At 46.6% G+C, this 67311-nt stretch overlaps 2 protein-coding genes across 2 annotated transcripts; one reads left to right on the forward strand and one right to left on the reverse strand.

Annotated features, from left to right (window-relative positions):
• Positions 1–32140: 32140 nt before the first annotated feature.
• LOC135319897 (uncharacterized) lies at positions 32141–45642 on the forward strand. Its single transcript, XM_064481992.1, has 15 exons — positions 32141–32474; positions 33552–33722; positions 34021–34178; positions 35508–35648; positions 35802–36027; positions 36275–36459; positions 36650–36775; positions 36897–37089; positions 37830–37952; positions 39066–39217; positions 39909–39995; positions 41729–41875; positions 42318–42515; positions 45408–45515; positions 45607–45642. Exons 1-15 carry the CDS (start codon positions 32141–32143, stop codon positions 45640–45642), a joined length of 2385 nt encoding a protein of 794 aa, XP_064338062.1.
• A 7777-nt stretch (positions 45643–53419) lies between these two features.
• On the reverse strand, positions 53420–60692 carry BTG4 (BTG anti-proliferation factor 4). Its single transcript, XM_010986192.3, has 4 exons — positions 60520–60692; positions 59590–59727; positions 55466–55667; positions 53420–53602 (listed from the first exon to the last, which is right to left on the reverse strand). The coding sequence occupies exons 1-4, from the start codon at positions 60690–60692 to the stop codon at positions 53420–53422; spliced, it is 696 nt and encodes a 231-aa protein (XP_010984494.1).
• Between the last annotated feature and the right edge of the window lie 6619 nt (positions 60693–67311).

Raw genomic sequence — 67311 nt, forward strand, 5'->3', positions numbered from 1 at the left:
TTCAAGCAGAACTTGAAGTGACACCCAGGACAGGACAGGGCCTTAGCCCTGCACTGAGCCAGACTGACAGGATGTGTTCCAGGGTCCTCTCCGCACCAAGCTCAAAGAACCATGGATGCCAGGCGATTCAGTTAAGTGCCCACGCTGACTGCCACCCAGAGAGCTGGCCGACCCCTCCCCAAAGGAATTCTTAGACACTTTGCCCACCTCTCACGCCACAGGCAGCTAAACACAAGCCTACAAATTCCAAGGGACTTGCTGATGTCCTTGAAATGAGTAATAACCTGTTAGATTATCTGGCTTGGAGCCTCTTAGGAGATGCTCTGACCCCAAGGAAGAAGGATGCAGGGAAGTTTCTTCTGGACCCAGAGACCATCAGTAAGGAGTCCGGCAAGTCCCTCCCCCACCTCTGAGCCAGCTGCCCTCCCTGGCACCCCAATCTCAATCTCAATCTCAATGTGACGGTACAAAGAATTTGTCTCAGAAGTCACCGGTAAGGGTAGAGAGGTTCTGGACAAGCACCATGACATTCATTATCTCATTTAATCCATTTAAACAACTCCACTGCAGTGCCCCATAAAGCAGACGTCACCATCAGCTGGGGACGGGAGAGATGAGGTAACGTGCTTGGGTGAAAGCTCAGCTCATCCTACAAGCTGAGGACCCTAAGGAGGAGGGATCCCGGGAACCAGGAAGCTTCTGAGGCCAGATCTCCTCTCAGGATCCCCCCAGAAGAAAAGAGAGCCAGACCTCTCCCTCCCCAGGCACTGAGTTCACCATAGGGACCCTCCCCAGGTCTTCACAGTCTTGCAGCCACCCACACTAGTAGGTCAAAGGTTTAATGGAAAAGCAAAATAAGCAAAGGGAATTAGCAAAGGCTCATAGACTTGAACACCTCTCCTGTCCTGACCATCACCATGAAATGCAGCTTCGGGAAGGTCTAGGCGAGCAGGCAGCTGGGGGAAGGTTGGAGGCCCTTGTGGATTAAACTTCAGAGCATCTCCCAACCACAGCCCAAGTTTATACAGTCCAGCACCTTCAAAACTTGGCATGGGACTCACCTTGACGTCACAAGGTGTAATTTGCTAGAAGACTACAACTGCTAATTTGTTCACATTTATTAGAGTTAATCAACCCAGCAGCAGCCACATAAATGAATGCTAATTGGCCTCAGAGTCATTCATCATCATTAAAGCCGTAAAACTGTGTGGTTACTAATCCACCAGGCTTGCAGATAAAAGACTTACCAGTCACTTAGGTATTCATTTATTGACTTAATAACATTTACCTAGTATCTTTCAGAGGAGTACACTGTATCAGGGACTTCAAAAGATGAATTTAAAAGATCCCTGCCCTCAAGTGACTCAAACCTGAGTAGAGCTAGATGTAAGAAGTCCTCGAATAAAGGTAAACTATGCCAAGTGCCATGGGAGGGTACAGACTGCCATGGCAGTTCAGAGATGGGTAGTCATATCTCTCTGGAGAATCACAGAGGGCTTCATGGAGGAGGCAAGATTTGGGCTGGACCTTGAAAAATGAGTAGGAGTAGAACAGACCCGGTGGGACATGAATTCCAGGGAGAATGTGTGCAACGGCAGAGGCGGGGGAAATGAAGGGTGGTTTTGGGAAGCAGGGAGACTCCAGGTAGGCAGCAGCAGCATTTGTGTGCAGGAAGTAGTTCACAAGCATTGCTCAGGCCCTGCGGCATGCCAGGCCCTATGTGCTAAATGCAAGCCCCACACTAATCACAGGGACACACCAGTAAACAAAACACTCAAAGTCCCTGACCTCACGGAGCTGACAGCCCTCCAACAATAAGGCCAGAAAGGAAGATTGAAGAACCCCCAACTCTGCCCTTCTAAGTAGCTTGGGGATCTGGGGGTTGGTACTGGAGAGTTGGTGACAGTTTTTAATGCCAAAAGAGTATGATTAGAGACTTTGAGAGATTGATCTGGCCCCAGAGGATAAGGCAAATTTATGAAGAAAGTGGAAAAAAATTGGAAGTCCACTTGGGCAGCTATTCCAGTAACCTAGATGAGAGATGAAGACCAAAACCAGGGCGATGAGTAGGGAGGAAGACAAAGGGTTGAGGAGAAGAGAGACTGCCCAAGTAGACAGCAGCAATTTGGGAATCAGATGGATGTAGAAGGCAGAGCAAGGAAGGCCTCAAACTCGTCTAGGGTCTCGAGCCTGGGTGACTTAGGGAATTATCCAAAACCAGGGAGTCGAGAGGAATACACTGGATGGGAAAGAAGGTGCTAAGTTAAAGCAGGGTTTTCCCAGTGTCTTACCCACCAAGGAGGCAAGAGGTGTTCCATCTGAAGAGAGAGCAGAAGAGCCAAGAAGCCATGAAGAGAGGTCCAGTGGGAAGGGAAAGTAAATTGCTAACTAGTGAAGGAGGGCTGGCTGGGGCGCATCTCCTCCAGACCCCAGCACCTTCTCTTCTCTCTTGATGTTTCCAAAGCTCTTTAGAAAGACACCTTCTCTTCCAAAAACCACAGCTTCTTCCCCCGGAGACCACGCAATAGAAAATCCAAAAGAAACATGTGTGGCAAATGAAGTGGGGACCTCAAAGGGGATTTGGATGCTAGTGGTGGTGGATGGACAAAGGGTCTCCACCTCCAAGGTCCCTTGTGGTTTTTCTTGGTTTCTCCCCTGACAATGATTCTCCCTCCAGACTCCAGAGACCCTAAGTCCTGGTCCAGAGATCCTGACCCATCATCCCCAGAGCCCAGGCTGGCCCAGATTCCAGATGATGGTCACCACTGGCATCAGAAAGCCCAGATCAGAAGTGACCCTCCTGGCCAGCATCCGGGGCCTCTTACCGGCCCCCAGCATCACACCACATCAGAAGCAGGCAGGCCCAGACGGGTCTGGCATGGCAGCTCCCAGGCTGGGGTGGGAAAGTTGACATCTCAGAGTTTACTCAAAATGCATGTGCCCTGACAGAGAATGTGACAGGGAGTCACAAGGACTCGGGAGGGGGTGGGAGGGGCACAATCAGGACATTTCTCAGGCTTGCAGTGGCCAAATGCAAACACCTCCACCTTGCAACCGCACCACCAAAGTCTCAAAAACAGAATGAAAATCAATTTCCCGCAAAGTAGTTGGTTTCCAGCCGGTGGGTATAGCTCAGTGGTACATGAACAAGGTCCTGGCTTCAATCCCCAGTACATCCATTTTAAAAATTAAAAAAAAAAAAAAAGGAGTTGGTTTCCTTGGAGACCTGGAATTCCCTCAGTGGCAGAGTTTCTTCATAAATGGGTAAGAAAAGTCACAGCTGCCTCCATTTTTTAAATTGGAACATCTGTGTTCCCTCAGAATGCCATTAAACAAACCCCAGCAAAGTGGAGCTATTCAATTGAAAAATAATTATTAAATGATCAGTTACTCTATTCATCTCCAGCCCTGGAGATTAGAGGGGAAGTAAGATCCATTCACAAAAGGATTCTCCTCTTTCTGGAGACAGACAGCCACATCACAGATGTCTCTGGGCTGTGAAATTGAGCAGGACCTTCCCGGAGTGACTGAGAGAGGTGGTCCACGCCGGCAAGGAGAACCATCACTCCTCGCCAGCGTTGCCAATAACCCGGACACCAGCTCGCAGCTCTCAGAGAGCCGCTCTTATCTCACCAGGCAATACACGGCGAACTCCACATAAAAGAGCAGAAGAATAAAAAAGGATTTTTTTCTAATAAATATTCTTTTGCTGCTAATCCTCCCTTTGTAACTGTCAGGCTTTGTGGGGCTGGCAGCGAGCCCATCAGATAACAATGCAGCTGTGACCTGGGAAACGTGAGAAATGGAACAGATTAATAAAGATGAAAAACATGTTTGGTAACTGTGTCTGAGGGGAGGTCCAAGGGGAGTCCTCACAAGGGTATCTTGGCAGCCCCAGAACCCCAAAACCAATGCCACCTAGAAGTTGAGGCTACCCCACAGACATAGAGGTCAGGTGTGTGGGTCTGAAAGCAGGCAGCTGATTTTTTTTTTTTTTAACTTTCTGTGCGGGTATTTGCTCCCTGAGTCAGCTTAATGGAAAATGCAAACAGCATAACTGAGGCGACCCACCACAAGGCACATGCGTTTGGTGCCCCCCACCCCGACGCCAGCATCAGGCTGAGGACGCACGCAGCTCTTCACGGAGGCAGCCCAGGGCAGTAGCGTGCTCCCCTCCCGATCTCCGACAAGCCCCCATCTGAAGATGAAGCTGTAGGAAGGGGGAATTTGACCAATGGCTATGTTGTCCTAACCATGAGTTAGGACAAGTGTCCGGACAAGTGCATGGGTAAGATGGAGCCATCGGGACAGAACACTTCCGAGTTAGGACTGCCCTGAAAACTCTGGGTTTTGTATGAATGACAGAGTACAGACTAGAAATACTGGTCTTCTAAGCTAAGTGACATGCCAAGGACTGTTATGTAGATGGAAGGGGAAGACGATGAAGGGACAGAGTCCACGTTACACCTCTGCCCCTTTCTCCAGTTTCCCTTCCCCCCGACCAGCCCCCAGCATTTCTCCGAACCCCACTACATGGTTCCGCTGCTTTTCCGTGCATCCCCGTCCTGTGAGCCCCACTGACCACAGAGCTTTGCGGAGCCTCCAGCCAGACATCCCCCTTCTCTTTTCAGGAGAAACTGAGACTGCAGTTTCATAATCACCACGTGGGGACAGCAGACCAGTGGGGAGACCTGGGACGACAGTCAGGCACCATCAGCGCTGTTTATTATCCAGTTAAACTTTGGCCCAGAGGCCCAGAGGCCGGAGACACACATTCCAACACAAGACCCTTTCTTTTTGACTTTCCTCTGCTACCCAGCCATTCTCACCTCCTCGAGTGACTCCCAGCCCCGGCATCAGCTGTCTGGAGCAATTCTGGAGAAATGGGAATGCAGGCACTCATTCTGCTCCCCAAGGAGCCAGAGCCAGAGACACACCCCAGGAGACACGGCAGCCAGGCTGTAATAACTGGGGAGACCATGTGAGGGTCTCAGGAGCTTAATGAAGAGCGAGTCCGGGGACAGCCCACTAAATAATTAATCGAAATGACAGTCAGTGTACCAGACTCTGTTCCCAACGCTGTTCTAAACTTTTCCCATTCACTAATTCGTCCCAGCTTCACAACTTGCTTATTCTTACTGACATAAATGTCACATAACAAAAAGTTCACCATTTTAACCAAAGTGTACAATTATGTGACTTTCTCAGGACTTTGTGCTACCATCACACTATGGAATTCTGGAACATTTTTATCACCCCGGGAAAGAAACCCAGTACCTTTTAACGCATGACTCCCCAGAACTTACCTCTGAGGTTGCGCCCCCTACTGACAAAGCTTCACATCACGCTAACGGGAGGGAGAAACAGTCCAACCAGAGTTGCAGGGCCGGTAAAGGAGGTGAACTTGTTGCTGAGAGACAATAAATGGATGACTGGCACATTACTCAAATTTTACACATGAGGAAATAGAGCAGGGAGGTTAAGTAACTTGCTCCGGGTCACGCTGTGTAAGTGGTGAAGCCAGGCTGTCTGACTCCAAAAGGAGGCCAAGACTTCTGTCTGGAAGATAAAGGCTGAGAAGGAAGATGCTTCCTTATCTTCTCCTAAATGGGACAGATAAGGTTCCCATGAATTTGCTGACCATATCAGAAACTATTCAGAAAAAGGGACATTTGTGGAACATTGAACCAGGCAATTGAATGGCAACGCTCAAGGAGGTCGCCACCCAGTGAAATTCATTAGCTGTGAGAGACACGGGCCCATCTAATTAGGCGAAGAATTTCAGTAGCATTTATTCAGTAGCATAAAAGCACTGGCGGCGGGAAGGACCACGCGAGGCACGATAGGGAAGACAAGGGAGCAGCTCCACAACTGGACTTCTCCCCCAGATGGTCCCACTGCGTTTCTCAGACCTTCCCAGCCCGTGTCCTTTACTTCAGTCCTGATACATCCCACTGTCCTTAAACTTTCCTTAGTCTTTTCTGGCTCCATGCCGTTGTTGTTTGTTTTGTTTTGTTTGTTTTCCATTCACAAAGCCTTCTCCTCTCCTCTTAATTTATCTAAACCCCGTTCCTCCTGATTAGCATGGGTCTCAGTGAGCTTTTTTTTCTGACTGCAGAAGGCACATGATAACAGTAGGAGTTAACACATAGAAGCGTGTGCTAGGCGGTGTGCACCAGGCTGAATGCTTTTCAGTGCATGAGCTCCTTTAATCCTCACCAGAGAGTCCGGATGAGGCAACAAAGACCTAGAGAGGTTGAGTGACTTCCTCAAAGTCCCACAGGCACTGAGTGGCAGAACCAAGACGACAGTCCTGGTCTCTGCGATTCCAGAACGAACGTCTTAACTGCCTCCCAGCTGCGTTTGGCCGTCACAGCGGAGCCCTCCGTCGTGTAGAGCTGATACTGGGTCCTGATTAGTCCCCGCATCCTGGCCTTTCCTCCCTACCAGACCACAGGCTCTCCGAGGGCAGCCACCGTGACATAAAGCTGCTCAGCACAGGGTCTCACACAGTCAGATTCGTTTCCTCCTTCTCCTCTGTGCCCCGTAGAGTCCACATCAGTGACAAAGTCGTTCCATATCCAGAAGCAGAAATTACTGGACTTATCTGAAGGGAGAACAAACTGACCCTTGTACCCTGACCCAGAGATTAAAGGCAGACTATGGTTTCAGTATTATATTGAGAGGTGAACCAGGGACAGGGAAGTGCGGAGCAAGGGCTGCATATTGCTTTGTGGCTGGCCTAGAACCCCAGGTTCAATATTAACGTCAGCCTCAAAATGTTAACAGCACCCATCTTTAGAGCCCCTGATATGTGTCAGGTCCTGTCATAAGTACTGAATTTACAGCATCTCATGAATCCGCGTGCCAAGCCTACGAGACAGCCACTGCTATCATCAGAGACTTGTAGATGAGAAAAATCAAGACTTAGAAAGGTAGCTTTCCTAAAGTCGCCTAGCGGCAAAATGGTAGAGCTGGAATTCCATCCCAGGGCTTTCTGATGTCAAAACTGGAGGGAAGGGGTGGACCCCCCAACACCTACTGAGGGAACAGCACCTCTCCCCTAAGTGCAAATATTCAAACTTTTCATGTTTTCAAATATTTACCGTTTCTAAAGAGAGGTTAATTGATTCACATAAGATATGGCCGCTGTGGTCAAGAAGCTTACAGTTTAGACAAGAGGACAGATGAAGGGAGAGAAGAAAGATACAGGACAACCACTGGGGCTGGAGAACAAGGAAGCGGCTGCCCGGTGAGGGAACCCATGAGAGCAGAGAAAAGCAGGGGGAGTGAAGGTGAGGGATCTACTTAGATGACTTCTAAGTTTCCTTCCAGCACTAATACTCTGATTCTATCAATTGGCCAACAGGCAACAGGAGGTCTAAGAACTTAACACCAGCAAAGTTCAGAGCCGAGGACACACTTTAGAGCCATCAGCATGGGAGTGGTAGATGACATCACAAAGACTGGCTGGGGTTCCCCATGGGGGACACAAAAGGGATGGGAGCAGAAGCCAGAGACCTGAGCGTCAAGGAAGACTGAGAGCTAGAGCCAAGGAGACTGTGGGAGAAAGAAGATTTTTAACACCAAGTTAGTCCAAGGGTGACAGCAAGAAAGAGATTTGCTCAGTGCAAAACAGGAAGCACTTGCAAGTACCTATTCTTCATGCTTTTGACATTCTATTCATTCAGCAAACACCCTCTGAGTATTACCGTGTGCCAGGCACTGCTCCCGGAGCTAGTGAGTACGGTGAACACACAGGTAAAGCCTGGCTCTCAGGCACCAACACTCTCGGTCAATGCCTATGAGCAAGACATTTCACTGTGGGTGACATGAAAGAATGGAGACCCCGCGCCCAAATCGCTCACAGCTGGGGTATGGACACCAAACAGACACAAGGTGAGCTAAATTACAATTCAATATTTAACTAAGACATGAAGAGAGTAACAGGCAAGAAAGAAACTAGCAAGTCAAAGTTTTGTCCTGCCGCATGGAAGAGACATGGACACGTTTAGAGGAAGGGAAGTGTGTCAGCCCAATTTAATTATATACTGCTTTATACTGTTTAAAAAATTAAACTCTCACATTCCTCATAAACTGAATCTTATTACCACTACTTCTCAAGTAATATAGCTGTTTCTCCTAGGAGTACTTTGAGAAGTTCTTTCATCTCAGCAGGGGCCAAGCCAGGCAGACTTCCTGGAAGGGGAGGCAGGAAAGAGATTGTGCCATCACTTCTAAACTAGCCTTTATTGTTTTCCATGGGCCAGGGATATAAAATGGTCATGAAATGTACAGCAAAGACAGAAGGGACCTTAAGGTTCATCCAGCCTGATTTCCTTATTTTACAAATGAAGAAACTGAGGCCTGGTGACATGAAATGATTTGTCCCTGGTGAATTAGTAGCATTGGTAGACTCAAATCCCAGTTTCCTAGAGACCCCTCTTCCTCCAAATAGAAAAAGCATCACGTATCCAGGAAGGGGCAGGGAGGCAGGGCATCTCCAAGGTCCTCCGCAGCCCAGTCCCAGGACGAGATCTTTATCCAGCCCCTCCCCTGTTACTCTCCCTGAACCACTAGCTCCATCAGCCGTCCCATCTCTGGGCTCTCACTTGGCCTCCAAAGCTCAGACCTCCTCTGGTCCTGGGACTCTCCAGCAAGACACAGCTCAGAGAGGCTGGTGCAGCCTTCCCCAGGGCTGCCTGGTTCTCACCAGAGCTGTGAAGTGTAACAGTGCAAGCCCTGGAGGAGCCAAACCCTGTCTGAGGTTCTCAAAGCAAACAGAGATGAGGGCACCAGGCCACAGACAACAGAAAAGGCATCTCTGGTGGCTCTCTTTGCTGGAAGGCACCAGCAGTGCCCAGGGCTGAGATGGAAACCCAGCAACTCAGCCCCAGTCTCCACTGGGCCAAGGGAAGCTCCAAGCCTGACTCTGCCCTCAAGGACTGAGACCTGGGATGAGGAAAACATTCAGGAGTAGGGTTGGAACATCCAGGGCCTCTCGGGGGTAGGTGGGGCCTGGAGAAGGCCCACCACCGCCCCAGGGAGATGGGGGAAAGGGCTCTTGTTTCCCTGGAGGCTGTGCCCCACCCTGGGAGAGCAGCTCCCCAGAAATGACACTTGAGGACCTGGCTTGGGGCCAGAGAGCATATAGCTCCGGGTTTTATTTCTCCTTTATAAATGGAGGTAGGCGAGGGGAGGAATTCTTTGGCTGCATGTAACACAATACTTCTGGGTCCGGCCCACAAGGCTTGGCCCTGGGAACAGCAAACAAGTCACCTGCCCTGTCCCAACAGGTTTGTGGACACCGGCCTCCAGCTGCCACTCACCACGCTGGGGCGTGGACACGGGGGGAGGGGAGCAGAGCCCATCCCTGGGAGAGCCGGGCTGTTGGAGATCTGTAGTCCAGCCCTCAGCCCCCAAAGTAGGGCCAGGCCCAGTGTTTAATGCCAGCAAGCCCTCAGATGTAACTCTGAATCCCTCCCCGACCCCGTGCCATCCCAGTGCCCACTCTCCTCACTGACCCAGGGCCCCCAACCCCAGCTGGAAGCTCAGAGTTTCTTCTCCATAAGTCCCTGCCTGGGCCCTGGGCTTCCCCTACGGATGGATATGTGTTCTGCCTGTCCCAAGCCAGGAGCAAGCGTCTGTGATCCAAATAGTCAGCCACAGACATCAAGTGTTAATAACAGCCAGCATTTCAGAATTCAGCAGTTCACAAAGTACTTTTTGTAGATATTATTTCGATCTTCCTGACAACCCTCCAAGGTAGACATTACTATCGCCCCATTTTACAGATGTGAAAGCAACGGGGGAGAGCGGTAGTCACTGAAGTGGCAAAGTCAGGACTTGAACCCCAGCTACCTAACTCCCCATCTCACATTCAGCCCATCTCGACAAACCCAGCAGACTGATCAGCGGTGCTGGTGATCAGGAGGACGGGTTATAACTAACGCTAGCTTTGCAGTCCTGGCTTTTCAAACCTGGCAGCTGCATGAATGAGAGGCTCTCACCTGGCAGCTGAGGGCTCCAGACCTCACCTGACCCCTGCACGCCCAGGTCCCTGACCTGCCCCGGCAGGTGCCCCTTCACCTCTCCTGTCCCGCCCTCCCTGTTACACACTCCCGGCCGGCAGGCACTCTCCGCACGCTGTTTGTTTTGCTGAGAGTTTCCGTTGGCTCGCGTGTGGGTGTCTGTTTTATTTCTCCCGCAGATGGCAGACAGCGGGCCCTCCCCACCATCACCCCACCCCAAGGGCTGTGTGGAAAGCAGACACTGCAGAGCAGAACAAAAGCCCAGCAGGTGAATAGCCCGTCTGCCGGCATCTTTTATCCAATCCAAGTCCAGACAATATCCATACAAAATTCCTTTTAACTCCTCTATCATCTGGGACTCTTTCCGCCTGGCTCCCGTCGGACTGTAGCCCCCAACGCTTCCCCTACCCTCACAGAAACATCTGCTCCTCCATGGGGCAAGACACGTGAGCAATTTGGTTTGTTTGTGGGGGGGGAGGCTGTTTGTTTTTTTGGCTTCCATCCATTATGCCCCCTCAGAACCCAGAGATCCTATGCTCACAGAAACTTCTGGCAAAAGGAGACTCTCCAGCAAGGTGCAACTCAGAGAGGCTGGTGCAGGCTTCCCCAGGGTCGCCTGGTTCTCACCAGAGCTCTGAAGTGTCTGGATCTACAGAAGGTAGAAGGTAGTCCTCCTCCTCTGTGCTCAGACCTCGCATCAGCAGAAAGGCTCTCTCTTGTTACCACCCGAGAGGCCCCTTGACAAGGCCAGGAGCTCCTCTGGGGACTGGAGTGGAGGGGTGCTGGGAAAGGATGGAGTTTCTCTGGTTTTTTCTTTCATTGTTTTTTTTTTTTAATGGAGGAACTGGGGACTGAACCCAGGACCTCGTGCATGCTAAGCATGCGCTCTACCGCTGAGTCATACCCACCCCCAAATCTCAATGCTCCTGTCTGGCCCCAGAGCTGTGTTCAGCTTGACGACTGGCGCCTCGCCCTCTGGGAATACACTGAGCCAACACCTGCCTGTGAACTGGCTCCTGTGGGGTGTCAGGGTTGATAAGCTCCTGAGTGTCCTCACTGCTCATGCCTGAGGCTAGAGCTCCAATGGGGCGTTTCTGCCACCATCCCTGCACCCCACCACTGTCCAGTGGCTCGGGCTAGACTCTCTGGTTTCCATCCCACGGTCTCTTCCCTGCTTCTACCATGCTGCCCAGTTTTTCAGATGGTTGTCTCGGCTACCCAGCTCTCCTGGGTTTTCTTTTCGGCCCTGGTCGTGTCTTGAGTCATCTCCATCATCTACATCTCACTGTACCCTCATGCTTAGACCCGTGGGACCCCAGCCAGGCCAGGGAGGGGAGCTCATGGCTATCACCCCTGAGCCCTGCTGGACGACATTTTATGCCTACTTGAAAGCAGGGCCTTGAAGATGCCCAAGCTGACCCTGTCTTTTAGGCCTTAGAAGCAGCCAAGGGAAAAGGCACAGGAGCATGCTGGGGCACCCACAGAGCCATCAGCAGGCGGGACGCAGAAGTCTCCATGGCCACCCCCTGGCAGTTCTGCAGATGCTAACAGAGGGTCCTGGACACCCAGGATTCATTCATTCATGGGTTAGACGGCTAACTCCAATTTGTGCAAGCCAAATTCTAGAACGTAGAGTGAACGTGGGCCCCGGAATGCAGAAGCTGTCCCTAGAGACACAGTGTAACCCAGTGCCCGTGACCAGCCTGCACCCGATGCTTTCCAGTGAGAACCTCGTGCCTCATGCAGGCCCCAGCCCTCGCCCCCAGACCTTCAAGGCCTGGCTCTATAAAGCCTTCCCTGACCCCTCCTAACTGAAGCCAAGTACTCTCTCAGGGCATTTCTTCCAGCCCTTACCAAATTCCACCAGGTGTTTTAGTTATCCGGGCGCACATCTTAATCTGGAAACTTCAGAACAACAGAGCTATCTTATTCACCTGTTCTCACTGAGCACCCACTGCCCCCCGCCCCCCAGCACCTGCACTGTACCTTGCACAGAGCAGACAGCAAATGTTTTCTGGATCAACAGATCCAAGGTAATGACCCCCAAGTCCTTCTGATTGGCCGCTAAGGGATCCTGGCAAATGGCTGAGGGAAAATGAAACGTGAAAGCAAAACATGTCCCTGTCTCCTTGGCAACCACATGTATTACTCTTAAGTTTCAAAATAGAAAGTTAGAAAATTCCGCCAATGATGCAGTCAGGGGGTCCCTGCATAGAAGACGACCCTCCCTCATCCTCACTGGACATTGCCCTAAATTTCCAGTTATACTTTCCTGGTGGCACTTCCGTCCCCACACTCCTACCCATCCAACAGAAGCACCTAGTTGACACATTAAACACTTTTTCAAAACCCCAATTTCCTGAACTCAAGGGAAAACAGCCTTCCTCTGCCTGGGGTGCCTGTGGCTGCCTCCCTCCTGCACATCCATCCCCAGTGGGCAGCTAAGCCTCTGTGGTCAGGACCCCAGTGAGGCCTCCCGGTGATTTGCATATAATCACACACAATGCCAGGCACAACAAAGCCACCCCCACAGCAGAGGCTTCTCAGCTGAGTGGAAGGTTTAATCTCTTTAATACAAAAGTATCTGCTTTGATTTGGATGGGCTCTGGGTCTCTTGCTAATGATGTTAAACAAATAATCGCCCTTTATCCTGCTCTGGAGGCTCTGCCCTACGCATTGTGGCCGCACAGGCCCTGGTTGTTGTGGTTTACGGGCCAGGCCTGCACCTGCACTGTTTTCGTGAGGTCATCGGATGCCAGGCGGAGCTCTTTAAAGGGAGCCAGGCACAGAGGCAGAGGAGGGCGGGACCAGGGAGGAGGCACCAGGCAGACACCAGCGCCAGGCTTCCCCTACTCCCAGAGCCCCCTGTTCCTTCCCTTGGGAAACACTCAACCCCACGCCTCCTCCAAAATCCAGCCCCCTCTTTACTAGTCTCCCAGCTTCTCCTCTTCCTCTTTCAGTGTTCAGCCCCCTCGTGCTTCCCTCCCAGGCTTACTCAGCCCCTCCATTCATGCACTCTTTGCCCCACCATCTGAAAGTCAGTTCTGTTTACTCAGTACTGTGCCCCCTGGACTCAGAGCTTGACCCAACAGAGAGCCTCGAGAACACTATTTTCAAAGAGATGCTCAGTACCTTTAGTCTTGACTCCAGCCCTCTGCCAGGTCATTTTGAGAGTCATCCTGTCTCCTGTATTGATGCAGGATTTGAAAGTTGATAATCAGACATGTGACCTAGACGGGGGTGCCCAGGCAGTCTCAGTTATCTACTGCTGTGTAACAAACAACCCCAAAACCTAGAAGCATAAAACAACAATCATTTTCTTCTATCTCGTGATGTCACAGTTCAGGGATTTGTTCAGGGATCAGCAGGGCAAGTCTTCTGTTCTATGAGGCATCAGCAGGGGTACCTCTGTGATACTCAGCTGGTTAATAGGCTGATCTGGAAAGTAAGATGGTTTCACTTTCAGGTCTTATGCCCTCGTAGGTGCGGCTGGAAGGCTTGACTCAGCTGGGACTGGTGACTGAAGGGCCTACGTGTGGTCTCTTCTGCATGGCAGTCTCAGGATGATGAGATTCCTTACATGGCACATCAAGGCTCCCAGAGAGAATGTTCCAAAAGAACTGGGCAGAAGCTGCAAGACTTCATTTGATCTAGGCTCAAAACTCCCAGAATCTCACTTCTGCCACATTCTGTTGGTCAAGCAGGTTCAAGAGGAGGGAATTTGCAGACATCTTTCATCCACCACACCAGCTCCAAAGGTCTTCTCAAGAGCCACCAGCCCCCTAACCAGCATGAGAGCAATGTCTTGGACCCAAAGGCTGACCAGCCTAGCCTTGCAAATGAAACATCACAGCTACCAGCCTGCACACACTAGGTGCTGGAATCACTCCCAGTCTTTCCCTTAAAGACTGAAGCCACCCTCCCAGCCCTGGCCTAGAGCAGCGTCCCCAGCTGACCCACTGCTTGGCCTGCATCTCACCCGCCTTGGCTGTTGGCAGGACGTTGGTTTTTCTTGGCTGCTGCCAGACCTAGAGCTGCCCCTTTCAGGTTTTGGTTCACAGGTGGCTTTCGATGGGAGATAAGGAAGTTTGAGTCCATTTTTGCAGAGGCAACTGCTGCCACAAGATGGGGGGGTTAATGCGCAAGCCCCCGAGCCCCATCCCGGCCCTTGCAGGGTGGCCTCAGCCGCTGAGGGAAGGGATGTCCCTCTGTCACAGCTCTAAGGCTCTTTAGGGGTCAGAGGTGAGCCTTGAGGAGGAGGAGGGCAAGGTGAACAGGAGGTGGAGGGTGAAGGTAGGTTTCTGTCCGCCACCCACTGAGATGTTGAGTCACATTGACACCAAGCAACTCCCAGTCAGACAGGCTTCAGCAGACCCACCTGGTCCAAACCAGCTGCACTTTCCCCAGGTCCAGGCTGGGAGCGGCAGGCATCTGGCAGGGCCAGTGTTTGCTGCAGGAGCAAGGGTGACTGGTCATACAGGCTAGGGCCAAACACAGGTCTTTTTTATTTTCTTCACTAATATGTTTCAAATTTTATTATGAAATAGCCAAGCTGTACAAAAAGAAATGATAAATACAAAAACAAACACCATGCACCCATGGAAATAAAATGTACCAACCGTGTTGAAGATCCCTGGGCCACAGGTATTTTTCTGGGCTCTGGAGAGTGGGGATAGAAGGAGGGGCCTGCTCATTGCTGCACAGGAAGGGAAGAAGCATTGATGGAGGAAAGGGAAGCTAACTCAGCATCAGCAATGGCTGCTCCATCCAGAGAGGGGCCTCTTACTGTAACAAGACACTATAGTATCAAAGGGTTTATTATAAGAGTCTGGGAGCAGACGATAGAACAGTCCCTCCCTCAACTCCCAGCTCAGGAACTTCCCACATCGCGCAGCCTGAATTAGTCACTAGTTCCTCAGGGAATCTTCGGAGATTGACGTTTATGTCTCTGTCCGTCTGTATCCCACCCCGGGCTAAACTCCATGACTGTGCATCACCCATTTTCAATCTCTCACGAAGTTCCTGTGCAGAGTCAGGACTCTTTGTTATTGACTTGAATAAGTGTGATTAACTCTTGGGAAACCCCCATGGTCAATGGACAGAGAAGAGGAGACTTAACAAAAAGAGAAAAAAAAAATTACATTGAGAAATAAGAGCCCAAAGCACACTTAGCCCCCAGATCTTGGTGTCGAGTGCCATTCTCCCGGAAAAGGAACCAGGGCTCCTCGGAGAAATGGCTGATTCTACGACAAAGAAAAGAAATACACAAGGTGAGCAGACAGCCTAAGGCAACCCGCAGTGCCACAAAGTAAAGAAATGCTTAACAAAAAAATCTAAAACCCTCAGTGAGGGACCCAGGAGCCAACTGAATTAGCTCCCACTGGTCACCACTGGATCATTTTGAGAAAAACAAAACCAAACAAAACTTTCAACCCAAAGTATGAAATCAATATCCATGAGTCCATACTGATACAAATAAATAATTGAATCAATAAATAGGAAAGAAAAGACAGATCTCCCAGACAGAAGACCTCCACATGCTTTATGTAGCTAATAGCCCTCAGGGAGAGGGAACAAAACTCTCCCCTTCCTAAGTGTGGGCTGGACATCGTGCCTGCCTTCCAACAAGTGCAACAGGGGAAGGAGAAAAATACAAGAGAGTAACTTTATAACAGAGAAACCCCGACCAGCACCACCTCCGCCTGGTGACCAAGGTCGGCATCCGTGGGGATGCGTCATGGTGACAGCAGGCACCCCTGATAGGAATTGATGTAAGCAGCACTTTATCTCTGTGGTCTCCCTCCCAGAAAACCATAACTCTAGTCCTGTTGTGAGGAAAACATCAGACAAATGACAAGAGAGGGACATCCTACAATACATCTGATCGATGTTCCTCAAAACCGTCAGGTCATCGACAGCAGAGAAAGCCTGAGAAATTGTCAAACCAAGAGCAACCTAAAAAAAAAACAAAAACAAAAGGGAAAAAAAAAAAAAACAGAAACAGACTCGCAGACATAGTAAACAACTTTATGGTTCCCCAGGGAAAGGGGGTGGGGAAGGGATAAATTTGGAAGTTTGAAATTTGCCAAGGTTAACCACGACATACAAAAATAGATAAAAGACAAGTTTCTTCTGTGGAGCACAGGGAACTATGTTCAGTTATCTTGTGGTGACCTTTGATGAAAAGGAGTGTGAAAGAGAATGTCTATGTGTATGTGCAAGGCTGGGACATTGTGCTGTACACCAGAAATTGACACATTGTAACTAACTATACTTCAATAAAATTAAAAAAAAGAAAAAAATAGAAAAGCGGCTCAAGGAGACATGCTGACTAAGGGTCCTGTCCTGTCCTGGATGGGATCCTGGGACAGAAAAGGATATTAGGCAGAAACTAAGGAAATCTGAACAAACTATGGACTTTAGTTAATAATAATATGCTCATTTGTTAATCATAACAAATTATAACAAATTTGTTAATTATAACAAATGTACCACATTAGTGTTAAGATGTTTATAACAGGTAAACTGAGCATGAGGTATTTGAGAATGCTCTGTACTATCTTCGCAATTTTTCTACAAATCTAGAACAATTCTTTAAAAAAAAGAAAAATCCACATGTTCCAGGAAAAACTTCAACTGAACTGTAAAAACAGAGGAAACAAATAAGAGCCTGAGGGGACTTCAGAATCATTGCAGTTGAGAAGTCCCCAACCTGTCAGAACCGGTAAAGAGTCGGGTAAAATCAAACATGAAAGATGGAGACCAGCTGGGGGCACTGCCGTGGCCGCGGAGAGGGCAGTGTCAGGAAAGGGTGACTATGGAATCAGAGGACTGGGGGAGGCAGTACAAGGACCTAGGGGCAACACATGTGACCGACTATCAGAGCTTGTCCCTGAAGGAGAGACAAAAAGAGGGGAGAAAGCGCTTCTCCTCAGTCAGAAGCCCCAAACTAGATGTCCACAAGCATCCCAGGCGAGTCTTTAAAACGGTGCTCAGGGGGAAAGTGAAAAAACAGGATGAGATCACACAGCAAACTTCACAGACATGTTTAATGTGCATGTGCAGAAACAATACTCGTGTTGCAAGAACGCTCACAAATACATCTTAAATTTATTAGGATGATTGTCCATGGGGATGTGGAAATGAGAATAAATGGGGAGGAATTAACAAATAAAATAGGAGCGTGTTCCTGCCCAAACCAGTAATGAAAACATGCCATAAACTGAGTATAATTAATTCAAACCTCTCCAGCTCAGGGACATGTGTGAGCGTGTGTGTGAGAGTGTGTGTGTGCGAGCGCATGTGCATGAGAGAGGGGGGAAATTGATAAGAGTGAAGAAAGAGAAGGGAAGGGAAATAGAAGAGGGGATGGAATCAGGTTTTCTTCAAAACTGGAGAGAAGGCAGAAGAGAAGGCAGTCGAGAAGGCAGTCGTGGGAACGGGAGGGCAGACTAACACAGCATTAATACCAAGGAGCAGGGGTTCTCTGCAGGAGGGGCGACACCAAAGTCAGCCGGCAGCCAAGGAAGTTTCTTTTTTGAGAGCCACAACCCTCCCTGTCAAGCAGGATGTTCAGATAAAGGACAGAAAAAAAAAAAAAGAAGAAGAAATATTGCTGAGGAGAAGGGGTGGCAGAGAGGAGAGGCTGGGAGCTCAAAGGGAAACCGAGGGTTCCAGTCTTGGTCCTGTGAGAAGCACTGATGGGGGTTTGTACATTGACCAGTTAGGTGACCTGGTGAAAATCTCTTAACCTCTCTGAGCCTCGGTTTCCTCATCTTTAAAATGACACATTAGAACCCATGTCTAAGCTCCCTTCTCTGACTCACCAGCTAACGCCATCTGTGCGTTACTGCGGGAAGGGAGACAAGCTGCTGACCGTGGCTGGTTTCATCCCATGTCTTCGTCATTTCCTTCCTGGGCCCTTTGCTCACCACACCAGCCAAGTCCCGGGAACCTTCCCTCTCTGCGCCCCGTCAGCAGGTATAGTCTTTCACACCCTTGTGCCTTTGATTCCCCATCTTTTTTTGTGCCCTCATTTGTCATATACGTGGCCTCTGAGGACAGAGTCCCTTCACATCTTGTGTGTCTCTGTACCCCCACAGGGCTGGACCTCGGGAAGGGGTTCATTAAATACTTTGCCACATTCTGCGCCCAGAATATCCCCAATGGCCAAAGACTCTGAGGCCAGGCATCCCAAAGATTGTTTATTCCAACTTTTATCTTTTATCCCTTCCGGTTCCAGTACTCTCCATCTGACAGAGTAATCCAATGCTAATCAGGTCCCCAGGACCCTTTTACCAGCCAAGTACAGAAAGTAACTGTCAAGATTGATTTCACAGCAATGGGGGAATGAGGAGAGCTACTGGCCGTGATGGTTACAGACACAGGATGAAGACAGCCCAGAAGATCTCAGAGCAGGAAGAAGCTCACCTATCTTGTCCCAGAGGAAGGAAGGTTGATGAAGTGAACCCACATTCTGCAACGTGAGAAATGTGTATAATTAACATGAAAAGAACCTGCTTGGGTTCTACCCCTGACCCCACATCTTATTAACGAGATGATCTCAGGCAAGTGACTTAACCTCTCTGAGCCTCCATTTCTTACATGGTAAGATGCATTAACTGCATTGTCTATCTCACAGGGCTGTTGGAGTATTAAAAAGGATGGTGCATGTCAAACTTCCTGACAGAACATTGCTACTTACCTCGCCTTATCTGAGAGCTTGTTTGAAATGCAGAATCTCGGGCCCCACCCTAGATCACCAATAGCACTGAATCAGAATCGCCCTTTTAGAAACTTAGATACTCAAAAGCAAGAAAACACATAATTCAATTTAAAAATGGGTGAAGGAACTGAATAGACATTTTTCCAAAGAAGACATACAAGTGGCCAACAGACATATGAAAAGATTTTCAACATCACTAATCATCAAGAAAATGCAAATGAAACCCACAATGAGGTGTCACCTCATACCTGATGGAATGGCTGTTATCAGAAAGACAAAAGATAACAAGTGCTGGCAAAGATATGGAGAAAAGGGAACCCTTGTGCACTGCTGGTGGGAATGTAAATTGGTACAGGCATTATGGAAAACAGTGTGAAGTTTCCTCAAATAGAACTACTATAAGATCCAGCAATCCTGTTTCTGGGTGTATATCCAAAGGAAATCAGTCTGTTGAAGAGACAGCTACACTCCCAATTCACTGCAGCATTACTCACAACAGCCAAGATATGGAAACAACCCAGATCCCCCTCAACAGATGATTGGATAAAGAAGACGTGATGCATATACATGATGGAATATTACTCGGCCCTAAAAAAGAATGAAATATTGCCATTTGCAGAAACATGGATGGACCTAGAGATTACCATAATAAGTCAGACAGAAAAATACAAGTATTATATTATATTACTTATATGTGAAATCTAAAAAAATAATACAAGTAAATCCAGATACAAAACAGGAACAGACTCACAGACATAGAAAACAATCTTATGGTTACCAAAGGGGAAAGGGAGGTTGGGAGGGATAAATTAGGAGTATGAGATTAGCAGATATAAACTACTATACATAAAAATAGACAAGTAAAGGGATTTACTGTATAGCACAAGGAACTATATTCAATATCTTCTAAAAATCTATGTGGAAGATAATCTGGAAAAATACGTATATATAACTGAATCACTTTGTTCTACACCTGAAACTAACACAGTATTGTAAATCAACTATATTTCAAAAAAAGATATATCTATGAGTATTGAAATATTGAAATAATGATGGAATATTATTGTCATGAGAAAAAGGACATCCTGCCATTTCTGACATGAATGGATGGATCTGGAGGACATTAAGCTAAGTGAAATAAGCAAGACAGAGAAAGACAAACGTTGCACAAATTAGATGTTGCAAACGTCTAATTTCCAACAAGATAATCAATGTCTTGATGCTAAATCTCACTTATATGTGGAATCTAAAAAACAAAAAAGTCAAACTCACAGGAGCAGAGCAGCATGATGGTTACCAGGGGCAGGGAGGTGGGGGAAATCAAGAGATGTTGATCAAAGGGTACAAAGTTTCAGTTATGTAGGAAGGATAAGTCTAGAGAGCTGGTGCCCAGCACGATGACTATAGTAAAGAACACTGTGTCCAATACTGAAGACAAGCTAAGAGAGTAGATTTCATGTGCCCTTATCTCACACACACACACACACAAACACACGTGCACACACACATGGTAACTATGTCAGAAAATGAGATGTTCATTAAATGTAGTAATCATTTCACTACACATATATGTGTATGTCAGATCATGTTGTACACCTTCAATATATACAATGTTTATTTTTAAAATATCTAAATAAAACGGGAAAATAAGGTTAAATAAAATTAAAATCATGAGTAAAGTAAAAGATCCCCAGGTGACTGTTAGGGATAGTAAAGTTTTAGCATTGTTGTGAAACATTATACAGATATTCATCTTAATTTACACCAAGATAAGTAAGGTATTGATGCTAATTTACACACACGCACACAGACTTCTCTTGCAACTGCATTTCTTCCAAGTCACCACCATTCACCCACACACACACAATTTCCTGCGAGCTCACAGCGCCACCTTCTGGAAAGACAAGGGGCAGGAGGACTGTGCCACTTAGCGGAGAACAAAGCAGATGACGGAGGGATGTGCAAGGCGAGGGGGCACTCACAGGCCTAGGGGACCCTGGAGAGAAGGGTTTTCGCTGGACCATGTCACCCTGCGTTGTTCAATATGGTAACCACTAGCCACATGGAGCCACTGAGCATTTAAAATGTGACTAGTCCAAACAGGTGTGCTGTAAGTAAAACAAAAACTTAGCACAAAAAAAAAAAAGAAATATATCATTCATTTTTATCTTGATTACATGTTGAAAAATATTTTAGATACATTGGGTTAAATAAAATATATTATTAAAACTAATTTTACCTGTTACTCTTTACTCTCATAATGTGCCTCTAGAAAACTTTAAATTACATATGTGACTCCTGTTATATTTCAATGGGACAGCACTGATGTAAGTTACGCAGTTTCAGAACATGTGTTCCTGGGGATCTTAATTTCTTCCTCCCTAAATGTGTCTGTAAAGGAGCCTTTGTTTCCACACCCCAGTAGTTCTCCTTCCAGCCGCAGCTCCACAAGCAGCACCCAATAACCCTTTGCAGCACATTCCGTCAGGTGTCAGCAGCCCCAGAAGAGAGCCTGGTACGCAGTAAGTGCACAACTATCTTTGGAATGAATGATGGCTATAAATGAGGCCGTGAGTAAGGTGTCCTCCAGCACAGAGACACCTTGTCCTGGATGATCAATCTCTTTTTAGAAGCAACCAAGGCATGAGTCATTCCACGGAAAGGGTGATGAATTATATCAGATACATGATTTACTATTTTCCAATCCAAGTCACACATCAAGTTCTCCTAAGGCTCTCCCAATCCAACGCTATTCAAACTTGGAGTCAGAGTCCTTATTTATAAATAGTAAGTTATGTAGACAAGCTGGGTGGCCTCAAAGTCTCTGGGTTGCAGTCCCCCTTCCCTGGAAGCCACACCTCATTTTAGCATCGACTTCCATTAGCACTTCGTGGCTTTCCAAGCACTTCCTCACCTGTTCGCTTGATTGATTTTCACAGCTGCAATGAAGAAGGCCAAGCAGTATTATTTATTACCACCTTTTTACAAGTGATAAGTCAACTGATGATCTGATTTCCAGAGGAAATTAACAACAAAGCCAGGACAGGCCCTTCCTCTCCACTACGTGCCCTGTGCTTTATCCATCACATCTCTTGGTTACTCCAAGGGCTCACCTGCTGTTTTACAGTTTCCAGGTATTTCACGTACGCATATTCTTTAAGAGCATCTGACTGGTTGTGTGAATTTGTTCAAACTTTCCATCTTTCTGGCTTCAGTCTTCTCATCTGTAAATTGGGAGGCCAGAACTAAATGATCTCTAAAGTCGTCTATAATGCTAATATCATGTGGATCTCAAAGTTGGCTGAACAGGAACCAAAGGCAGGAGTCTTAGGTTTCATTTCCTTGTCAGCTGTCCTGCAGGATTTTGCACACAGGGAGCACTTTAATGAGGTTGACGGGCTTTGCCTTGCAAAAGGAGGGAGCTGGAATGTTCCTCCCCATCACAGAGCCCAGTTCTATACACACACACACACACACACACACACACACACACACACACACCACTCGCTGCTCTAGGAAGGAAAAAGAGAGAGGGGAAAGGTGGTAATATTTACATTGTCTGGGCCCAAGCTTCCTGGAGGACCCATATCTCAGATTTCATTTCATGAAATATTCAGTGAGTGTTTCCTGGAGCTCCTGTGAGCGGCAGCAGCTGGCCTGGCGGGGGTACGTCTCTCTGCATTCAGATCCCGGGCCCAGATCGCCCAGATCGCCCAGATCACTGCGCCTCTCCCGTCCTGCTGTTGCTCCGTCACTGTGTCTTTGCCTTTTACTCCGCTCTCTCTCCATCTGTGTCCCCAGAGGTCTCTCTCGGTGTCTGTCCTCCCCCGACCTCCATGTCTGCCTCTCTCTCTGCCACTGTCACCCTTGCCCAGAAGGTGAGGAGTCACTCCCTTGGGAGCACCCCAGGGACATGGGCCTGTGTACCCCTCTTCTGCTTTGCCCTCCAGAGCGCCATGTGCCTGAGCAGGGGGACTCCTCAGGACTGTGGGGACCCGGTGCCGTGTGCAGAAGAGCCTGACCAACCAGGCTGCCCACAGGGTAGGGGCTGGGGCTCACTTTGCATCAAAGGAGTTAGGGGAAAAGTTGAGGAGAGGGAAAAACAGTTCTGAGGGAAGATGCTGGCTTCAGGAAACATCTGGGCTGGGCTAGGGTAGGGGGCTCAGAAGCCCCTTAGTGGGGGAAGAGAGAAGTCAGGGGTCCACCTAGGGCTCCAGGGGAATCCCCAGGAGACCCCAAGACTTAGTCTCAGCTCTAATTACTGTCTGCCTGTCACCCCACAGGTGGGCTCTGTCCTGCCTCACCGCCTGCCCCCTGTCCGCCTGGAACTTTCCTCTCCCGAGTGAGTCCCCACGATGCTCCCTTCTGCCACCTCTGCCCTCGGGAATTCTTCAACCCCTGGCCTGGTCAGAGTGCCTGCTTCCCCTGTGGCTCGGGAGCCACCCAGCCGGAGGAGGGCAAGGACACTTGCGTATGCCCGAGGCCTGGCAGAGTGTTCCAGGTACGTCCGCTGGCGGTGGGACCCAAGGACGGGCTACATCGCCGGGACTGTTTTGTTCTTGAGTCAAGTTCAGCTCAAGTGTAACCTGACCAGGATTAGCTCATGTTGCCAAGTGACTTGGGGATAGGGTTGCCAGGTAAAATATAGGGTGCCCAGTTAAACTTGAATTTCACATAGATTATGGATATGATTTTATTATAAGTAGGTCTTAAATATGGAATGGGACACACACTGGAAAAGTATTCACTGCTTATCTGAAATTCAAATTTAAGGGGGTACTTTGTATTTTTATTTACTAAATCTGACCACCTTTCTTGGAGGAAAGGGCAACCTTTGTTGTCCTCCACCATGACCACTCCCAATACAGCCCAGGGCCCAAGCCCTTCCAACTTGAACTTGCCCCATAAGCCAACAAATACGCATGTGAAGTCTTCCTTTTCTGAACTTCCCACATCCTTTGCACTGAAATGATGGCCCCCACTGGCCCCTAACCAGTATGTGCCAGTAACCCTCCCCTTTCTCTGACTCCTTTCTGCCCTCAGTGATCCCTTATTTCCCCTCCCCTCCCATATCCACTGGCCCATCTCAGGCAGGGTCACCACCAAAGAATCATGTGTCACGATCACAGCAACCATGTACTAACAGCCACCCTGAAACTGCATTCCCTTCCTCCCCAACCCCCAGCCCAGTGACGGGCAGTGCCCCTGCCTCCCAGGCTACCAAGATGTTGGAGAGCCAGGGGGCTGTGTCCAGCGGGAATACAAGACCTGCAAAGATGGGGCCACCTGGAACCAGGAGGGGCTCTGTTTGACCAAGGATCAATGGAAGGACCACTGTGCCCATGAGGTAGGAGACGCCCACATAGCGCACCTCCTGTACCCTGGTCCTCTGCCCACCTGCCCACCTGCCCAACCTCCCAGCTGCTAGAGGCTCGTTCCAGTAGCCCCAGCCTCTGGAAACATGGAGACCTGGGCTGTACCCTCTGAAGCTGGGGAGAACTGGGCGCGAACCTCCGCAGGAAGACATCCCCAAGAAGTCTGAGTCTTTGTGCAGGTGTGTGCTACGCCAGAAGACGCCCGTGGCTATGACCCAGGCCTGGGGCTCTGTCTGTGCTGGGGGCAACACTCGAGTGAGATGTGTGGTCCCCTGTGCCCAAAGAGACAGACACATGTCCTGCAGCTCAGCTGCCCCAAGGGCATCCCACAGATTTCCATCACTGAAGACACCGGTGGCCAGGTATGACGCCCCGAGGTCCACCTCCTGATGAGTCAGGCCACTGCAGGGAGCCACAGGCCCAGCACCTGCAGCCTCTGCCTCCTTCCTAAGTGGCTAAGTGGTGGCGGTGGGGGGTGGGGAGACTGACATGATTTTTGCAGGGTCTGCAGCCCTGCACGCTAACCCACATCACTGGTCCAACCTCTAGTGCCAGAGAAAAATTACAGCCCATCGCTGATGTAATCTCGCCCTATAAAACTACTTGAAAAGTCATTGTGTTCATTAAAAAAGGGGGAAAGTGTGACTGAAATCTTCTGCCCTGAGCAAGGGCAGTATTGGAGGTTGTGATTCCAGGTTGCCCTTAGACCTGTTCCCACTGCTGCCTCCGCTCCAGCCCCATCAGGACACCCAGACGGGGCCCCAGGAAGAGCCGGCACCCTCCCCACCTCCCTGCCCCGTGAGTGTGTTACTCACTGTGTCTTAAAGGAAGAGCTGACACGGCACCTCCCTGTTTCCAGGAATTTTACCTTCTGGACAGGCCTTCCTCACCACGTGCTGTGGGCCATCCCTGCAATTTGGACCGAAGGCAGAATTCTGTCCCTCTGTATGTGGTCAGGGTGGATGGTAAGAGAGCTGGACAGAAGGAGGCCCCAGGGACACCTGCAGCTCAAAACCTCACATGGGCAAGCCTTGACCTTGCCACGGCTTAAGCATGGTCCCTGCAAGCGGAAGCTGGGGGGTGATGGGCAACACCGCCCCCAGAGGGCTCTCTAAGAAGTGCATGTCAATTCTGATCCACACACCTCCCCCTAATTTTTTAGAAAGCTGAATCTTGCCTCATGCAAATCAGGGATGGGCAACTTCCTGCCTCCACACACTAAGAGCAACTCTGTCCCCAACCCTGTAGGTTCAGGGTCATCCCTGTTTTGTTCTAGGGACTGGCTTCTTGGGCCTGACCAGACCAGGCCATGAATTACTGCACTCCCTCGGCCTGCCTCTCAGGGACCCCAGGCTCCCAGGCCAGGAAGCAGGTGAGCATCGCTGTGAACACCCGTTTCCTCCCCTCTCTCTCCTCCACCTTCCCCAGGTCCCTGCACGAATCCCCTGAAAAGTGGCTGCCCTTCCTCATTTCCTGAATCTTGCTCAGGAAAGTCGAGGGACGCACATCTGAGTTCCCCTTCATTGCTGAGCCTCAACTCCACCCACCTTGGGAATCTGTCATCCCTGGAGCCGGGCATCCGAAACCCCACAGTCTGCCTCCAAACCAATGACACACTGGCCTTTCTGGTGACCCGGGAGCATTACCCTGAGTATGACCTGTGAGTGTCCAGAGGACACAGCCCCACCCCCATCGAGGCCCTGGAGGAGATGCTCCTTGTGCCCGCAGCTGAGAGACAACACTCCATCCTTCCTTCCTCCATCCCAGGGGCCACTTCTATAACACCAAGGGGGAATTTGACTGGGGGCGCTTCCGGGCCCTGGCTGAGGAGTCCCAGCTCCATGATCAAAGCCCCCAGATCTTCCTGCAGCAGTTCCAGCCTGGGGTCTATGTCTTTCATCTGAACAGCAACCGGCATCGGAAGATGGTTTGTCTGTGGTGGTCTGCCTTATCGGTATCCCACCATCACCCCTCTCTTTAAAAACTACTGCCTCATGACCACCTCAGACAGATCTCCAGGGAGGAGGTGCCCCAGATGCCCCCATCAAAGGCTCAGGCTCCCACAATCCTGACAGATAATTCTGGGTATGCCACGGGTTCACTCCAGGGCAGCAACCTGCAGTGTGTAAGGAGGGGACAATTGTGAGGATGAAAATACAAGGTGTCTCTAAGGACATCAGACTGTGTGGCCATCTCTCACGGCCCCCTACGTCATTTCACCGCGCCTACCCCTCTTTCATCCTGAAGGCACAGATCCCAAGTTGATCTACACAGGCTTTTATCCACATGACCTGTGTGTGAGGTCACCACTGATCCAGGTGCACTGTCGCGATCACACAGGATTTAGTAGCTCAGCCTGTCAGTCCAACCTCTAAGAGGCTGTGCTGACCGGGCCCCAGAACCTGCTCCCAGGACACCTCTGCGATACAAACTCGTTTCCCAGGGAAAACCCAGATTCTGCTCCCCTCAGGTAGGCACAAAGGTCTGGACTATTTGGTTAGTGTCCACAGGCCTAGGTTCCCTCTCTGTCCCCTGGCCGGGCTCTGGCAGACAGTGGGACAAAGGCTGAACAGATTTCTTTCCACCCAGTACATCCGCACCCTCCCGCCGGGGGGCCAGTGCTTTGTGGAAGGGCCCTTTGTCTCCACGACTCCTGGGTATCTCATCCAAACTGGCATCGCCAGGATCCCCAGGCCCCCGAAGAGGTCTGACTGGCCAGGAGTCCTGGGGGAGATCGTCCTGCTCCTGGGGCTCTGCCTGCTTCTCTTGGTGAGTGAAGCTGGACGAGTGACGTCCTAACCACTGTACCAGACCAGCTCTCCAATGCCATGTACGCGGGTCTTCAGTCCCCACCCACAGTAGGCATTATCACAGTGGCTAAGATGCCAAAGTGCGTGAGGTGCAACCTCAGGCCGCCAGCGGTCAAAGCTTAGTAGGAAGAATGCAGACAAGGATTCAAATAAATGTCAGTGAGTGGGAGGAGCTCTGGTGAGTGTGCCCAGGGGGCCCTGGCTGCACAAAGGAGGGAGATGACTGTTCCCCCTGGGAGGTCAGGACAGACTTCTCAGGGAAGGAATCCCTGAAACGGGCCTGAAGTACGAGACACACAAGAATTCAGTCCTTGTATTGACAAGGGGTTGGTGAGTTGGGGTGGGAGGGTAATGCACATGGGAGGCGGGGTGAGGGTGAGAATGAGAGTGTTACAAGCCAAGACACCGAGGCAGGAAGTGATGTCCACCTGCTCAGGGAACCCAGTGTGGTCCTTGTGACTGCAGCTTTGGGTGCCAGGACAGGGAAGAGGCTGGAAAATGGGACAGAGACCAAATGATGGATGGATGCATGGGCCCTGCTAAGAAGCTTGGATTTTATCCTCTAGGCAGTGAGGATCAACTAAGAATTTTAAGCAAGGCAGAAAACCTGGTAAGACTTATATTTACTCTAGCAGCAAGGTGGAAGACAGAGATGGATTAGAAAGAAAGTTACAGAGAGAGAGAGAGGCTATTAGAATGGTCCACACAAGAGAAGAGGAGGTGCTCCCTAACCACCCCCGAGCGGGGATCTCCCCCTCTCAGCGTCTTCAGAAAGGATGCTTCTCCCCAGCTTCCCCTTTCCTTCTCTCCGCCCGTGATGTTCCCCGCAGGTTCAGTGTCACAGCCTGAGCTGGGCCCGGAAGGCAGCTCCCCAGCCCACCTTCAGGAAGCATCAGCAGGACTACAACCTGGAGGCCTACACTTCCCCGCAAGCTAAGGTAACAGCAGTGAGGAGAGGCCGACCACACCAGGACTCTGATGCCCCCGGGGCTGCAGGAGGTCACGGTGAGTGCCAGGCCAGGGCTGGACTCCCAGAGGTGCCCCCACATGCAGCTGGCCCGCTGCCGCTTCCTCTGTTCATCTTCCTAGATTTTGTTCCATCTGTCTACACTCATCCATTTGCTCAGTAAATGTTTATTGAGAGGATACTGCAGGCCGGACGTGGCCAGGTTTTAGGAATACACAGTGTAGGAGAGGACAGAGACACCAAAATGCAAACTTTCCAAAAGAAAAGGGCCATGTAACCACGAACACAGTGGCCAAGTTAGGAATGCCCAGCACTCCTGGAGGAGGCCTTGTGCATCACGTTGAGATGTTTCACCTTCTACTCCAGCTCCTCAAAGTACGGGCCTCAGAGAGCAGCATGGGAACTTGTTTGTTCTTCTCAAACTTCAGGGGTGATTAGGAGTTACCTGGGGATCCTCTGCAGCAGTAACAGGTCTGGGGTGGGGCCTGGAACTCTGCATTTCTAACAAGTTCTTCAGCAAAACTAATGCAACTTGTCAAAAGACCGAACTTTCAGTAGCAAGAGGGTGAGGATCTGAGGACGAAGAAACACAGAGAATCTGTGGGGAAGCTCGTCTGTGCATTTCTGGAGAGATAATCTTGCTTTCCCTCGCCCCCCACAGGTGAGGGCTGGGAGGCGGAGGAGCAGGTGGACCTGGAGGGGTTTGACACGGAAACCTTCTATGGGATCCTGCTCAGACAGTCTCTGTCAGTGACCACCAAACTCAGTCAGACCAAGGAGGAGGTAAGCGGAGGAGATGGAGAAGCAAATGGGGCCAGAAGCGAATCTGTCTCTGGGAGAGCTGGTGACGGGACATAGAGCCTAAAGAAATCCTCAGTGTATCCATAATGAAGCGGGGGAAAAATCATTCAGGCAGGGGAGATAGAAGATCTCAGATTAAATCTAGGACTGATTTTATGAGCCCTGGAGCCTCAGATCACTGGTAGGGAATGAACCAAAGCCACCTCTGGATGGCCCATCTGGGTGAGAAAATGCAGGCCAGTAGGTGACAGGTATTGGGACTAAGAGAGCAAATACAGCAACTAGAAACCCAAGTTTTCTAAGCTGGGCTGGGGGTGGGCAAGCTGTGTCTTATTTTTAGATGAGGAACTGGGGATTGAACCCAGGACCTTGTGTATGATAAGCACACACTCTACCACTTGAGCTACACCCTCCCCACTAACCACACCAACTTGGACTGGTCTTCACCTGTTCCTTCCAGTGTAAGGGCATTTGGTCCTCAGGAGTCCCTCTGCAAACTGGCAGCAGGGGGCGCTGCGACCACAGGCGTGAAAGAGGCTGGGTCCCTCCTGGTGCCAACGCCATCCTCTCTCACAGCTCAAACTCCTGTGCCTCAAACTCCGGAGTGAAGCCCAGTCGCTCCTGCAGCTGTGGGGTGCTGAGCGTCGCATCCCAGCCTCCGCTGGCCAGCTTCCGGGGAGCCTCCAGAGGGAGCGGCAACAGGTTGGCCGTGTTCATGCTTCCCATCTGGTCCCTGTGCCCAGCTGCAACTCTCCTCCCTCACTGAGGCCCCCTCAGCACCTGGTCCATCTCCCAGGGCCCGGGGTTCTAGCCCCACCCCGACGGCCACTGCCACCCTGCCGGCCCAGAGTGCTCTGCAGGGTGCCCAGTCCCCGAGGCTGCTGTCCCCAGCGGCTGTGGGCCCTGCAGGTAAGCAGGGAAGGTTGTCTCTGACCCCAGGCTGCAGAGGCAGCTGCCAGGACAGCAGAGGAGGAGGCCAGGCGGAGGGGGCACCTGGCAGGCGAGTACGCAGCAAGCCTTAGTCACCAACTGACGCTCCTTCGCCAAGACCTCCGCGCACGGCAGGAGCAGTGGGGCTCTTTCTGCTCAGCGCTGATGGCAGCTCAGCGGCTGCTGGAGGCACATTCAGGCTCCAGGCCGGCGAAGTCCTCCCCGGCTGGGCAGAACCCGGAAGGGTGTGTGCCTGGTGAATCTGAGGCAGGCTGGGCGAGATCTGGACTGGGTGGGGAGCGAATGTGGCTTCGTGGGGTCCCGGGACTGGCCACACCGACGAGTCCTTCTCCCATCCCTAGTTACCCATCCCTCTGATGGGTTCTCCCCTGTGCCCCTGCAGGGAAGGCCCCCAGCTGGACGCTGCGCTGGGCCACCTGTCCCAGGTGGTGCTGCAGGAGGGCCACCGCCTGAAGGCCTGGGGCGTCCTGGGCACCGGCACTGGGGCAGAGCTGCTGCCGCCAGGTGAGCCCTGCTCAGCCTCGGCCAGGAAACCTGGCCTTGTATTCAGGGCGACAGTCCCACCCCTGAGACACCCTGCAGGGCCAAACCAAGTGGAAACCCCCAAGGCTGGGAGGGGCTTCCTGTGCAGCGTCCTGGGCAAACGTCTAAGTTACAGAAGACAGAGCCTCGGACATGGAAAGAGCAGAGGAGGAAACAAACAAAACCACCACAAAGGGTAGCTTTACATATACGGTAGCTCCTCCTGAGAGCAAAAGCCTGGCTGATGAATGCAAAAGGCTGAACTTGCCTGGGAAGGGAGAGCGGGACAAGGACCCCCTGTGGGACCCCATGGGCATGCTGAGTTCTAGGATCCCCGAGCCCCATCTGGTCACCACCATTTCCCAAGGCCCTTCCAGTGGCTGCCGGCCTGCGATATGATGCTGTCAGGGTCACAAACCGAATGTGGAGTCCTGACCTGGACTCAGCGAAGAACAAGATCCCCTTGCCTCAGGAAGCACCTGCTACACCCCGTGCCGGGGTGTGGTTGGGGTGGGGTTCTCGCCACCTCCTTCTAGTCACCAGCCAGGAGCCACTAACCTGCCAGATGGCCTCAGACCCAGGGCTGAGCAGGTGTCTGCTTTCCTGCAGCCTCAACAAGCCCTCAAGGGGGTGCTGATGACATCAGTGTGAATCCCATCACCAAGTTGATGGTCCCTGGCCCCAGCTGTGTGATGCTCCCAGCCAGCGGCCACCCGGGGCCCATACCCCCTGGCTACTTCATCCACCCTGACACTGGGCGGGTGTTGCCCGAGGCTGGAAATCTGGGCTACGATCTGCAGGAAGCTGCCCTGGTGCCCACCACTGACTCCAGTTCTGGTGAGACTCTGGGTTACATGGCCCCAGCCCAGCACAGGGCTCACTGGGGCTCACTGGGGCCCTCTGGAATGAACTCCCAGGGGCACAGCATGGGAAGCGGGGCTCTCGCCTTGGACAGTGAGGCTTGGTGACCAGCAGAGCATTAAAGGCCTTCTCCTCCTTCCTCACTTCAATATTCCGGCTGCAGAGGCTCCGTGTGGGAGAGAACTGCTGGGAGAAAGAAAGCAGTGCTCTGCAGGGCTGGGGGCAGCGGTGGGTGTCAGCACCTCCCTGTCTCCCTCCCTGTCCAGGTGCCGTCCGAACGTCAGACGCTGCCGTCCTCCCCTACGTGCCCTACCCAACCTGTCCTGCCACAGGCTCCCCTGCAGCCACCCGCCTGCCTGTCCTGCAGCCAAGGAGGGCATCACAGCCGGGGGCTCTCATGACAGACCCCCTCACTGGCATCGAGGTGCCCGTGCTGGCTGTGACTCTGCACCCACAAACGAGGCAGTGGCTCACTCTTGGGGGCACATACTGCAATCCCCTCACCAAGACCTTGGCCCCTCTAGAGTTGGGGGGCCCCATGGAGGATCCGGTCACAGGAGGCATCTCTCCGATCCTGGGAGTCGGGATGGATGAAAGCACAGGTCTGGCAGCCCTACGTGCTGTCCTTCCGCCCTCTCCTCCCTACCTGGCCTGATCCCCTGAGTCCCTTCCTCGCAGCCCCCCAGACCCTCCACATTCTGGCCCAGGCTGCAGGCTCCACCCCAAGCCAGTATGTCAACTCTTCATCTTACCCCCACCTTCCCTCTCCTTCCTGGATCCCCTATCCCCAAGTTCAGCACAGTGCCCCCCACCCCCGCCCCGGGAGGGGAGAGAGAACTGAGCTGCTCCTGCAGCTAAAGTACAGCGATGTTTTTCAGCCAAGAAGGGCATTCCTCCTCCTGCCACCACCATGTTCCACCCCCTCCCCATCTCCCCCTCGCCCCATACTCTGCCCCACCCCTCAACCTCCAGTCCCCACCCCTGTCGCTCACTCATGCCTCATCTGCCTACGTCCCTCCCCGCCTCACTCTCTTGGGCTCCTGCTTCCAGGTCAGGTGCTTGCACTGGGAGGGCTGCGAGACGCCTCGGGGAACCTCATGCTGCCTGGTGACAGCTTTGTGGAGCCACTGAGCAGGAAGACAGTCCGGCTTCAGGGGGCTTCACGACAGGAGGGCCAGACCGTGCCCCAAATGGGAGGGTCACAGGCCCTGCTGGATGCCAACGTGCTGGTGGCCCAGAGGCGAGTGATTACAGTGCTCCGGAGGACCCAGGAGAGGCCAGAGTCGAGGGTACAGGGGCTTCTGGAGGCTGCCATCGAGGACATGAGACAGGCGCTGGCCTTGAGCCTGCACCACATCCTGCAGCAGGCCTGGAGGCTGCAGAGGCAGCGGGAGGCAGCAGAGAGCATCGTGGTCAGCGGCGGCAGGATTGGTACGTGTTGACCTGGACTGGAGGCTCCCAGCCCTGAAGTCCCAGCCCCAGAATGGCCTGGTGCTTTGGTCCTCCTCAGCCCGTAGGCTCAGGGACAGGGCTGCAGCCCCACCAGGCACACATGTGACCAAGGGAAGAGAGAAGGAATCTGATGACTTCCCGCTCTGAGCTCATGATTGCTTGGCTTTTCATCTCTGTCTTTTAATCTCTTGCCAATTCCACCGGGTCTCACACTCGATGTGTGTGAAGTGTGGATTCTCCTGTAATTTCATAGGATCCCCAAGCACTGTAACATAACACCCATGTGAAACTGCAGAATCCAAAGCTGAGGGAGTTAAGAGACTCGTCCACCAGGGTCTCGTAGCTAATTAGCTGCACACCCAGGCCTAAAACCTGAGTCACCCGAGTTCTCCGTCCCCTTGTCACTTTCATTCCTGCAACAGCCTTCAGCATCCCATTAACCATCTCAGGAAAGGAGCCCACCCCACTCCTCCACCGCACCCACCGCACTAACACAAGGAAGGGCAGGGAAAGGAAGTAGGAGGGGCACCTGCCTGGAGCCTCACTCACCCTTTCTAGAGGCTTCTGCCTGTGGTGTGTCAGAAAGGAACCACGGCTTGGGATCAGAACTGACTTGAGTTTGAAGACCTGCCCCACCATTTGTTAACCCTTTGACCTCAGGCAAGGTTCTAAAGCTCACTCTGCCTCTGTTACAGCATCTTTAAAGTGAGGATGAAAATAGTACGTACTTCAGAGATTGATTTACTTATAGGATCAGATAAAGTATAATCTGTGTGGAGTTCTGAGCTCAGACTCTGGTACACAGCAGGTGCTCGAGAATATTTGTCCCCTTCTCTTTCACCTTTTCAGTGTAGCCTGGAAATTGTTCTCCGTTTCCCAGAAGTTTTACTGCCCTGCACTTCTTCCCCACTGAATTCAAAGTGCTAAGCTGGGCCCCAGAGGAAACAATGCCATCCTGGCAGGGACGCCTCTCTGGTCAGGGGTGTAGCCCTATGGGCCTGGTGTGGCCCTTGGCCCGCATCTCCTCCTCTCTGTGCCCCTCTCCCCTGGTGCTAGGGATGATGTGCTATCCTGGGACGGCCCTGAGGGTCCCGGTCCTGTATGGGATGGAGATCCCAGACCCCGAGGGCTCAGGGCTCCTGGTTCCTGTCCTGGGCATGGAGAGTGACAGGAATTCTGGTGCCGCCGCTCCCCTGGCAGGTTCAATGGAAGATGCTGATGGCAAAGGTAGGAGGGACCTTGGGGCCTCTGAAAGCCTGAGGGGTGGGGGAGAGTCAGGAATGTGACTGAAGCCCCTGTAAAGCTCAGGAGGGGTGCCCCCAGTCCATTCACTGGTGAGCCAAGGAATGGGGTCATTCTGCTGCTACCACTGGGGCTGCTGAGACCCAAAATAAAGAAGGGTGAGTGGGGTTCGAAGAGCTCCGTCAGCTCCCTCCCAGCAGTGCTTCCTTCTTCCCAGGACCACTCCTTCCTTCTTTCCCCATTTTTGGTTACTAACGCCGATGGTGGGCTTGGCATCCCACAGGTCTGGTCCCAATTGCAATTGGGGCTCAAGCCATAGACCCATTGACGGGGGAAGCTGGGCCTGTCATTGGTGCTCAAACGGATCCCTCTGCCGGGGTGGTGGTGCCCGTTGTCCAGGTGCTGGAGGCCTTACCTCGGGAAGTGAGGGACCCTGGTCTGGTACGTAGGAGGGGTTTGCTCATTTCTTCATTCACTCAGCAACTGTGTATCAAGATCCTTCTATGTTCCAGACACTGCGTTAGGTGTTGGGATGCAAAGACAGCTAGACAGGGCTCCTCTCCTCAGGAAACTGGCCGGCCGTAGGTTTCAGCCATGATCGTGGCTTACAGGGGTTTGAAGGGAGCACGGAGGAAGGGCATCTAAATCACAGGGCGAGAGCTCAAGGGAGGCTTCCCCAAAGAGGATGAGCTTGGACTGAAACCTGAAGCAGGGCCAGCACGTGCAGAGGTAGCACGTGTGAGATCACGAATGTTCCAGGAGAATGAGGGAGGCACAGGGGCAAAGACAGCAGATGGGGCCAATGAGGAAGGGCGGAAACAAATCAGGAACAGTCTTGTGTGCTTGACTGATGCCAGGAAATGTGACTTATCATGAAAGCCGTGGGGAGCCATCGAAGGATTCTAAGTAGACACGTGATATGATCAGACAGGGATATTTGCAAGGCTTTCACGTTTGGAAAATTTGGAACAATACAAAAAGAAAATAAGTTACTCAAAATCCTACTTCTTTTTTTAAAGTATCCAATTAAAGTTGCTGGAGCCCCCTCCTCGCCTTCACTCCATCTGCCGTCAACATCCCCCAACCCCGTTTTGCTCCCCTATCTGGACACTCTCCTCTCCTCCAGTGTCTCCCACAGATGCAGCCACTATTAACGGGCTGGCACACCTCCTTCCAGACATTGTTAAGCTTGTGTGTGTATCTATAATCAGCATTCTAGAAAGTTCCCTCTGGCAGCTGTGCAGAGGATGGATGGGGCAGGGCCACACTAGAGCCGGAAGCCCTGTCAGGAGGATATTGCAGTAATTCAGCCTTTGGCAGGTTCTCCAGGAAAATGAAAATGATTTAGGGCCCTCCCATACATTCTCAGCCTAGTTACAGTTTCAGAAACCAGGATGGATACGTTATAAAAGATTCTCATTAGAAGCTACGAAATTTAAATTCTAGCCCCCATTCACGGTTTCACAGATGGGTATCTGAGGGTCTGGGAACACCTTCCCGCTGCCACATGCCCATCCCCCCTGGCTTCCCAGGAGAAAGGTGGGCGGGGGCAGGTGACCCTGGAGAGTCCAGGTGTTCAAAAGAGGCAGGGAGGTGTGTGGTGTGTGGTGATTCTTTTTCCATTTACCGCCAAGTCACCTGCCTCACTAGGCTTAGTCATGGATGCCCAGGGGTGGGGAGACCTATGTCTTGAGAGGCTTTAGGGACCTTCAGCCAGACCCAGGCTGTGAGGAGAAAGTGTCAGAGGCCTAAACAATCTGGATGTTGTAGCTAGACACCCTGGAGAAGGAGCTGAGAGCCCGGGAGCAGCACTGGCGCCGCCAGGAACACGAGGAGGCGCGGCTGGCGGAGCACCTGGCGGCCCTGAGCCGGGCGCTGCTCTCCGCTCCAGGGAAAGACCCAGGGCAGCAGGTGAGGCCCCACCTCCCAGCCCCACCCGCCCACCTGCCCAGTCCTCACAGGGTTCTCTTGGAAGTGGAGAGCCCTTGTCTGTTCCCAGCCACAGTCATGGAGTCCATCTCAGGGCAGATGCCAGGATGCCCCAGCTCCAGGCCCGGGCTTCAGTTGTCCCTCCGTGGCTCTGCAGGATGGAGGGGGGAGGCGGCACTGGTCCAGCCCAGAGCTCCCGCCTCCCCTCCCTGGCCCACCGCTCTGGGCTTCCCATCCCCGCAGCTGAAGGCGGCTGAGGGGGCCTGCGCGGCACTGGAGGCCTCCTGCCTGCGGGAGACCCAGAGGCGAGCCAGAGCCCTGAGCAGACACAGCGGCCGGGAGTGGGGCCTGCTCTCTCAAGGTGGGAAAGCATGCCCGGGGCCCAGATCCCAGGGCAGAAACCTCTGGGAGTGGTGCCGCCGCCCCCAGGTGCCCAGCTGGGCTGCCTCCTGCCCTCTCCATAAGCCCATCTCCCAGGCCCCCAGCCGGGCCCTGGCTCCAACCTGGCAGTCCTCCCAGCCCCCTCCAATAAGCCACTGCGTCTTTCCTTCTCCTCCCTGCCCCCAGGGGTGGCGCTGCCACGTGGCCCTTTTCTCTGCCCCTTGCAGCAGACAGAGAAGAGTGGGAACGGGAGACGCAGGTGACGCTGGGCATGCAGAAAGTCCTGCAGAGTTTGGGACAGGCAGCCGAAAAGCTCAGGCAGGCAGCTGGCCGGCTGCGGGGCCAGGAGCAGGAGATGCGGCTCCAGCAGAGGAAAAATCAGAGTCCACAGATCTGGAACCGCCCCAGGCAGGTGAGGCTCAGAGGCTGACAAGAGGACCCATGTGAGATAGCACGTTTGCCCATGTCATCAGACGTAGCTCTTCAGGACAATGCAGCATTCAGGGGTGGGTGGGCTCAAGGAGCAGCAGGTGGGCAGGGAGGGGAACCAGATGAAAGAGACTCTCCAGCTCACTTGGGGCATTTCATTTCCCGTGTCCTAGGTGCTTCAGCATCTCTCCACTGAGTTCCAGGAGGCAGTGAGGGAGAGACAGAGCTTCCTGGACAGGGCCCTCGGGCAGCTGCAGTACCAACGGGAGCTGAGCCGCCTCCAGCTCTTGCACACCCAGGTACTGACCTCCGGACTCGGCTGAGGAGACCTGCATGTCCAGTTTTTGTTGGATGCTTCAGAAATAAATGGGCACACGTGGGAACCAAGCACAGAACCAAGTCCTGACTATTGCATCCTAGATTGTTGCTTCAGGAACCCCTGTGTGTTTGGAGAATTACCCTGGAGACAGATTCTATGGAACAACCACCACTTCTCCCAGGCCCCAGGCTGCTGCCTGCCCACAGTTGATCCCCTTTCTGAAGAGCCTCACTACAGCGCTGGTGGGAGCGCAAGGCGGCAGGCTAGGACTGGAGGATGAGGGGCCAGGAACAGGTAAGGCTCGTCACGGGTCCAGCTTTCCCTCCTGCTGCCAATCCTGATCATGCTTTGATAAGTTCTAATATAATTAGAGCTCCAAGCACCATCAGAGTGTGGCCACAATAGGTTCTTCAGGAAGAACATAAAGAAACCCAAGGTATTACATGTACATTGCTGTGTAACAAACTACCCCAAAATTTCACTGCTTAATACAACAAACATTTATTATCTCATGGTTTCTGTGGGTCAAGAATCTGGGTGCAGCTTAGCTGGGGGCCTCTAGCTCAGGGTCTCATACAGGCCACATCAAGGCATCGGGCCAGGGATGTGGTCATCTCAAGGTTTGACTGCAGAATCCAAGTTCACTCTCATGGCTGTTGGCAGACCTCAAGTCCTCGCTGGCTGTTGTCCAGAGACAACGATTCCTTGCCACATGGACTTCACAGTGCCGCTCACAAAATGGTGACTAGCTTCCTTCAGAGCAAGTGAGAGAGGGCAAAGAATAATGGAAACCATAGTCTTTTTGTATCCTGCTCTCACCACTTCTGCCATATTCTGTGCATTAGAAGCAAATTACTAGATCCAACCCACACTCAAGGGGAAGAGATCACACAGGGCACAGATCCACAACGGGGGACCCTGGACACTGTCATAGAGGCTACCTGTCACACCTGATGCCACGTCTGCCTCTTTTGGGCTTTGGCCACAGTCCTTGCACCCTTACTCCAACAATTACTTTCTTCTCCTCTGTTCAGATGCAGATAAAGTTGACATCAAGTGGACCTCACCACTCTTCTCCACCCTGAAGAAAGTAGACATCAGGTCCCAAGTCCACAAGGATGGAGCTGAACTTCAAGGACAAGTGCATCACAAGCCAGGTAACCTCCTTCCCCTGGTGGCCCCTGTTTAGAATTATCATGGCACACTGACGTGGGTTCAGTGGCGTAACACCCAGGACTAGAAGCATCAGAATTCCTCCTTGCCAATCATCCCTTTCTCCCCACCCCCATCGGCTCCCAGAGGACACTAATGAACTCATCTACAAAGCAGAAACAGACCCACAGACATAGCAAACAATCTTATGGTTACCAGGGGAAAGGGGGTGGGAAGGGGTAAACTGGGGAGTTTGAGATTGACAAATGTTAACCACTATATATAAAAATAGATTTAAAAAAACAAATTTCTTCTGTACAGCACAGGGAACTATAGTCAATATCTTGTAATAACCTTTAATGAAAATGAATATATGTGTGTATGTGTATATATATATATATATATATTTATATATATGCATGACTGGGATGGTATACAGTATAACAGAAATTGACACACTGTAACTAACTATACTTCAGTTTAAAAAAAAAAAAGATTCCAAGGGATTTTTCCATATAAGGAATAACAAACAGAAATCAAAGTCTCACTGTAATAATAACTTGGCCAATTCCCTAAAGGGAATTCCTGAAAGCCCTGTATCCCCCCACTGAACGCTGAATCTAAACCTTGGGGTTTTACCCCAGCCACATATTGCAAGGAATTAGTGGAAAAGGTTGAGACACAGGGAGACAGAGGAAACAGAGAGAAAGAGGATCTTGCCCCAGAAAGGAACTCCAGATCACTTTGCCAAAAACACCTCTCGAAGCTGGAAAGAGAATGTGGCTGGCCTGAGCCATTTCTAATGACTGGGGCTGAAATGCTTTTCCATGAAGATTGGCAGGAGAGCCTGAGGCACAACGTATATATAGCACAGGAGGATGGATGGATGGAGGGATGAGGGGATGGATGGGGGAGGGAGGGATGGATAAGGGGATGGATGGGGGAGGGAGGGATGGATGAGGGGATGGATGGGGGAGGGAGGGATAGAGGGAGGGAAGGATGGACAGATTGATACAAATACACCTTTTCCTAAGCTGAATTTTGTTATTTTTATTAGTATAGCATCACTATACAGAAAAGCCAGTGAAATCATCACTGTTTTCTCTTGATGTCTGTAGCCCCAAAAAGCTCTTTGCAGGATCTACCAAAACCTCAGATAATGCAGAAGGAAGAGCTGGTAACTGTGCAATCCACAGACCTTTCTGCCAGGGAGTTTGTGGTCTACCAGCACGGCCTCTCCATCCTGCACCTCCTCATCCCCCAGCTTCACGTGAGTCTGGCGTCTGCCCTCTCTGTGGAGCGGTCACCCGTGGAGCCAAGGAGGTCAGGGTGGCCAGGAAGGAGGCTTTGAGGTGGTGGATAGCCCTTAGCATGAAGCATCCGGAACAGGGAACTTTCTAAGTCTCTCCTTTAAGGGGACTGATGGGAGTCACTTCACAACCTAAGGTCTGAGCTCTCAGATGATAGGACAGTAAGTGTAATGAATCCAGCATTTTGTGCAGGACAGAAAATGCTCTTTTAATTTGCATTAATTAACTCATTTAATCTTCACAAAAACCCTATGGCAAAGATACTATCATGTTTTTTCCTCATTTTAAAATGGAGGGGAAATACACAAGGTGGTTGAGGAAACTTACCCAAGAACGTACAATAAAAGGGTGGAGCCGGGTTAGAACCCAGGCATCATGGCCGGGGAGCCTTCGCGCCTGACTGCCACTTTACCTCTGTTTAGAAAAGCAGTAAGCCAATGCTTATAGTTCTCCTGAATTTCAAACACCGAGTTAAATACTCTTTCCATTGTTCCTATGTAGTACAATCGACTTATCCTGCTCAATTTAAATTGATGTTCCAAAGCATTTACTTCCCATTACTTTGGTTGGTGCTATGTAACTGAGCTGCATGAGAATTTTTTTAGCAAAAGGATGGGTTTTGGTTTTGTTTTCATTTTTGTTTCTTTGCAGGCTCCAGAGATCACCCTGCAGATTGCTTCCCGTCTTCCTGCCATGGAAGCTTCAGACAATGCCTTCCAGGGTTCCTTCTTCTATCAGGTCCTTCAAATTCCCAGCCCCAGATGTGGGTTTATAGAATTCTAGGGTCTTATAAAGAGAGAAGCCAAAAGAACAAATGTCATAAACGTTTTTCTCTCTCAAGTCCTCACATATTTTATTTCCTCTAGGTAATAAGTCATTTAGCTAAGGCATAATAAATGTCACCATGTAAGAGCTTTCTCTAATTAGTGAAATGACTCTGTCCTGGGCTGGTGCCCAGAGACTCATAATGGCTCTGCGCCCATTAATGAATTTCTGTCATTACCAAAGCCAGTTGGTTCCAGGCTGGTGTTTCCTGTAAGAGTCATGGTTCCAGCTTCAGGAACTCCTGCACAGTCAGCACCTTTCTACAGAGAGGGATCTAACTTGTTCCTGCCCTGGAAGTTCCTCAGATATGTAGACTGGCAGTGCCTGGGTAGATATGGACCTTAAAGACTCAGACACTGCATTGGTAAACACTATTGTGAGAGGCAGAACTGCTAACCAATGTTAGAGGATGAGGAAATAGTTTATTCTTGACTACTAGGTTGTTAGGCGATTTAATAAGACCAAAAATGACTCATATGTCGTATTCTTCAGGCATTACTTCACTTGATCCTCAAGGCAATCTATGAAATTGGCAAGAATTTAATCCCATTTTACTGATGGGAAAACAGACCAGATTCACTGAGTGCTGCGTGCTAGGCACTTGGCCGTGTGTCTCATGTATTATCTCACTTGTAACTTTCAGGAGCCCAACCCCAAGGGATGCGTGTCTTGTCATTTCCATTTTATGAATTAGGAAATTGAGGCCCAGGGGGGCCCAGTGACTTGCCCAAGATCACAGTGTAGCAAGAGTTGAAACTCAAGCCCAGGTACATTTGACACCAAACTCATTTTTTAACCACCAGTCTGTGCTGCCACCCACAGCTGGTTCCAGAAACTGATCTGGTTCCAGAGACTGTCTGATTCCAAACCATCCAAGGCTTTTCTGTACCAACCTATTGTCTCTTAAGAGGATGAACTAGGAGTTATTTCAAATCAACTAGACAAGACAGGAGATCTGAGAACTTGATTACAATAAAGTCACGAAAGGCAAGGAAAGCCTGAAAGCCCTATAAGGCAATGCTTCTCAAACTGCGGTCCCTGGACCTCATGAACCAACCATCTGGGAATCTGGTGAAAATGGAAATGCCAAGCCCCACTTAAAGCCCAGGAAACCAGAAATTCTGGGGTGGGCCCCCGAAGTGGAATCGCCCTCATGTGATTGTTACTCACACTAAAGTTTGAGGACTGCTGTGTAAGGAAATAGTAATTGGATGACATTGATTTAAAAAAAAAACAAACCAGAAACATGACAGAGGGAGGGTATAGCTCAGTGGTAGGGCCTCCGTTTAATAAATAAATAAATAAATAAACCTAATTACTTCCTCCCCCTCAACATTTTTTTAAATAGATACATGAATGATTTTTCTCTGAATTTCCGATTGTTTATTTTCTGTAAGCTAAGGGTAGCAAAAAAAAAAATTGGGAGACAGTGGAGAAAATGATTTATTCAGAGAGTTGAGCTAAAACGGTCCTTTTTCCCTTGACATCTGAATCTTGCCTTCAGTAAATTTCCATTAGGCCCAGGGAGTCTCTGATGTTATGATTCCAAAAGTTGTTTTACATCATATAAAACTAGAAAAAGAAAGAGGCAGTAAAAATGTTCCCTGAGGGTGACATCTCTGGGTTTGGGTATTTTCTCCACTCAGAGTGCTGAAAACACACTGTTTGTTGGGAGAGAATGTTTGGCATCGGTGGGAGGCTTTGTTCTGCTGTTGATCCACTGCCTGGCCCACATTGCTGCCCAGGACCTCCACCAGGACTCCAACCCCGCCTTCCTGAGGTCCTTTTACAAGGTATTTATAACACACACGGGGCTTTTTGATTCTCCATCTCTGTGACTCACAGCCCAGTCCCCAGGAGAGTAAATGCCATAAGCTTGGTAACATTTCAAATCTACTTCAATCCCATTGGTGGCCTTTGGTTCCTCCTGCCTGGCCAAGAAGAGTTTCCCAATCAAATTTCCTGTGGCAGCATATGACCAAGTGCATGCACCACTCTAAGAATGCTGGAGAGACATGATCTTCCTGTGAGAACAGCGTCACAGCTCTCTGTGGGAATTTCACTGTCAACATGTAAACTTCACCAGAATCACAAATGACAGTGGTAACCTGTGATGAGAGCAAGTAAAGACGACAAATCGCAAACCCCACTTTGCTTTCAACTATTATTGTAAAACTTAAATAGCAATTGCCTGGAAGCCGAAGTGATCTGCCCCCTGACCTTTTCCTTGACCAGGGGTTGAAGGCTTATTTCAGGGAAGCATTCTCCATCACACTGCAAATGTCAGCAGCTTCCCGGGACAGTCAGCTTGACCAAAGCCTAAGTGCTATTCTGCTGGACGAGCAGCCCACCTCCGAAACAGGAAGGGATCTTCTCTCTAAACTCATTGAAGGGAAGCACCAGTCTCTCCTGGAGCCAGAGTCATCAGAAGAGGTAACTGGCTTCAACTTGCGCAGCACGCGGTCTCGATTAAAATCAACCCCTCACGGAGTAAATGCCTCAGGGTGTGACCCAGTCAGATATTTCTGGCCTCCCTAGGTGGTGCACTGGCTTGACGCTCAGTCTGCTTCTCAAACCACAAGAGAAGAAGATGGTCTTCTTAAAAAGACCATCTCCCATTAAAGGTCAATTCATTCTTGAGTTATAAACAAGAACATATCTTTTTTCATTATGTATATAAAGCTTCATAAATTTCAAGGCATATTTTATATACACATATATATATAGTCTCATTTGATCCACCCAGCAATCCTGCAAAATAGGAAGCATAAACGTTTTTAGTTACATTTTGTATTTAAGGAGAGATTAAGCAACTTGACCCAAACCGTATGGCTATTTGTAGTGGTAGATCTAAGGCTAGATTCTGGATGTCCTGACTCCTAAGTAAATGTTCTGTGTACATCTCTCTGAAATCAAATCTCCATTAGTTACTGAGTCAGAGATTTACTTTGTGGCTGTTGATGGTGATGGCGACATTGGTCACCCAGATCACAGAACCATTACACTCTAGCTCCTGCGAAACTCAGAGAAGGGTCAGTTCTCTGTCCTCACCTGACAGCAGCATTTGACACACGTGGTCCCTTCCTCCTCCTGATCCATCTTCTTTACTTGGTTCCCAGGACACTGGCTTCCTCTGGTTTTCCTCCAACCTCTCTGATTGTTCCCTCTCAGCCTCCTCTGCTGACCCTCCTCTTCTTTACATTAAAGGAACAGGATTCCGTCTGTCCTCTAGTCATTCCCCTTGGGGTTCTCATCCAGTCTTCTAGCTTTAAATCCCACCTATATGTCAGCAACTCTCAAATTTTTATCTCCAGCCCCAACGCAACTCTCTAACTCAGCTCATATCCAACTTACTAGCCACCCTCACTGGTAAGTCTAATAACATGCCCCAAACCAGTTCTTTCCAAACCTGCTCCACTGGAACCTTCCCCATCTCAGTTGATGGCCACTGTATTCTTCTGATTTTTCAGGCCAGAGCCTTCCTTAAAACCTCTCTCTCTGTTACGTTCACCCCACAACCAATCCATCAAGAAATTCTTCAGAAACTCTTCCTTCACAAACTCTGCCTTCAAGTATATCCATCACCTGCCCACTTCTCATCACCTATGCTGCGGCCTGCCTGGTGCAAGGCATCGCTTGCCAGGACTGCTACCAGACTTACTGATCACCCTGAGTCCGAGCTTGCCTCTCTTCAGTCTAGTCTCACACAGTCTGAGTCATCCTTTTAAAATGAAAACTGGGGCTGCTCAAAACCCCCGTGTGGTCCCCATTTCACATGAGTAAAAGCCAAGGAAGCCGAGTCCCTCTTGCATCTCACTCCCTCACCTGCTACTTTCCCCCTCATTCACTCAACTCCAACCACACTTTCCTCCTTGCTGTTCTTCAGACTTACCAGGGACACTCCCGTCTTAAGGATTCCCTCTGCCTGCAACACTCCCTCCTCTAAGGCAGTAGCTCCCAACCAGGAGCAACCTTATCCCCGACAGGACATATGGTAATGTCCGGAAATATTTTTGATTGTCCGACTCAGAGGAGGGGAATGTTAGTGTTAACTGGCAGGCAGAGGCCAGGGATGCTGCTAAACATCCTACAAGGCAAAGGACAGCCCCACAACAAAGAAGTACCCATCCCAAAACGTCCATAGTGCTGAGGCTGAGAAACCTGGATCTGTGCCTGACTCCCTTGCCTCCTTCATGTCTTCATTCAGTGTCATCTTCTCAGTGACTCCCCTGACTGGCCCATCTTCATCTGCAACCCTCTTTGCCCACTTTTCCTTACTCTTCTCTGCTTTTCTTTACCCTGTATCATGTCCTAACCTTCTACATCGTTTACTTACTTTGACATATTACTTTTCTTCCCCTGCTGGAATATAAGCCCCGCGAGGGCAGAGCTGTTTGCTGTGCTTTTCCTGTCGTAGCCCAAGTGCCAGGCTCAGAGCAGGCTTTCAGTGTATTTACTGTGCTGATGGATGGATTTACATGGTCCTGGATGCTATGTACTGAAACATTTCGGTCTATGAGACCTAGCTAGAGGGCAGATAATCACAAACACTGCGTACCTGCCACTTGCCATGTGTCAGGTGTTCTGCTGAGAGGTTTTTTTTTTAACTTAGACATGTAAGAATTTTTTTTTCAATGAAGTACAGTCAGTTACGATGTGTTCATTTCTGGTGTACAGCACAATGTCCCAGTCATGCATATACATACACATATTCATTTTCATATTTTTTATTAAAGATTATAAGATATTGAACATAGTTCCCTGTGCTACACAGAAGAAACATTTTTAGACATACAAGTTTTTTTTAAGTTTTTTTAATTGAGCTGTAGTCAGTTTACACTGTTGCATCAATTTCGGGTGTAAGCACAGTTCTTCATATGTGAACATACATATATTCATTCTCATATTTTTTCACCGTGAGCTACTACAAGATCTTGAATATATTTCCCTGCGCTATGCGGTATAAACTTGTTTGTCTATTTTATATATACCAGTCAGTATCTTCTGCTGAGAGTTTTACACGCATTATCTCATTTCATCTTCCTCATACCCTGATAAGGTAGATGCTGCCTTTAGTCCTAACTTACAGATGAGAAAACTGAGGCTTACAAGTGTTAAAAACAACTTCCCCGAGGCAGAGAGAGTTGTGGAGCTGGGACGTTAGTACTTTGCCAACCACCATCTAGAAAGAGGTCTTATTTTATTTTAAAAGCAGAATTGTACATAGTGCTTTCAGGTACTGGCTAAGAAGATCCAAGAATATGTAAAAGAAATGACAGCAAAGGTATTAATTATATTATCATTTATCCTCCACATTGTCTACAGTATATTAAGAAAAATAAAGACCGCCTCCTCTTCACCAATATGGAACATTTCCTGAAAAACATCCTCGATGCAGAAAAACCAAGAGATCAGCTTGGGGGTGAAGATAAGGTGAGATGCCCATATGAGCCACAGCACTGAGACCGTACTTTGTTGTATACAGTGGAACTCTTTGTTGTGTGTTTTTTGGCCATTCTTATAGTTGAACACATCAGCAGAACAAAGGATTGGAAATTGATGGTGGCATGAACAGGTTACATCATCAGTCACTTATTTAAAACCTTTACCAACAGATGGTAGATCTTAGATGTCAGAGTTAATCCCCCTGCCTTCAGGCACGTCAGGAATTAATCCTAGAGAACAGGACTGAGACTTAGACCTGCCCCGGTTCACCCAGCTGGAAGAAGCCAGGCAGTAACTAGAACTCGGGTCCACTGTCTTCTCATTCAGGGTTCCTCCCCCAGTACCATAATAATACCCACTGCTGTTTCATAAGGTTGTTTTTAATCTTAAGCATTTAAAATGTTGCTGTATCTTTAAAAACCAACAAATATTTTGGTTCCAAATGACCACCACTAATATGTTGTAATGTGTAACTAGACAAGAGGAAACCCCCGAACATCTTCATTTTTCTCATGCAGAGCACTGACCCAAACACACTGAGATCAAGATCAGAACCCAGCAATCTAGCGACGTAACTGAGCAGCGACTCCAGCCCCGAGTCCCAGTCCACCTTAAAGTTATCACCAGTGTCTGGGGTGAAAACTACTCTTAAAACTTTATTCAAATATAATACAACGTTTAAAACTACACATCACAAATGTGCACCCCATGAACTATCCAAAGTAAACACTCCCAAACAAGCATCCAGATAAAGAAACAGAACATGGTCAGCTTCCCAGAAGCACCCCAGGTCTCCTTTGTCTGGGCACCCATATACCCTGAGAGTGGTCACTATCCTGACTCCAAACATTGTAAATTGTTTTTGCTTATTCATGAATTTTATATAAATAGAGTCATAAGCTATGAATTAATTTATTGCTCATGTTTGTGAGATTCATCCATACTGTTGCAGGTGGCTGTGGTTTGTTGATTCTCCTTGTTGTAAAGGATTCCACTGTGCAGATCTATCCCAATGTATCCATTCTTTCTAAACTGATGCACATGTGGGTATTTCCCAGGTGGGGGTTATTACGAATAGTCCTGTGCACCTTTTGATGACTATACCTGGCCAGGTATTTACTTAGGACTAGAACTTCTGGCTCTAACGGTATGGACACGCTCGATATTAATATCTGTTATCAACCAGAGTTTCAAAGTGATCATATAGTGACATGCTGCCACCAGCAGTGGACCAGAGTTCTGATTGCTCTCCATCCTTCTCAGAACTAGCATTTCCCATCTTTTTTATTTTACCCATTCTTCTGGGTGTGTGGTTTTACTTCGCATTTCCCTGAGGGCCAGTGCAGCTGAGTGTCTTTCATATATTTATATCCAGTGTTTGAATATCTTCTCTCGAGAAGTGCCTATGCATTCCTTTTGCCAGTTTGTCATTGGAGTGCCTTTTTAAATGGGTGTGTAGGAATTCTTTATTCTGCAACTATTTTTCCTCATTCGGTGGACTGTCTTTTTACAGAAATAACTATATGTTTCTTTTTCTGTTTTGTTTTTAGATCTAGCAAGAAAACGGGTGGCCTCATTTCAGTCCGCGTTTTTCAAAGTTGTTAAATATGTCAATATAACACCAACAAAGCTGTAAGAGAATTGATGGAAAAGACCTATAACATTCATGTATAAATCATATAAATGTATATTATAACTTGGAGTGGATATGTAACACAATGGGCCAGTATTTGACACAGAAGAAAAAGATGCTGAAATTTTCACGGTGATTAAAAGAGATTAGACCACGTATTTAAAGATATTGACTGAACTTCTTTCTAGAAATGTAAAATTTGTATATATCCTCATGTATCAGGCTGACTAAGTTATCTAAAATTGTTCACCAAGTCCCACAAAAGGAGATGAGTGTATTTGCAAAATATTTGGTGATCTGGAATGAGAGTACATAAAATACATGCCACGTGGCATATACGAAATTCACTTTGGAGGCCCTGATTGGAACACTTCAAAGAGATAAGCAGTTATCTGAAACTGAAGTTCCAGAATAGATCTGAATACTAATTAGAGATACAGCCATCACATGAATTCAAAGTTTTTAATGCAAACTCACAATCAAAGGCTGTTCAGATCACAGACTTAATGTCTGCAATTCAACCTTTTTCACATGGATAATTTTCTGTTTTGTGCTTCAAGATGAGTAGCCAAAGGTTTTTATTTCTTAGTATAAAAACTGCTGTTGAGTCTCCCAAGCAATGCAAGGAAGGTAGACAGGTAAAGCATTAAAACTTAAACATTATACGGGTAGATAATAAATGATAACTAATTATTTAATTCAGTGACCATCTCATAGTCAACATTTTTAGTCCTGTAAGTCTTTTGTCCTAATTAAAACATGTTTATCTGTGGCTGGGGATTTAGCTGTAAATCCAACCAGTCAAAATACCAATAGTAAATTACTTTAGAGAAAACTTAAAATAAAAACACCGAGACAACATGACAAGAAGATTTACGATTAAGGTTTAACAAAGAGTTTTAAATCCAGCCATAAGGAAGCTCTGCTCAGAATCAACTCATTATGTCCAACTCCTCCGTTTCTCCATCTTACACTGGCACTGAGTTCTTATTTCTTTGCTGCTAGGGGTTGGTCACTTAGGCATCTCCAAGAGTCATTCAGTTTAAATCATTAGATTAGCCATCAGGCAAAGTCAGTACCAAATCTGTCAGCCTTGAAACTGTTTTCATTAGTTACCGTCTCAATTAAAATGACCTGCTGCCTTTACAGCACAGACACTAACAAAATGGTAGTTGCCATAAGAATGGACTATGAGGTCCCTGTTTGGTCTTCCCATGAACTGAGAATTCTTAAATAAAGCACACCCCTCAAATTAATGCATAATAACTTTATAAGATTAAAGACTTCTTCAGTACTTTGAGAAGACAAGTCTTATTTTGATAGGATAAATGTTGATTGTGTGTCAAGAACTATTCACATAAATTATGAAATGTATTTCCTGAAAACATAGTGAAGATTCATTAGGCCAGGTAACAAAACTATTTAAAATAGCTTGATCAAGAGTCCAGGTCCTCAGAGAGGTGGCAAAGAAAAAGTTGTGCAGAAATTAAAGATCTTTTTTTCCATATCCCCATTCTTTGCTGTACAAGGCACTGACCAAAACATGATTCTGTGAACTTCCTGGCTGACTTCTTGGGCCCTCCCTCTATCTGATTCTATTAATACACTAGCAGCTGCAGGCTTTTAGTAAGCACATGCTTTTTAATGGAAATGCCACAGATTTTAAGGCAGGGATCATGTTCTCCTTCCTGCTGTATTACGTGTATTTATTGCTCAATCAAATCAATAGTAATTTAAAGTTTTGAGATTCTAGTTATCTTTAAAGAATTGGCTTGTATGCACACACATGCACAGCCGACTGACCAGAAAAAGAATAAGAAAACCTTAATAGATAGAAGCCGTATTCTACAAACTGCCAACAAAAAGGACCCTTTCCCAAAAATACAATACAATTAAAATAATTCTTCTTAAAACAATTTTTATTTCAAAAGTTGTACATAGACTTCTGCTTCCAGGAAGATAAAATAGATATCCTTTTCCCTACTCCTCCCACCAAGTAGAATTATATATACACTTTTGGTGGGAACATAAATTGGTGCAGCCACCATGGAGAACAATCAGAAGGTTCCTTAAACTAAAAATAGAGTTACCATCTGATCCAGCAATCCCATTCCTGGGCATATATCGAAAAGATGAAAGCTCTATTTCAAAAAGATACATGCACCCCAATGTCCATAGCAGCACTATTTATAGCAGCCAAGACATGGAAACATCCTAAATGTCCATTAACAGATGACTGGATAAAGAACTTGTGGTGTATGTATATGATGGAATACTACTCAGCCATAAAAAAAGAATGAAATAATGCCATTTGCAGCAACTTGGATGGACCTAGAGATTATCATACTAAGTGAAATAAGTCAGACAGAAAAAGATAAATATTACATGGTATCACTTATACATGGAATATAAGAAACAGTACAGATGAACTCATTTACAAAACAGAAACAAACTTACAGACACAGAAAATAAACTTATGGCTACCAAAGGGGAATAGAGGGTGGTAACTTGGGAGTATGGGATTAAGCACAGTCCATAAAAAGAAGAACTATTGAATTAGGCTTCCTCAAAATTTAAAACATTTGCTCTGTAAAAGACTCTATCAAGGGGACAAAAAGATAAACAACTGGAAGAAAATATTTTCAAACTACACATATGACAAAGGACCAGTACCTAAAATATATATAAAGGACTCTCAAAAGTCAATGATTAAAAAGCCACAATCCAATTAAAAAGTGTCAAGATATGCACACACATTTCACCAAAGAGGATATACAGATGGCAAATAAACACATGAAAACAAGTTTAACATCACTAGATGTCAGGGAACTGTAAATTAAAACTACAATGAGATGACTCTTTTTTTTAAGCCATTGTGATGTGTGTAGTGATAACACCAGAGACTGGCATGGATGCAGAGAAACTGGATAATCATGCATTGCTGGTGGGAGTGGAAAATGATACAACCACTCTGTAAAACAGTCTGACAGTTTCTTTAAAATCTAAACATGGAACTACCATGTAACCCAGCAATTGCCCTCCTAGGCACTTAGAAAAGAGAAATTAACTTATGTTTACACATTATGTACAAGAATGTTTACCACAGCTTTTCTCATAATTCCCCAAATGAGAAACAACTCAGCCGTCATCCTTCAACAGGTTAAACAAATTGTGGCATATCCATACCTTGGAATACTATGCAGCAATAATCAGGAACAGACTACTGCTACATACGAGAGTCTGGATAAATCCCCAAAGAATTATGCTTAGTGAAAAAGCCAGTTCCAAAGGGGTCCAGTATGATTCCATTTATAACATTCTTGAGATGACAAAATTATAGAAATGAACAGACTAGTGATTGTCAAGGGATAAGGAAGGACGAATGTGAGAGGAAAGCAGGTGTGATGATAAAAGAGCAACAACACGGATGGTTGTGGTGATGGAAATGTTCTGCATTTTGACAGCACCAGGGCCAATATCTGGTTGTGACATTATAGTACAGTTTTGCAAAATGTTACCATTGATGGAAACTGGATAAAGGGTACCCAGGATCTATTTCTTAACTGCATGTGACTCTACAATTCTCTCAAGTTTAGTTTTTTTAAAGAAAAACAGTGATATATACTCAAAGAAAATCTCAAAATGCATACTAGGAAGATCTAATTTGGCTGTTATACTGATTGACCAATAGATACAGGATTCATTTATTTGGAGGCTCGAACTGTATTGACTACTTTTAATCACAACCAAAAATATAGAGTGCACTGTATTTTCCCTTTGAGTTCAAGGCCACATGAGAAGCTCTAAAGAATTACACAGGGTCTAAGGATGTCTCCCTCTGGGCCAAGTCATAGAGCACTGATGGAACCAATTTCTGTCTGAGCACCAGCTTGGAACTATTCACGTTAACGGCTGTCCCTAGTACTGTGCTACATAGAATTGTGAGGCAACCTCTGCACTCAGACAAGAACCTTGTGATTGACTAGCACGTCCGTGATGGGCAAGGGGTGCAGGAGTGGTCATCCATGTGCCACTGATCTGTCATCTCTGTTCCCCGGAAGTCATTCTGTAAAACCAACCTTAGAAATTTCAAGAGACACTTTGTTAATAAAACCCTCTGTGTGAAGGTTCTTAGAAACCCATTCTTCTGTCGCAGCCAAGTACTACAGTATGTTTTACACATGGTAACTTCCACACAGTTCTTTCATTTTTCAGTCCAACAAATTTTACACATAAATAACACCCACAGAAAAAATCACGAATTGAAATCCAAAATAACATCATTAGGGAAGATATAAGGTAGAAATCAGAAAGACTAGACAGGACTGCGACTCACACTGGCAGAAAGAAAGCTTAAAACAATCATGGTCTAAAAAGGAATGAGATTAAAGCAATCAAATAATAGTTATGACAAAGAAAATGATCTACCATGAAGAGAGCTGGTATCCCTGAAACGGACAAAGAAAGCATTCAAATGTAATATTGTGGAAGACTGCTTTAAAAAAATTAAATCTGCAGATCAGAAAGAGGCACAATGTTTCAAGGGGGAAAAAATGATACAGAATGATTGACCAAGACATAGGCTTCAAGTATAAAGAAAGAATCTTTCAGACTAGCAGGCGAAGGAAGTCACCTTAAAATCAAACGTACATTTTCATGTGAGTGGTGCGAGTTGGGGAAATCAAGCTGATCTTAGGTTTCTGGACAAAAACAACAGATTAGAGTGATGGCTATGAAGCTGTAAGAGAAAGAAAACATGACCTAAGATGTTAATACTCAGACAAGTCATGCTTCAAGTATGAAAGAATAACGAGCCTCGGGCACAAATGAGCTCACAGTAGAGCAGCTCTGAGCCGTTTGTGGAAAAGCTGCTTCTCAACAATGAACTCCAGTTAACCAAAGACGACTCAAAACAGATTCCACATTTAGAAGAGAATAATGAGCATTCATAGAATCAGTTGAAATGCAGAACTCAGAAAAGACAGCTATAGGAATAATTGTTTCAGGAGAGAACATAAATGTTCAGCCTTGACATTAAAAAGGTTGTGTATCTGAAAGTTGCCAAGAGAGTAAGAAAAGTTCTTATTACAGGGGGAGAAAAAAACTGTAACTACATATGGTGACAGAGGTAAGACATTGTGGTGATCACTTCAACATGATTTGATATTTGTATATATCGTATATACCTGAAACTAACAATGTCACATGTCAATTACACCTCAATTTTTTAATGACATGGGGAATGAGGGACAAGTCAAAAATGAAGAATGCTAAATTCTGTAGCTTGCATAGCAACATAATCAATACAGTATTTTTTTTTTAAGTTTTAACAACTGTTTTAGCCTCTGGGTGTTCCTTTTTTTAAACCATAAAAGAAATCCTTCAAAAAATTACTTTGTGGTAGAAAATCTTATGACTATTTCAACAGTTTTCAGTTTCGTTTTAGGTTTCTCCATTTGGTCAAGATCAGGCAAAGTTAAATCCAAGTTTCTAACAAGCAGCTCCAGTGGTATGGTTTTCCTATTAAGTTGTGTATCAGTTCTCACATCTGTGCATAAATAGAGGATGACTGGGAAGATGGTCACCATTTAATGTTAATGATGGTAATTTTTGGCTGGATGGGAGAGATTTTTATTTCCTTGGTACTAGTTTTTTCTGCTTAGCTTGAATTCTTCAGAATGAGCTATATCACTCACAAAATATCATAATGAAGCCTATTAAGAGGTCAAGAAATAAACCAAATTTTTAAAAGGGAATTTTGTACCTTAAAAAGTAATTTTCAAGCTCTTACTGACCTTATAAGATAGAACAGTGATGGCAGGTAATAAAGTAGAACCAGAATACTCTAGCAAGAGGATAACTCTCCCCTCAGTGAAGGTCTACTTTTCTTTTAATGACTAATAAAGAAATAAGAACTTTTAAAACTTTCTCACAACAAATTCAACTAGGAAGGTTATTAAAAACACAGCACGTTTATTTAAACTGTTCCTTTTCATAATTCATTGAATCTTATCACAGGTCAGTATCTTCATTCTATTACCTTATTGGGTACATTCACTAGTGGTACATAAAACTTCATATAAAATTAAATAAGAATTAAAAGTACAGCTAAGAACATAGTCACGATCTGTGTGAGAGGACTCGCTATCACGCACCCTAGTCCCTAATGTGGTTATTTTTTCTGCTTCCTGAGCCTCTCAACCCTAAACTCACTTCTGTTTCAGAGGACATAAATCCCCCTGAGGGCCCAGCCACTGCGTTACCGGTTCGCGTTGACCCAGTGGTACCTGTCCACGCGGGGTACAGCAGCTGGCCTATGACCCTTAGGGTTCTTATGCAACGCATGATAAGCACTTCCCAGGAGGCCCATACGCCCAGCCGCCATATTCTTTTTGTGGGGCATTTGGAACCAAGCCTGAAAGGGCTGTTTCAAGTTTTCAACCTAGGGAGAATAAAGAGGGAAAAAAAGGAGTATGAAGATTTTCTGTAAACTAATAAACCAGCTCTAAGGATCAAATATAAACTCACAAATCACACGTTAAACCTCTCAAAAGCATAGAAGACACAAATGAATATATATCAAAGTAGACCATTATCTTTGGAAAGTCGGCTAGCATTGGTGGGTATGAAATAAGTCACTTCATATCTTTTAACAAAATTCTTTAATCCAACCCAAAATTTAAAAAACACATTTACTCTTCAATAAAAAATGGTTAAAAAAAAAAAAACACATTTACTCAAATTTGCATATAGTCCTGTGTTCTTCCCTACCCGATCCCACCTCACTAGCTCAACCCAAAACTGTCTCATCAGGATCCCTGAGGTTAATGTCTACAAACACCCATCTTAAACATCCTGGATGACCGCTGCAAATGTTTTGCAGACCACACTTTGAAAGGACATTGCTCTAAAAGAATAAAGCTGACTTTAGATCTGGTCCCTAGATGATCTAAGATCTCTCTAAGCATAAAAATAGAACTAAGGGCAAATATTTTACTATATAATTCTAAACTTCTATACACTGAATATGAACTGTATATATAGTTTAGAATGTCAAACAAGTTAGGGGAAAATATTTGCCAGTAATATGACAAGGGGTTAAAATATTCCTAACCTTTGAAGAGCCTATAACAACACATTAGGAGCTCAAATGATAAATAGGTGAAAAAGGAAAAAATTCATAAGACAGTTAAGTACTTAAAACATTTGGGTACATGAAGTTTTTGTTTTAATGTGTGATTTCATTAATGATACATAAAATAGGTGACTTAATTCAAATGCTGTCTATTTTTCAGTGAGATACCCAATTTTAGGGAAATCATAAAACAAACACTTTCACATAATGCTGGTGAAACACTACAAATAAAAAACATCTTTCTAGAAAGTACTTTGTGGTCTATTAAGAACCTATAATATGTCCATACTCAATGACCCAATAATTGCAACTTTTGAGAATCAAATCTTCAGAAATAACTAAAAGTTCAGACATCTCTGAACCTTAAGTTGAAAAAAAGAAGTTAGCTTTTTTAATATCACAACAATGTGAAAACAACCTAGATGTCTGTCAATAATACACTAGCTAAATTGAGGGAAACAAATGGTAAAAAATATTAAGTATTTAAATTGCTTTAACATGTCAATACATAAGTGATTAAGAAAAAAAAAGTACATGCAAGCTGTCAAGAGATTCTCCCTAGATCAGTGTTTCTTAAACTGTGGGTTGCCACCATCAGTGGGTCATAAAATCAGTTTAGGTGGCTGACATCGATTTAATTTAATAAGGTTTTGAGGCATTGTGCCTAGTAAGGTAAGTATGGTTTCATGAAACCTATTTCCAATATATAGAGATGCATATCTTCCTATAATCATAGTTGTGGCTTTTTTAGAAAAACTACTCTGGAGGTGGAATTCTAGATCTTTTATCGTTGGTAATATTCGAAATGTTCTACAAGTGGTATGTTATTTTCTGTTGCCAAAAAAATCAACTAATATTTAGTTATGAAGGAATTTAGGTGAAAGGAAGTTTATGTATGTTCAAATACTGTATGAAGAAGTGGGACAAAAAAGATGGTATCTGTCCTGAGCACCCAGCCAAGGAGAGGAAATACAGAGAGAGAAGAAAGAAAAAGAAAAGTAGGAAAAGTTTTGCCAGAATATTAATATTGTGATTTTAATTTTTATAGTTTTGATTTTTCCATGTCTTCCAATTTTTTCTTTTTTTTTTTTTTACTTTTACAGTGAGCATATTCTTTTTAGAATTAGAATAGAAAAAAAAAGTGAGGAGACGAAACGGAACACACTTTACCTGGTAAATGCTCTTTGGATTGCTGACTTTAGGAATTATCTGAGGTTCTTTGTTACAACTTTCCTCATCATCAGAGGACGTGCCAGAGGAGTAATCTAACGTGGCTCTACTGACAGCATCACTGATTTGTTGGGATAATTCCCATTCCTCCCATCTGCCTTTGAAAGAAGCAATTGTAAATGGATGATTTTTCTCACCGTACCTAAGCAGGAAAGGAAAATAAAGCATTCACTAAGGATTTAGTTTCCCATAGGTTTTTATCTCTAATCTTTTCTGGAAACAACTCAATAACTTATAAGAAGAGTTACTTGAAAAGCAAATTGTTAAGACCTACTGTGTAGCACAGAGAACTGTATTCAGTTTCCTGTAATGAGCTGTAATGGAAACGAATCTGAAAATATACATATGTATGTATATGTATAACTGAATCCCTTTGCTGTACACATGAAACATTGTAAATTGACTACACTTCAATTAAAAAATATATGAATTTTTTAAAAAGAGGAAAAAACTGTGAGGGCTTGGCCAAGATGGTGGAGTAGGAAGACCCTGAGCTCACCTCCTCTCAGGGGCACACCCAGATTACAACTATTTAGAGAGCTACTATTGATGAGAGACTGGAATCTAGCAGAAAAGGTCTTCTACAGCTAAAGATGTAAAGAAGGAACCACAAGGAGACAGGTAAGAGGGGCGGAGTCACCGTGTAGTCAAAACCCACACCCCTACGTGGGCAACACACAAACGGGGGGATAATTACAATTACAGGCACTCTCCCCAAGGAGCAATGGGTCTGAGTCTCACTGAGCCAGGGGTCCTGAACCAGGAAGATGAGCCCCAGGATGTTTGGCTTTGAAGGCCAGCAGGGCTTACTTTCAGGAGAGTCAGAGGGCTGTGGGAAATCGAGGCGCCACTCTTAAAGGGCACACACAAAGTCTCACACACTCCAGGACCCCAGGCAAAAGCAGTCATTTTAAAGGCATCTGGGTCAGACCCACCTGCTCATCTTGGAGAGCCTCCCAGAGAGGCAGGAGGCTTTGAAGCTCACTCTGGGGACACAGGCACTGGCAGCAGCCATCTGGGAGCTCTTTCTGCCACGTGGACACTGGTGCTGGCCAGCTCCATTGTGGAATCCTCCTTCTAGCTTATTAGTACCAGGACACAGCCCCACCCACCAGCAGGCACACTGCCTTAAGCCCCCCTGAACCTACAGCTGCTCCAGGCCACAGCCCTGTTCACCGGATGGCCCAGGACCTGGCTCCATGCACCAACACACCAACACTAGCCCGGGACCCCCAGGGTGCTACAGAGACCCCAAGACCCAGCTCTGCCCACCAGTGGGCAGGCACCTTCCTCAAAACCCCCTGGGTCCCAGCCTCACCCACCAGTAAGCTGACACCAGCCCTAGGACCACCACAGCCCCACAGCCTGTCATGGCAGGACCCAGTCCACCCACCCGCAGGCCAGCACCAGCTCTGAGACAGCCACCTGTGCCAGGGAGCTGCCCCCCAGGTCCCTGCAGCCAGAGAAGCCAGGACCTGCACTAGCCCTAGACCTGGCTGCACCCGCCGGTGGGCGAGCACTAGCCGCAGCATCCCCTGGGCCCCGACCCTGCCCACCAGTGGGCAGACACCACCTCTGGGATACCTTGGGTCCCTCAGCCAGTGGCCACAGGATCCAATCCCACCTACCAGTAGGCTGACACCAGCTCTGTGACCCCTAGATCCCTGTAGCCAGGAACCCCAGGCCCCAACTCCACCTACCAGTGAGCCAGTACTGTACCTGGGGCCCTTTGGGCCACAACCCTACCCACCACAAGCCAACACCAGCTCCAGAACACCTTGGACCCCCTCAGTCAGCCACCCCTGGATCCAGCCCCACTCATCAGTGGGCCAGCACCAACTTTGGGACACTCCAGAACCCACAGCCAGCTGTATCAGGAACTGACCCTACCCACCAGCAGGCTGACACTAGATCTGGAAACTTCCACCTTACAACCACCCACTGCAGAACCCAATTCTGCCCACCAGGGGGCCAGCAGTAGCCCCAGACCCCCTGCCAAGGGTTGAACAGCCAGCTGCCTCATGACCCAACCCCATCAATCAGCAGCTGGCAGCCTCCATACAAGGCAAGGCCTGGCTACCAACCAGACCAGGGACCAGCCATGCCTACCAGACTGCCCACATTAGTCAGTCCACACCACATAAAGACCCATGCAGCCCACACAGAGGGCACCCTGAGAGTATACAGCCCTGGTGACCAGAGGGGAGTGTTCTGCTGGAATGCATACAACATCTCCTACAAAAGGCCACTTCTCCAAGGTCAGGAAATGTTATCAACCAATCAGATACATAGAAATAAAGACAAACTAGGCAAAATGAAGAGACAGGGGAACATGTTCCAAAGGATAGGATAAAACCCCAGAAGAAGAATTAAGTGAATTGGAAAAAGGAAGTCTACCTGATAAGGAGTTCAAGGTAATGATCATAAAGATGAACAAAGAACTTAGGAGAGAAGTGAGAAGTTTAACAAAGAATCAGAAGATATTAACAAAGAATTAGAAGATGTAAACAAAAGCAAATGGGACCTAATTAAACTTAAAAGCTTTTGCACAGTAAAGGACACCACCGACAAATGAAAAGACAACATTTGGAGTGAGAGAAGATATTTGCAAACAATATGACCGACAAGGGGTTAATATCCAAAATATATAGACATCTCATACAACTCAACATCAAAAAAAAAAAATCAAAAAATGGGCAGAAGATCTGAATAGACATTTTCCCAAAGAAGACAAACAGATGGCTTACAGGCACATGAAAAGATGATCAACCTCACTAATTATTAGAGAAACGCAAATCAAAACTACAGTTTGCTATCGCCTTACACCTGTCAGCATGGCTGTCGTTAAAATGTCTACAAATAATGAATGTTGGCAAGAACATGAAGAAAAGGGAATCTGTACACTATTGGTGAGAATGTAAATTGGTGCAGCCACTATGGAAAATAGTATGGAGTTTCCCCAAAGTGAAAGTAGAATTACCACATGACCCAGCAATTCCACTACTGGGCATATATCCAGGAAAAACCAAAACACTAATTTGAAAAGATACATGCACCCCAATGCTCATAGTAGCACTATTTACAGTAGGCAAAATGTGGAAACAACCCAAGTGTCCATAAACAGATGAATGGATAAAGAAAATGTGATGTATACATACAATGGAATATTACTCAGCCATAAAAAAGAATGAAATTCTGCCATTTGCAGCCATGTGGATGGACCTAGAGAATATTATGCTTGGCAAAATAAGTCATATAGAGAAAGTCAAATACTGTATATTATAATTTATATGTGGAATCTAGAAAGTAAGACAAACAAATACATATAGCAAAACAGAAACAGACTCAAGATATAGAGAACAAACTAGTGGTCACAAGTGGGGAGGGACAAGATAGACAGCATAAAATAAGCTACAAGGCTATATTGTACAGTGCAGAGAATATAGCTAATATTTTATAATAACTTTTATAATCTGTAAAAATTTTGAATCAGTAAAAATTGTGAATCACTATGTTATACACCTGAAACTAATATAATATTATAAGTCAGCTATACTTCAGCTACAAAAACAAATTGAAATGGCTTAATAGCAAAGCAAATCGAGAGACATTATGACCTTCAGCTAGTATACTGTCATAACTGGGGGTGGGGCAGGATTCTGTAAAAGCCTTCGGGATTAACTAAGATGAAGACAGGCTAATTTTCTTCTGATTCAACTAATGGACTGAATTGTTGATGGTGGATAACTCTCTTCCCCTTTGATGCCGCTAGTAATACTTGGACGTTGTAATTGAACATTGTCATCTACAGCATAGTATGCAGTGATTAAAGTCAAATTTCAAATACTTTGCAAAAATCTTTGTGCTTCCCGCTCCATCCACCCTAATGGAAGTCTGTGTTGTCTGATAGAGTTTGCATTTAAAATGTTAACCAACCTGTGCCCTCGCTGCTAATCCAGGGCTTTGAAGTATCACCTTTCACAAAGGTGCATAGACCTAACTAAATAACCCAAGGTTTCCAAGGGTCACAGAGCACACACACTGACTCCAAAGAGATTACTCACCTACAGCACACTTCAAAGGGATCGACCCATATGGTCATCTCCTTTGGAAGTCCCAGGTGAGAAAAATCCACATTACTTTCAGCACAAGCCCTTTCTAGAATAGGATCTTTATTCTGATTATTGTTTATCCTGATACACCTTTAAAAACAAGGAAAGGGAAACAAAGACGTGGTGACAGGTGCTTTGGCTGGAGAATCATGTTGTAGGCAAAGGACTGCAATACACTCAGATCCCACCTCACTCCCACCTTCTCCTGACCCCTTCCCCACCCTCCATAGTTTTACAGGTAAGAGTAAAATATAGCACAGGGCACTGTATTCAATATCTTGTAATAGCCTATAATGAAAAGGTGTGTGTGTATATATATATATATATATATAATATATATATCTGAATCACTATGCTGTACACCAGAAATTAACACAACATTATAAACAGACCATACTTCAATAAAAAATAAAATATAGATGTTAGGGGAGGGTATAGCTCAGTGGTAGAGGGTGTGCCTAGTATGCATGAGGTCCTGGGCTCAATCTCTAGTACCACCATTAAAGTAAATAAATAAACCTAATTACCTCCCCCCCACCCCCCAAAAAAACCTAAGGAAAAAATACATATCATTGACTTTATACACAGCAATTCAGAATGTGAGTTTCATTACTAAGTCACACAGCTAGTTCCCCAAAGGTTCACTGCATATTCTTAATAAACACAAATTAGAAATTGCTTATTCCACCTCACATAAGGAGGTTTGTTTCATAGTTTTCAACTGGACAGTCACCTACCACATCTCCTATTTTTCAAGCCCAAGTTCAAACAAATTTTGAGCCCATCAAGTTTTCATTACTTATAGGCTGCCAACAAAATCACTGCAGGTGGTTACTGCTGTGGTACTTCCCTCCACTGTGCGTACCCGATCCCAGCTCTCACCTGAAGGCTTGCCCTTTAGAAGGGCGATCAGAGTGCCAGTGAGTTCTGTACGTTTCAAACAAGATTGTCATCAGCTTTTCCGCAAAGTCTTCTATTTGCTGTTTACTCAATTTATCATGTTTTTTCGCTAATCTTGTCACAAAGAAGACTGTTGTTGCAATTTCATCCCTCATGATTCAAGAAAAGTCTGCAAGGAGGCCTGCAACCATTAAAAGGAAGCAAGAAGAAATTAAACAAAAACAAGGGTCTCACTTACTATCGACATGTAACTGCAACTTGGAAATTTCACATACCTTAAATTTAAAACAGAAATCACTTGCCAGTCCTAAATGAACCCAAAATCAATCATCACTATCAATCAACTCAACTAACCAGTTTCTAACGATTTTCAAAGAAAAAAAAAATCTTTTAAACCCTGTAGTACACTTAAGAAACAAATGAATCATGCCAATTAAGTGTTTTTAAAAGTCCTGATATGAGAGAGTAAATTACACCAAGCACCACTGTTTAAAAACATATTTACAGAGAGCAAAAACATTTCAGGGTAAGCAGTTCTAGAATGTGGCTCTCAGGTTATGCACTTTAAGTGAAAGTTAAGATTAATCAAATATATGGGGGGAGGTATAGCACTCTAGTGGTGGAGTGCGTGCTTAGCATGTACAATATCCTGAGTTCAGTCCCCAGTACCTCCCTTAAAATCAATAAAGAAATAAACCTAATTACCTTCCCCCTCCAAAAAAAAAGAAAAGAAAAAAATTTTTTAATGAAAATAAAGAATTATTTTTAAAATATATATATATTATACTTGCCAGCAAAAGCTCTCTAGCCCCAACAAAAAGCAGGCCAGAACTAGAAGACACTCTCACCACACCTGTTTTGTGAGTGTCAGGCTGCAGTTTATATAAGCTGGGGCCCCAAAGCCTGATACGGGTTAGCCTCACAGGTGCTGTCCTTCAGGAAAATTGACAGTTTCTTCCACGTCCCCATCAGCCTGCTCCTTGTTAAATGCAGACTGGGTTCCTTATTTAAAGTGTTTAAAGATTTTCAAACTGGGTTTCTATCTTCCACTTTGCAATTCAAGTCTTATCTTTCATGACACAGATTGAGAATCAAGCTTCCCCTTCCACATCCTAAGATCCTACATTCCAATAATTTCATTTCTTTCATTGGAACCGTCAACGTACGAAAGGATTTTGTCTTGGCTCTTTTGTAAAACTAAAGACAACTTTCTGTGAGCAGTCATTATGTCAACTACTTTTTTCACTAAAATGCTTATTTGTAAAATAAGTGGAAGAGACCTCAGGGTTTATCTCGGCTCCCTTGTTCTCAAAGTGTAGGTCACTGATCCACCTGACCTGGACCCACTGAGCTGCTTGTTAAGAATGCATATTCCAGGACTTGATCTCAGATCCACTGAATCAATGTTTTTAAAGGTGGGGCCTGAGGACTAGTAGTTAACAAGTCCCCTCAGGTGATTCTTATACCCACTAAAATTAAGAACCACTCTACCTGACGTATTAAGTCTTTAACACCCAAGATAAGTGGTCATTCAGGTTGTTCGTCAGTGAAAAGGAATTCATTCTCTTAGAAAGAAGCCCATTTCATTTCTAAAACGTTCCAAACACCAGGCAGCCCTTCCTCCCCTTGAGAAGCCAGATCCAACTCTTTGATTCTCTATGTGTGAGGACTAGTTTTTCCCTCTGGAACCACAGGGGTTTTACCTGATCCTCCACCACATAAAGAGACTCCAGATACTAGTTTTCAGCCTCCCCTGGGTCTCCATTTGGCGGGGGGGGCGGGGGGGGGGTAACTATTCTCAGCTTTTCAAACCTTCTTCCCCTAGATCTGCTACTTAGACATTTCACCAAGCTCGGCGCTCACATCTGGGTGAGTTTCAGGTGTCAGGACCCCTCTTTTAAAGCGTGGAGGGCAGACTCCCACACAATGGTCCAGGCGTGCTCTGTCATGACAGAACAGAGTGGGACTGTTACCTCCCTGGCTCTGAACCCTGTATTTCTAGAACGCAGCCTCAGGTGGCACTCACCTTGGTGGCAGGGGAGTCACACCTCTGCTTCACACACTGAACTAGCAAGTAGTCTTTTTCACTAATGCTATGGTTTTGTCAAATCGGCCCTTCCCATACAACGTAATGTGTAAGAAGCTGGGCTTTGGAGTCAGACAGACCTGGGTAGAAACTGCAGCTCTCCCACCCACTATCTGTGTAACCCTGGGCAACCTGCTTAACTTCTTGAACTTTCAGTTTCCTATCTGTGAACTGGGAGGGACCGCAGTGACCTCCTAGGGTTGTTATCAAGCTTACAATCAATAATGTATTGTATCTGGTCTAGCGCCCAGCTAGTAGTCATTACAGGAAGGCAGTAGAAATACTTAAGAAATTGGCTATAAAATCAAGCATCTTGGGATTGAATCCCAGTCCTGTAGCTTACTAGAAACTTGGAGAAGTTTCTCAACTTCTCTCATCTTCAAAATCTCATCTGTAAAAAGGTGGTTAAGAAGTGTACCTAAAGCCTTGGAATCAGACTGCCGGATTTGAATCCCAGCTCAGTGTACTGTGTGACCTTAGCAAGTTATTTAACTTCTCTGGGCCTCAGTCTCTTCATCTATGTAAAGAAGAGAGCAACAGTGCCTGTTTTGCAGGGTTGTTATGAGAACTAAGTGGAAAATGCCCAGAACAGCACCTGGTCCTCAGCAAACGCTCTATAAATCTCAGATATTACTACTACTAATAGTACAATAACCATCCCATACTGCTTACTGTCTTACCAAGTGCTTGTCAAGATTCAATGTTAAAATTATATAAAGCACTTAACAAAATGCCTGGATATAGTAAGTGCTTAAAAAGTGGTGGCCCCTCTTGTTAATGAATATAAGTTTATATTTATCTTTTCATCATGTCTTTCCTAATGCTTTGTGGATTGAGTGGAATATAAGACTACTGCTGCTGTCCCTGTCACATTCCATTGTGCTAAATTTAGACCATCACTAGGGAACCAAGATTATGTGTGACTCTGATTTTGTCACCCAATAAGTTCTCTTATCTTTTTGGCTACCTGTTATCTGTGAATTTGACAAGCATGTGTCTCCTCCTGCAAGTAACGCAGAAACAAACTGAATGGTATTAAGATCAGGAAGAGTCCTTTGACAGACTCCTAAGAGGTTCCTCTTCAAAATGGTGTTCTTTCACTACCATCAGTTTCATGTCAACCAATTAATTCTATCGTAAAATAAATTTCACTTAGAAGTTCAAAATGAATGGAAAATCAATTTAATTTGGGGATCTACTAGGCTTCTATTTCCCTAACAAGATAATATTAATATCTAGTGACAACTACACAAAGAGGTATTTCTCAAGTAATTCTAGAACACATCGGAATATATTCTAGAAAGAGCTACAAAAGTATGTTTTTAAAGGTCACTCTGTAGCTTGTTTACAGTAATAGTATTATTATTTGAAACTACATATATGAGGGAGGAGGGAATAGACTAGGATAATACAAATATTTACTTTAACATTGTTATGAACTAAGATTTTCAATATAAGAAAAAGGAATAGAAGTACACACTCAAAGAAATTAAGTAAAAATCCTTTAATGTTAAATTTGAAATGGCAATATCAATATGAACGTGTTTTTCCACATACTAACATATGTAGTTTAGTTCTGTCCACTGAAAAGGCCTAGAATCAATAGATAGCCCTAACATTCATTTTGTGGTCTCTAATTACAATCACTTAAAAAAAAAAAAAACCCTTGGAGAAATGGCTGATTCCAGTTCTAATTCAGGGAATGTATTAGATGAGCCTGGAACGTATTATGCCAGAAAGCAAGAAAGCTTTACAAAACCAGTGGGTCATATCAAAAGACACGAGAGTCAACATGAAGAGCTCCAATTGGCCAAAGTTAAGTCACTCCCCTCTTCAGGGTCAACACAATCAGCCCCCAGCTGCTGGCACTGTCAGATGATGATGGCTCAAAGCTGCATCTCTCGTTGGGAATTGCTCTCAGAAACCAGACCACGGTAGTTATCCCTTGCCCAAGGTGGGGCCTGCAACCACTGACTGGCTAGTTGAGGGTACAAACACCTGCCTCCATGGCTCAATTTGCAGACACTCTGAAGAGCCATCCCATCTCCAGAGTCCCCCAGAAGACAGGCAGAGGCTTCACCTGCAACCAGACCACTGGTCCACCTCTCCCTCTGCCCAGTCCTATCTTTCTCACTCCCTTATGGGTGTGTCTCTCAAGAAAACACCCCAGTAAACCTTCTGCATGCAACTCACCATCTCACAGTCTGTTTATAAGGAGCCCAGTCTAAGACAGCTAGTACCAGGAATGTTTTAAGGAAACAGATTCTATGACAGGATTTGGGAAGTGGATTCCTCACTTGTTGGCTGGAATGAAAACCTCCCTCATGACTAGTGGTGGTAGAATATGGGTATAGATGGTTCCTGGCTTGCTGGAGTCGTGTAGTGATTACAACCTTCCACCTGTGATGAACTGAAATGGAGGACAAATACTAAGAGGTGCACTGGCTAGTGTAACATCGTTGATGCTTAAGAGGTATGAGAAATGATAATATAAGGACCATATAATGGAAAGGGATGGCTGAGCACCTCAATATCTAGTAAAATGACATGATTTAATCAGGCTAGTTCAATTCAGTTCAGTAAGTGTTCACTATAAGCCCAGAACATGTAAGAATAAGACACAGGTGAGAGTAGGACCTTAATGTCCTTCCACTTCTGCTCTATCTGACGTATTTCAGCTTCTCATTCCCCTTACTCCATGGTGGGGGTCCCCAAACTGCTGCACTTAGAATCACCTGAGTATCTTTTTAAAATACTGATGCCTGGCTCCTACCCTCCAGACATTCTGATTTAACTGGGATGGCGTGCAACCTGGGCACCAGGAGTTTTTAAAAAGATTTCCGCGTGATTCTGATGTGCAGCAAAAGTGGAATCTCATTAAGATAGATATCTCCTAGCTATCAAGGAGATTTTTATTTTATACTTTTGATTGCTTAGGGATGCCTTAAGCTTAACAAAGACAATTATGACCAAGTTGCATCATTTATTCTCATCTTTTCTAGCCTTTGCCGAGATAACTTTTGCAAAGGTTATTTTCAGAATTTACATTAGAAGTAACAAAACTGAAAATCCGGACAACTACTCATATACTGCTGAAATAAAATTTTCTTCAGAACTAAAGGCGACGTATACATTAGCACATACTCAAATTTTTTTTTCCTTTTCAAATGCTTTGTGTTTGCATTTACAATATTAAAATAGTGCCAGGTGTTTAATAATGCTTTCAGTATGTCACCTTCCCAGATGACATACCACTCTATTGCACTTTGAGTCCGTGAAACACATTTGGTGGTGGCTTTGAATACTTTCCTAACATTATTTTCTGTAACAGGTCCAGGCAGGCCTTGGAGGTTATGAATAGAAACAGTAGAATAACAATGTACTTAGATTTCAGGAAAGAACAATCAAATAGAAACTAAACATCATGCGAGACTTCCTTCAGTTACTTGTCTATGATGATTGTAAACATCTTATTTAAATCACCTCCTACACGTTGATGACAACTCTCCCTTCTGCTAAAATGAACATTTACTCAGTGATTTCAGCAACTATTTCCTGAATATGTACTACATACTAGATACTGCTAAGTGCTGTGGGCTTAAACAAGTTTCAGCTTTTCTTTCAAGAGGTTTATGACCTAGAGAAAGAAATCCGATACATACACATGACCATTTGGATGCAGAGTTTGAGAAATGGGATAGTAAAAATTACTTCAAGTTTTAAGCATTAGTAACCAAGACAATAATGTCATCATTGAAATAACTGAGTTCAGCAGAAGAGCCAGTGTAACCATTGGTTGGTTCCAACTGAGGTATACTGAATGCTTAATGGCAATTAAACACCCAAGTAGTAATGTCCATTGAAAGGATGTTAGAATTTAGCAGAAGTTTCAGTCCCAGTCATCCTAAGCCAACCCCATATTTAAATAGAATGGAAAATGTCTGTTGAGTTTTGAAGACAAAAAAAACCATTCTGCCACTTTTTTTTATGTAATATCTAAAATTCCCATTCTAAGACATTTATTCCTTTGATTAAGACATTGTCTTTACACCTATCCAAATTCATCAAACTGTACATCTGAAATATGTGTAGTTTACTGTACAGGAATCATAACATAATAAAGGTGTTAAAAAAAAAAAAGAGACATTGTCTTTCCAGGATTTCCTTTTGAAAATGTCATATGGGTTATCCAAAGTAAAACAAAAGAATTATGTTCTGTCTAGAGAGGTTTGGAAAAGCAGAGAAAGCCTGGGGTAGGGGGGTGCATCACAGAAAATAGTGGATACATGAGGTTTCTGGTCATTCAGAACATGGATGAAGAACAGAAAGGAGAGGATCAAACTCATATTTTAATACAAATGACTACGTATAACATAGATGCAATATATCCTTGTTGCTTATACAACAGGATATATTGTTCAGCACAGGGAGTGATAACCATTATCTGGTAAAAACTTTTAATGGAATATAATTTGTAAAAAATACTGAATCACTATGCTGGATACCTGAAACTACTATTCTGTTGTAAATCAACTATATTTCAATTAAAGAAAATCCTGTCCTTCTAAAGAAAAGAAAAGACATATTTTACCTTCTTATTAAGTCTGAAACAGAGATTCACATGGTTTCAAACATGAATGTGACCAAAATGACTTTGTAGAAAGTAACAGTTTCCAGAATTGCATATC

The sequence above is a fragment of the Camelus dromedarius genome, chromosome 34 (genome assembly GCF_036321535.1).
Source record: "Camelus dromedarius isolate mCamDro1 chromosome 34, mCamDro1.pat, whole genome shotgun sequence".
In the NCBI taxonomy this organism is placed as follows: domain Eukaryota; kingdom Metazoa; phylum Chordata; class Mammalia; order Artiodactyla; family Camelidae; genus Camelus; species Camelus dromedarius.

Bases quoted from the DNA above. Each gene is read 5' to 3' on its own strand.
- LOC135319897 (XM_064481992.1), top strand. From the start codon at position 32,141: ATGCTGCCTGGTGACAGCTTTGTGGAGCCACTGAGCAGGAAGACAGTC. The intron at 37,953-39,065 runs GTAACCTCCTTC...TGATGTCTGTAG, and splicing joins ACAAGTGCATCACAAGCCAG to CCCCAAAAAGCTCTTTGCAG. The intron at 39,996-41,728 runs GTCCTTCAAATT...TTCTCCACTCAG, and splicing joins AGGGTTCCTTCTTCTATCAG to AGTGCTGAAAACACACTGTT.
- BTG4 (XM_010986192.3), bottom strand. From the start codon at position 60,692: ATGAGGGATGAAATTGCAACAACAGTCTTCTTTGTGACAAGATTAGCG. The intron at 59,728-60,519 runs GTGAGAGCTGGG...TTGTTTTTAAAG, and splicing joins TCTAAAGGGCAAGCCTTCAG to GTGTATCAGGATAAACAATA. The intron at 55,668-59,589 runs GTGAGTAATCTC...TTTCCTGCTTAG, and splicing joins CCCTTTGAAGTGTGCTGTAG to GTACGGTGAGAAAAATCATC.